At 42.6% G+C, this 72,089-nt stretch overlaps 2 protein-coding genes and 1 pseudogene across 3 annotated transcripts in view; all 3 read right to left on the reverse strand.

Moving 5' to 3' along the window:
• Positions 1-2,135: 2,135 nt before the first annotated feature.
• Positions 2,136-39,961, reverse strand: LOC139559599 (kelch-like protein 24). Its single transcript, XM_071375731.1, has 8 exons — positions 39,680-39,961; positions 35,045-35,148; positions 33,862-34,706; positions 31,976-32,160; positions 26,877-26,995; positions 13,974-14,162; positions 4,053-4,241; positions 2,136-3,372 (listed from the first exon to the last, which is right to left on the reverse strand). Exons 2-8 carry the CDS (start codon positions 35,117-35,119, stop codon positions 3,169-3,171), a joined length of 1,806 nt encoding a protein of 601 aa, XP_071231832.1. The 5' UTR covers positions 35,120-35,148; positions 39,680-39,961; the 3' UTR covers positions 2,136-3,168.
• A 4,179-nt stretch (positions 39,962-44,140) lies between these two features.
• LOC139560041 (probable G-protein coupled receptor 148) lies at positions 44,141-59,657 on the reverse strand (annotated as a pseudogene).
• LOC139560174 (PAS domain-containing serine/threonine-protein kinase-like) overlaps positions 57,733-72,089 on the reverse strand; it is a 26,804-nt gene continuing 12,447 nt past the window's right edge. For both annotated transcript variants that reach the window (XM_071376722.1, XM_071376723.1), the window contains 2 exons: positions 59,982-60,167; positions 57,733-59,672 (listed from right to left, as the gene is read on the reverse strand). In XM_071376722.1, the coding sequence (XP_071232823.1) occupies positions 60,031-60,167 (137 nt within the window). In that variant the 3' untranslated portion in view covers positions 57,733-59,672; positions 59,982-60,030. The remainder of the gene's footprint in view (positions 59,673-59,981; positions 60,168-72,089) is intronic.

Consider the following 72,089-nt stretch of genomic DNA (forward strand, 5'->3'; position numbering starts at 1 on the left):
AGCACACCACCAAGCACAAGGTATAACATCAGTACAAATATCCAACCGTAAAAAAGAACAAATATAATTTAATAAATTGAACAACAAAAAATCAGTGTGTGTGTGTGTGTGTACAGCAAAGATTAAAGGGAATTATGATGACAGTGTCAGTGACAAGCGGTAGATTATGAGAAGAGGAAAGAGAATTATGATGACAGTGTCAGTGACAAGCGGTAGATTATGAGAAGAGGAAAGAGATGATATGGAAAGATTAAGTAAGGGAACCTCTAACAGGAAAAGGATATAGGAGAAACACAGAATCAGAGTTCAGACCACAGCAGGAGGTAGCTTCCTAAAATGAATGTCATTTGAAATTAGTGGCAATGAGACAAAAGAAGACAATGGTTTCGTTCTATTTGGACATGTTTTTTTGGATAAGCATAGGCCAGCTTGTTTTGTTTTATACCAAACAATCACTGCTTAGCGACATAGAAAATTGAAGTCATGGAACCACATTCCTACCCTCTGGCTTCCAGGTGCTTGATACATTCCATGATACTGTTCCAATTTCCATGATACTATCAAGTGGTTACGAAGAAAGAGGAGGCCCTTTTAAGATTGCTGGAATGCATATTGCCTTTTAAAACTGGGTTCTAAGGATTACTGTACCACCCCTTGTCAATCAGTGGCAGATTCCTATGAATTTCTCTCAAGTCCAAATCAAAGCTTTCCTGTTCACTATCACAATTCACAATCTGTCAGTACTTGTCCACCTGAACACTTGAAGATTATGGAGATCATCTCTAAAAGCAACACTTTGTTTCATCCACTATCACGACTCCCTATCAGTCCATCAAAGATAGTCTCTATCTGTCCATTAAAGAGCACAATCTCTGGTTCTTAGGAAGAGGAGATGAGGAGCTGCTACTGGCACAAGAATGCATGTGGCCTACACACTGATGCTAGGCATGTCTAGGGCTGTTACAGTGACCGTATTACCGCTGCACCGCCATTCACAAGTAATGACCGCAGTCAAATTCCACGTGACTGTTTAACTAGGCTTCTCCAAAACTGCGCTCTGATGCTACTGGTGGTCATTAGTAGCCTACCAAACTTGCTAACTGCCTGCTATTCAGCACTCTATTGTCCCTCTAATCACTCTGACATCAATGCAAATGTGATCGGAAAATCAAATCAAACACTTCATGAGAGCCCGTGAGCTCATGTTGCGCAACAATTCTATAGGCTATGCAATTGCGTGAGAAAACAGGGTGATGGCCTCTACTAAAAAGAGGAGGATCCCATCAGCTTTCTATAGACTAGGCCTAATATATTTATTTCTCAACTTTCTTAATATTAAGCACATTGCTTTCTTTACAACAGGAGTACAGCCTACCTGGCTGGCATGAAAATTAACCACGGGAAAAGAGTCCTCCATTCGCTATTTAAGTGCATAGATGACACATATTTTTTCCCTTGCCACTGTTCTGAGACAAGTGTATGATAATGGTTAATTCAAAATCAAAACTAATTTCACACATATATTATTTAGTATATGTACAGTAAAAATAAGATAAAAGTAATAGTCTGATAACAATATTATCACTTGTGAATGATGTATTATCACTTGTGAATGATGCCCAGCGTGCCCAGTAAGATAAGAAACAGTGCATGCCTTTTTTCTGTGACTTTTTCAAATCAGAGTCGCACACCTAATGTAGCCTAGCCCATAGGCCTATATGTTTTGATAAGGTTAGTATTACAACTCAAGTGGTCAAATAACTTCTTAGAATTAAGCACATTAATCCCCTTTCCAACCGGTGTAGAAACTAACTGGCATACATAGGCGGCTTGTGAGTTCCAAGTTTGGGGAAGATAATAAAGCATTAGAGGTGCTTTGGAGCATGCCGATTGGCAGGCGGGAGAAGGGAATTATAATTATTATATTATATTCAGCCCAAGGGCACAATGGCCGCAAGGCATGGATTCTTTTAGGGGGCATTACGGCCACACCAGGGGGATGCAGCCAGGAAATTTGAGGCCTGGTGAGAATATTATCAAGTGCTTGTCAAATTGTGAATGAGAGACTGATGAAGTGTGTGCAGGCTGCACAAGAAACACAGCAGAACTAATGCCTTTCATGCGACTTAAAAAAAAAAACATCATTAGTCACATCATGCAGCCTTAGAATGTATTAAAAATCAAAACATATAGCCCAACGTTTGAATCACAACTAAAGTTGCATATATAAATGAAGCAGTGTAGGAGGACCTGTTCCTTTCTTTAACCGCACACCCTCGGAAATCGTTTTAAGAAAATATTCTTTATATTTTATTCCGCTATTGTATTCTTCATACTGTAAAAATAATGCCATGGAATTCTAAGCAAATCTTGTCTGCTAAATTAACTAGTGTGGCCCACAGCCATATGGCATAGTCAGATCAGGGCCGAACATAAGGACAACTCAGAGTATGCTTTTCTGTTCTTCTGAAATACAGACTACATTTTCTTCATATCATGTTTCTTTAGACCTGTCTAAAATAAATTATGGATTTATTGTGATGCGGCAGGCCATATTAAATGGATTTATTAAGACTTAAAAAAAATGTATATATTCCAAAGGTCTGCATCAGTGGCTTGTAGGCTATGAGTGGAAGCCAGGAGATGTGAAAGGTGTTTATGTTAATTAACGGTTAATTACCGTGACACCGGCAGTTATTTGCTTGAACATCACCGGCTGACAAAATGTCATGACCGCCACAACCCTAGCGCATGTCTGCCTGCTCTGATCTGATCCTGCCACTGGCTCCATGGAGGCTCTATCTAAACACAGACATAGTGGTGTCTGGAGGCATACCAGCCAGTCCGTGGTTTGGTTTTCCATTGAACAACCACCTTAACAAAGTCAACTGGCAGGCATAGATGGATCTGGAGTAGCATAGCAGGAATACCAGCAACAGAGTGTTGCTTCACGGGACATTAAGGAAACAAGTGAAACTGAAACTGGGGTTGTGGTCTGAATTTCTAAATTAGTTGCTTCTTGAGAGGAAAAAAAGGGTTGAGAGTGTGTGCATGTCTATTTGCACCCTTTTTAGAGAGCGAGTGTCTAAAGAAAATGTTTGTGTGAGTGAATGTCTTTTAAAGCATGTTTATGTACAAGCCTGTGTGTGTGTGAGTGTGTTTGTGTGGTCAGGGCCGGTGGTGGAACTTCTCGTTGTAACGATGGATGGTGACACAGCCGTGGTAAGAGATGGGGCGAGGCATGGCCGCCACGCCGGTGATGATGCCCGTTGCCGGGTCGTAACACAGGATGGTGTCAGAGGCCTCGCCGTTCTCACCCCGCCCACCCAGGATGAAGATCTTCCCATTACACACCGACATTCCACAGCTCTCCTGGAGAGAGACAGAGAGGGAGAGAGAGAGAGACAGAGAGAGACAGAGAGAGAGAGAGAGAGAGACAGAGAGAGAGAGAGAGAGACAGAGACAGAGAGCGAGAGAGAGAGAGAGAGAGAGAGAGAGAGAGAGAGAGAGAGAGAGAGACAGAGAGAGAGAGAGAGAGAGAGAGAGAGAGAGAGAGACAGAGAGGGAGAGAGAGAGAGACAGACAGAGACAGAGAGCGAAAGAGAGAGAGCGAAAGAGAGAGAGAGAGAGAGAGAGAGAGAGAGAGAGAGAGAGAGAGAGAGAGAGAGAGAGAGAGAGAGAGAGAGAGAGAGAGAGAGAGAGACAGAGACAGAGACAGAGACAGAGGAGAGTGAGAGAACGAGAGAGAGGGAAAGGAGAGAGAGTGAGCGAGAGGGAAAGGAGAGAGAGTGAGCGAGAGGCAAAGGAGAGAGCAAGAGAGAGAGAGCGAGAGGGAGAGTCAGGGAAATATGCCTCACCACAGTTGACTTATCAGGAGCTTTGACAAAACAAAAACAACGTAATTTTGTGAAATCAGAAAGCTCCAGTTAACATGTAAGTTCAACATTGTGTTTGTCTTCATAGACCATTGTTATGTGCAAACCTCATAGCAGCTCTGAAGTCGAAATGAAACAGAATCTCCAGTGTCTCTGTGCCATAAATGACATCCTTACCTGCTTGCTGAAGGTGTGCACCACGTGCATCCAGTAGTCCTCTGCGGGGTCGTAGCAGAAGATAGACTTGGTTAGACCACCTGACACGTAGATCAGGTTGTTCAGGGAGACCGCCGTGATGCAGCGCTTAGCGATGGGGATGCTTGCCCTTAGCGCCCAGGTGTCTGCCTCTGGATCGTAGCACTGGACCTAGAGAGATCACGTGGATTGAGTGATTCATGATTGATTGATTCTTTTTTGCTTTGAAAAAAAGTGTGGTATGAAACATAGCTTTGAAAGGATAATTGGACTCAGAACATAATGCATGAAAACCTTATGAAGTACAGCATTTATTGTCTACTGTATGTGCATCTGCGTGAAACACTAAGAAACAGATTTATACACTGCTCTTTCCATGACTTAGACTGACCAGGTGATCCCTTATTGATGTCACCTGTTTTATCCACTTCAATCAGTGTAGATGAAGGGGAGGAGACAGGTTAAAGAAGGATCTTGAAGCCTTGAGAGAATTGAGACATGGATTGTGCATGTGTGCCATTCAGAGGGTGAATGGGCAAGACAAAAGATTTAAGCACCTTTGAACGGGGTATGGTAGTAGGTGCCATGCGCACCGCTTTGCGTGTGTCGCTGCTGGGCTTTTAACGCTCGACTGTTTCCCGTGTGTATCAAGAATGGTCATAACAGCCTGATGAAGACAGCTTGTGTGTCGAAACGTCGGTTATTCAATTATTGCATCTGAGCTCCTGGAGCGTGCGGCTCTCCTTTCCCTTTTCACGTATATCAAGAACGGTCAACAACCCGAAGGGCATCCAGCCAATTTGATACAACTGTGAGAAGCATCGGAGTCAACATGGGCCAGCATCCCTGTGGGCCGCTTTCAACACCTTGTAGTCCATGCGGACAAATTGAGGCTGTTCTGAGGGCAAACAGGGGGTGCAACTCTATATTAGGAAGGTGTTCCAAATGTTTTGTACACTCAGTGTAAATCCCTGGGTTAATATAAATGCTATAAAAATAAAGAGAGTCGCACACTCTATATATACACTCCCAGTCATTTATTGGGTAAATCACCAACGTTTCGGCATCACTGTGCCTTCTTGAAGAGTGCGCGACTCTCTGTATTGTTGTAGCTTATAATTTATTCGCTGTTAGACAGCACCTCAACATAAAATACTTTTCTCTGGGTGTGCGCCAGCTCATGTTTTTTATTTGGCTTAAATGCTGAAATATTTCTGTCAGTTGATGTCAGTTAGCGCTGGAATTTAAGGCAAGATATGCAAATGTTGTTCTGTGGTCTGCATCTGGCCCGAGACACTGTGTAGGCTTGAGGCAAAACCCTCCATCTCTCTTACCTCCCCCTTTTCCTCCTTTCTCTCCCTTCCACTTTTATCAATTTTAGGTGCTGCTTTTCGGGTGCCCCTGAGTCCCTTCCCTGTTTCACACCTGGTAGTTTGGTGGATGGGACTACCAGCTTTCTGTAACCTAGAGGACAACCAGTGGGTCCATCTCCTCTATACCATGTTTCTTGTAGGATGACAATGTCTGTATTTCTGATTTCTTTGGAGAAGTCCAAGTTCCTGCTCTTTAGGCCAAAGGCAGATGACCTCAGGCCAGGATGAGATGGCGAAGGCTTTGTGTTCCATAAAGTGTCCAATGTTGTTAGTCGTATGGCTTGACCTCAGACCAGTAAGTGTGAGCAGAGCCTGCTGAGCAGCTGGTACATGCCATTGGCTTGGGCTAGTGTACGCATGGGGGTTGGGCCTGTATGCCTACTCACAGCCTGGGTGTATGTGTGACTTTCATGTTGAGGCCCTCTTTGCGGGAGTGGGGGGCATGGGGTGGGCAGGAAGGGCATAGGTCTGATCTGAGGGGGACTATATGGGGTTTGGGCATGGTTGGTTTGGGGGGGGGGGGGTATTGATTGGTTGGGGTGGGGGGTGTGGCTGGTGGTGCTGTGGTCCCGCAGGTCTGGGAGAGTGTCTCGCTAGTCTGGGCGTGGTGTCTGTTGATTTGTTGCTCCTGTGTGAGGTGCTGGGGCTGCGGTTGATGGGCGATGTCCTTTAGGGTCTTGGCGAAGGTGGGCACTGCTGCCTATAGGTGGACCTGGTCATAAAGGCTGATCAAGTCCAGGATGGAGTGGCGGGCCAGGTAAACATTTGGTTTTGAGGCACAGTCACAGGAAATACTTGTGTTTACCTGCTGTATTGTATCAGGGTGAAAGTATTTTCGTGGTAGCAGGGTGGCGATAACCACTTGTCCATGGGAGCAAGTAGAATAAGCTTTTTCAATCACTCCCTTGAGTGCTATGGCCACCCTTTCTTGCTTATGCTCTCAGGTCATTTGTGCCTGTGTGTATTATTATGTGGCTGAGTGACCCTAGGTTGTCCCCAGACAGAAGGTTCAGGGCGTGCTGGGTGTTTGGACACCAGAGTTTAGTGACAGTGTGTTTGGGAAAAAGTTAATTTTCTTTTATATATTTCCCATTTGAGTACAAAAGGAGTACAATCTGTGCCCTGTGTATGTCTTCAGTGGGTGTGGGGGCATTGTCAGGAGGGCTATCAGGGTGGCTGACAGGGGGAGTGCTCAGAGGGGGTGGGATCCCCTGGGCTTGGGGTTCTTTCTTTGTCTGTCCTGTCCTTGTCTGTTTTGCTGGCATCTCTGTGGGGGTGGCCAGCTCTCTAATGGGTTGTTATCTGGCCTTCATCTCTCATTGTCACAAACTGAGCAGGTGCTGAAATACTTGGCTCCTACCCTCCTGCACGGTCCTCCATAGAGACAGAGAGGTGAAGAGGTGACTGGAAAATAGGCAAGGTGACAAAGAAAACTAGAAAATAACACATAGGGGAATAGGAAGGGCCTCAGAAAACATGACCCCATTGCCCCACGTGGGTATTCAGTGGGAAAGGTGGGCACAGGCTAGCCCACATCAAGCCCACACCAGCCCAAGATGGGTTAGGCCACAACAATGCCACATCAGCCCAACATGGGCTAGCCTACACGTTTCCTAACACAGGCTAGGCCACCCCTGCCCAACACAGGCTAGCGCACGCCATAGCAAAACAGGCCAGCCCATACCAAGCCCAACAGGGACAAGCCCACACCAAGCCCAACAGAGACTGGCCCACAGCAAGACCTATACAGGCTAGCTCACACCAAGCCCAGCTAGAAGTGGGGGCTCATTAGAATATTTGGGTTTGCATACAGGTCGTTTTGTGCAACCGTTACTTAGAGTGTCATTCCAGTTTAAGTGTTGTGTTGTGTGATGTCACATTTAAAAAAATATATATTGTACACTACCAATGATGAAGTCTTTAAAAAATCCTTAAATAAGTGCATTTGACATATGAGAAATTCAACAGTTTTTTTTTTGAAGGCTCAGCCCTGAACTATGTGCTCTCTGTCACCTCTGGCCCCATCTCAAATGGCCCAACAAAATACTTTTAGGGGCTAGTCAGCCCTGGCCCTGCAGAGGGGCCAAAATGTCTTTCTGTTACAGTATCCAGCGGACTGACTATTGGAATATGTAATACTACTGCAGCCATGTTTGGTATCTATCTAAAACTTGTCCTACGAGGAGAACATTGATGCCATCTACTGTATATGGATGCATGATCTCTGTGACACTGTATTCAAGGATATCTTTTGTCCTCTCAGAAATTCTCTATTGTACCCAGCCCACCCCCTCAGGTCATCACACATACATGTGACTTTCATCACATTAACTGGATAGTCTTATTACGGGTCACATGTGATGTAAACAGTGTACAGTGCCTTTGGGAAGTATTCACACCATTTTACTTTATCCACATTTTGTTACGTTACAGTTTTATTCTAAAATGGATTAAATAAAAAAAAATCCTCAGCAATCTACACACAATATCCCATAATGACAAAGTGAAAACAGGTTTTTAGAAATTTTTGCAAATGTATTAAAGAACAAAAACAGAAATACCTTACTTACATACAGTACCAGTCAAAAGTTTGGACACACCGACAGGGTCACCAGAAAAGCACCATCACACCTCCTCCTCCATGCTTCACGGTGGGAACCACACATGTGGAGATCATCCCTTTACCTACTTTGCGTCTCACCAATAATTCAACCAAAAATCGCAAATTTGGACTCATCAGATCAAAGGACAGATTTCCACCGGTCTAATGTCCATTGCTTGTGTTTCTTGGCCCAAGCAAGTCTCTTCTTATTGTTAGTGTCCTTTAGTATTGGTTTCTTTGCAGCAATTCGATCATGAAGGCCTGATTCACGCAGGTTCCTCTGAACAGTTGATGTTGAGATGTGTCTGTTACTTGAACTCTGTGAAGCATTTATTTGGGCTGCAATTTCTGAGGCTTGTACAAAAACTCTAAATGAACTTATCCTCTGCAGCAGAGATAACTCTGGGTCTTCCTTTCCTGTGGCAGTCCTCATGAGAGGCAGTTTCATCATAGCGCTTGATGGTTTTTGCGACTGCACTTGAGGAAACTTTCAAAGTTCTTAAACTTTTCTAGAATGACTGACCATGTTTTACAGTAATGATGGATTGTCGTTTCCCTTTGCTTATGTGAGCTGTTCTTGCCATCATATGAACTTGGTCTTTTACCAAATAGGGCAATCTTCTGTATACCACCTCTACCTTGTCACAACACAACTGACTGGCTCAAACGCATTAAGGAAAGAAATTCCACAAATTAACTTCTAACAATTTTAACAAGACACACCTGTTAATTGAAATGCGTTCCAGGTGACTACCTGGAATGGTTACTACATGATTCCATATGTGTTATTTCATAGTTGTGATGTCTTCAATATTATTCAACAATGTAGAAAATAGTAACATGAAAAGAAAAACCCTTGAATGAGTAGGTGGGTCCAAACACTTGACTGGTACTGTAAGTATTCAGACCCTTTCCTATGAGACTCGAAATTGAGCTCAGGTGCATCCTGTTTCCATTGATAAGGATGATCAATGAAAACAGGATGCCCATGAGCTCAATTTCAAAATGTTTCTACAACTTGATTTGAGTCCACCTGTGGTAAATTCAATTGATTAGACAAGATTTGGAGAGGCACACACCTGTCTATATAAGGTTCCACAGTTGACAGTGCATGTCAGAGCAAAAACCAAGCCATGAGGTTGAAGGAATTGTCCATAGAGGATAGTGTCGAGGCACAGATCTGGGGAAGGGTACCAAAAAATTCTGCAGCATTGAAGGTCCTCAAGAACACAGTGGTCTCCATCATTCTTAAATGGAAGAAGTTTGGAACCACCAAGACTCTTTCTAGAGCTGGCCGCCCGGCCAACCTGAGCAATCAGGGGGGGAAAGGCCTTGGTCTGGGAGGTGACCAAATGCATTCATGGTAGAGTGGCCAGATGGAAGCCACTCCTCAGTAAAAGGCACATGGCAGCCCGCTTGGAGTTTGCCAAAAGGCACTAAAAGGACTCTAAAAGGAAACAAGATTCTCTGGTCTGATAAAACCAAGATTGAACTCCGGCCTGAATGCCAAGCATCACGTCTGGAGGAAACCTGGCACCATCCCTATGGTGAAGCATGGGGGTGGCACCATTATGCTGTGGGGATGTTTTTAAGTCAAGGAGTCTGAATACTTTCCGAATGCACTATATATGATAAATATTACCCAACTACACTCTTGTAAAAATATATGTAGGATAGTAACAACTTGGTTGTATTTCTGAAACAATGTATCATGTTCCTAATATAACTTTAAGGCTTGAAAACTATGCAATTGATGCATTGAACTAAATTGTAATGAATAAATTATAGAAATAAATACATTCATATTAAATAGAAAAAGAGCATCGGGCCAATGTGGGCAGCCTACACGGGGCCAATATTTTAGTCCGCATTGGGCCAATGTGGGTATGTTTGCTGGGAAAAGCTTTGTTCATGCAAAGTGAGGGCTGTCTTCACCTAATATGGGCTGCCATACTGGGCCACACTCAATGCCTTGGGGGCCAGCGTGGAGTCGATGAACAAAGGCGCATTGGCCCAATATTGGCAGCCTACATGGGCCAACATTTTAGCCTGCCTCGGGCCAACATCGTGCCAATGTGGACATGTTTGCTGGGAATACACAGGATAATGAGATATAAAGCTATTCAACCATTAGAACCCAGCCCAAGTGTGATCCCTGTGCTACCTGAGACTCAGACAGACTCAGAGACAGAGACACTGCAGCCTTTGTTGTCTGTGTCTGTGTGCATGTATCAGACACCACCAGTGGTTCAAAGAAGAGAATAGAGAAACCCTACTGCCACTCTAATTCCAGGAGATATGATTGTCCGAGATTTTGAGTTCGGTTAACATCCGGACTCCAGCCACCTAACCAACAAAGGCTGTCTGCAGTCTGCATACAGTTCCTTACAGTAGATATACACAGCATCCTGCATGTCTGTGGAAAGCCCTGTCTGCTCTCTGTAAATTTGATATACAGTAAACGCTTATGTTCAAGACTACTGTCTAATCTAACAGTCTCTCAAACCATACTATTCTGTATCGACTAACTTCTATGGCTCTAATTTCACTCATGTCTTTATCCTCTGGCAAATGCCTGCCACCAATACATTCAGTCTTTGTGTGTCCTCAAACTTAAAGCTTCACCTTTAAATAACGCCCACACATTTCTAACAGTATAGGCTAAAATGGGGAATATTCAAGACACAATATCACTAATATTGTTTAATCTAACTTCACTGTATTCCGTGCTGCCTCAACGTCAACAAAACAAAGGAGATGATCGTGGACTTCAGGAAACAGCAGAGGAAGCACCCCACTATCCACATGGAAGGGACGGCAGTGGAGAAGGTGAAAAGTTTTAAGTTCCTGGGCGTACACATCACAGACAAATTGAAATGGTCCACCCACACAGATAGTGTGGTGAAGAAGGCGCAACAGGAGGCTGAAGAAATTTGATTTGTCACCCAAAACCCTGACAAACCTTTACAGATGCACAATCGAGAGCATCCTGTCAGGCTGACTCACAGCCTGGTACGGCAACTTCACCGCCCTCAACTGCAAGGCTCTCCAGAAGGTGGTGCGGTCTGCACAACGCATCACCGGGGGCAAGCTACCTGCCCTCCATGACATCTACAGCACCCAATGTCACAGGAAGGCCAAAAAGATCATCAAGGACAACAACCACCCGAGCCACTGCCTGTTCACACCGCTATCATCCAGAAGGTGAGGTCAGTACAGGTCCCAGTAAAGCTGGGACCGAGAGATTGAAAAACAGCTTCTATTTCAAGGCCACCAAACTGCTAAACAGGAATCACTAACTCAGAGAGGCTGCTGCCTACATTAAGACCCAATCACTGGTAACTTTAATAAATGGATCACTAGTCACTTTAAACAATGCCAATGTAAATAATTACACTTTAATAATGTTTACATATCTTACATTACTCATATCACATGTACAGTTGAAGTCGGAAGCTTACCTTAGCCAAATACATTTAAACTCAGTTTTCCCTGTCTTAGGTCAGTTAGGATCACCACTTTATATTAAGAATGTGAAATGTCAGAATAATAGTAAAGAAAATGATTTATTTCAGCTTTTATTTTTTTCATCACATTCACAGTGGGTCAGAAGTTGACATACACTCAATTAGTATTTGGTAGCATTGCCTATAAATTGTTTAACTTGGGTCAAACATTTCGGGTAGCCTTCCACAAGCTTCCCACAATACGTTGGGTGAATTTTGGATTGCTCTTGACAGAGGTGGTGTAACCGAGTCAGGTTTGTAAGCCTCCTTGCTCGCACACGCTTTTTCAGTTCTGCTCACAAATTTTCTATAGGATTGAGGTCCGGGCTTTGTGATGGCCATTCCAATAGCTTGACTTTGTTGTCCTTAAGCCATTTTGCCACAACTTTGGAAGTATGCTTGGGGTCATTGTCCATTTGGAAGACCCATTTGCAACCAAGCTTTAACTTCCTGACAGATGTCTTGAGATGTTGCTTCAATATATCCACATAATTTGCCATTTTCCTACCTCATGATGCCATCTATTTTGTGAAGTGTACCAGTCCCTCTTGCAGCAAAGCACCCTCACAACATGATGCTGCCACCCCGTAATTCACGGTTGGGATGGTGTTCTTCGGCTGGCTTAGTCTACCCCTTTTTCCTCCAAACATAACGATGGTCATTATGGCCAAAGAGTTCTATTTTTGTTTCAGGAGACCAGAGGACATTTCTCCAAAAAGTATGATCTTTGTCCCTATATGCAGTGGCAAACCGTAGTCTGGCTTTTTTTATGGCAGTTTTGGAGCAGTGGCTTCTTCCTTGCTGAGTGGCCTTTCAGGTTATGTCGATATAGGACTCGTTTTACTGTGGATATAGATATTTTTGTACCCGTTTCCTCCAGCATCTTCACAAGGTCCTTTGCTGTTGTTCTGGGATTGATTTGCACATTTCGCACCAAATACGTTCATCTCTAGGAGACAGAATGCGTGGCCCCATGGTGTTTATACTTGCGTACTATTGTTTGTACAGATGAACGTGGTACCATCAGGCGTTTGGAAATTGCTCCCAAGGATGAACCAGACTTGTGGTCTACAATTTTTTCTGAGGTCTTGGCTGATTTCTTTTGATTTTCCCATGATGTCAAGCAAAGATGCACTGTGTTTGAAGGTAGGCCTTGAAATACATCCACAGGTACACCTCCAATTGACTCAAATGATGTCATTAGCCTATCAGAAGCTTGTTTAAAGGCACAGTCAACTTAGTTTATGTAAACTTCTGACCCACTGGAATTGTGATACAGTGAATTATAAGTGAAATAATCTGTCTGTTAACAATTGTTGGAAAAATTCCTTGTGTCATGCACAAAGTAGATGTCCTAACCGACTTGCCAAAACTATAGTTTGTTAACAAGAAATGTATTGAGTGGTTGAAAAACAAGTTTTAATGACTCCAACCTAAGTGTATGTAAACTTCCGACTTCAACTGTATATACTGTATTTTATACCATCTATTGCACCTTGCCTATACCGCTTGGCCATCGCTCATCCATTAACTTATATGTACATATTCTCATTCACCCCTTTAAATTTGTGGGTATTAGTTAGTTGTTGGGGAATTTTTAGATTACTTGTTAGATATTACTGCACTGTCGGAACTAGAATAACAAGCATTTCTGCTAACCATGTGTATGGGACCAATAAAATTGGATTGGATTTGATCCATTATGACCACCACTGTAGTCTTGGTCCTTCCCTAGACCTCCATCTAGCTATAGGAAGATGTGGTGATATACCTTCCCTAGTCCTCCGTCCTCCCTCCAACTATAGGGAGGTGTGGTGATATTGCTCTCTGTCTGATGTCACAACATCTCCAATGACAACGGATGGACTATAAAAGTTGTCTCATTAAACCTCATTAAAATATTGCCTATTTTAACATGGAAAACATGGTTTGACTCATCTGACTCTGGTATCACTCACTGCACTTGATCTGAATAAACCTCCACCTTATTCAACCCTTGTGTTGTAATGTCAGTCTGGGTTATTAGACAGTGTTGTTGGATCGAGGTGTAGGGTAGGCGCAAATCTCACAAGTACTTGATTCCAAAATCAGATTCCCTGTTTACTGTTATGAATGCATAAGGGGAGGGGTGGTGATGGTGGTGGTGGAGACAGAGGGCTGTTGATGTACTGTATAGGTGTAACTGTTATGAACTGTGGAAAGAATTTCCTCTTGAATGACAAATAAGGACAGTAAAGGTAAGTTAACAACGTTCATTCATTACTGGGATTTACAGGTTCGTATCTAAAAGGTATGGTGTAGGTGTGTATCAAACCTTTTCTATTATCCATGTTTATCTAACATGTGTGGTGTATCTACCAAAGGCAAAGGTGCATCTTCGCCAGTTATCCATGTGTATGGTGTACCCTATGGGTCTACCCACCTTATCAGAGCAAGTGTTGTCATCGGGCCCTCCCCCGATGACAAAGAGCTTCCCAGCACAGCTGGACACGGCCGGAGAACTGACCGCCTCCTTCATGGGAGCCACCTCTGTCCAGCGGTTAGAGAAGGAGTCATAGCACTCCACACTGCTCAGACGACTCTGACCGTCATACCCTCCCACTGCATAGACCTGTACAGAGAACACACATATAATCACAGTGGTTAGAACAATATTGATTAGCGTTTGCATTGGGCTACACACCTCTGCTAAGAATTCCCCTGCCAAGAGTGCTCAACCTGTGCGCACACAAAATCCTGCCTAAACACTGCATATACAGTACCAGTCAAAAGTTTGGACAAACCTACTCATTCAAGGGTTTTTCTTTATTTGACTATTTTCTACATTGTAGAATAATAGTGAAGACATCAGAACTATGAATAAACACATATGGAATCATGCAGTAACCAAAAAAGTGTTAAACAAATCAAAATATATTTGAGATTTGAGATTCTTCAAATAGCTACCCTTTGCCTTGATTACAGCTTTGCACACTCTTGGCATTCTCTCAACCAGCTTCATGAGGTAGTCACCTGGAATGCATTTCAATTAACAGGTGTGCCTTGTTATAGGTTGATTGACCTTAATTGAAATGCATTCCAGGTGACTACCTCATGAAGCTGGTTGAGAGAATGACAAGAGTGTGCAACAAGGCAAAGGGTGGTTACTTTGAAGAACCTCAAATATATCATATATTTTCATTTGTTTAACACTTTTTTGGTTACTGGTACTGTATGACACTTACGAACGAACGCACCCATGCATGCATGCATGCACAGTGCCATTGTCTGTGGCATAGAGACAGGTTTGTTTACAAGAAGCCACTGTTCCATTACATTTACATTTAAGTCATTTAGCAGACGCTCTTATCCAGAGCGACTTACAAATTGGTGCATTCACCTTATGATATCCAGTGGAACAACCACTTTACAATAGTGCATCTAACTCTTTTAAGGGGGGGGGGGGGGTTAGAAGGATTACTTTATCCTATCCTAGGTATTCCTTAAAGAGGTGGGGTTTCAGGTGTCTCCGGAAGGTGGTGATTGACTCCGCTGACCTGGCGTCGTGAGGGAGTTTGTTCCACCATTGGGGTGCCAGAGCAGCGAACAGTTTTGACTGGGCTGAGCGGGAACTGTACTTCCTCAGAGGTAGGGAGGCGAGCAGGCCAGAGGTGGATGAACGCAGTGCCCTTGTTTGGGTGTAGGGCCTGATCAGAGCCTGAAGGTACGGAGGTGCCGTTCCCCTCACAGCTCCGTAGGCAAGCACCATGGTCTTGTAGCGGATGCGAGCTTCAACTGGAAGCCAGTGGAGAGAGCGGAGGAGCGGGGTGACGTGAGAGAACTTGGGAAAGTTGAACACCAGACGGGCTGCGGCGTTCTGGATGAGTTGTAGGGGTTTAATGGCACAGGCAGGGAGCCCAGCCAACAGCGAGTTGCAGTAATCCAGACGGGAGATGACAAGTGCCTGGATTAGGACCTGCGCCGCTTCCTGCGTGAGGCAGGGTCGTACTCTGCGAATGTTGTAGAGCATGAACCTACAGGAACGGGTCACCGCCTTGATGTTAGTTGAGAACGACAGGGTGTTGTCCAGGATCACGCCAAGGTTCTTAGCACTCTGGGAGGAGGACACAATGGAGTTGTCAACCGTGATGGCGAGATCATGGAACGGGCAGTCCTTCCCCGGGAGGAAGAGCAGCTCCGTCTTGCCGAGGTTCAGCTTGAGGTGGTGATCCGTCATCCACACTGATATGTCTGCCAGACATGCAGAGATGCGATTCACCACCTGGTTATCAGAGGGGGGAAAGGAGAAGATTAATTGTGTGTCGTCTGCATAGCAATGATAGGAGAGACCATGTGAGGATATGACAGAGCCAAGTGACTTGGTGTATAGCGAGAATAGGAGAGGGCCTAGAACAGAGCCCTGGGGGACACCAGTGGTGAGAGCACGTGGTGCGGAGACAGATTCTCGCCACGCCACCTGGTAGGAGCGACCTGTCAGGTAGGACGCAATCCAAGCGTGGGCCGCGCCGGAGATGCCCAGCTCGGAGAGGGTGGAGAGGAGGATCTGATGGTTCACAGTATCAAAGGCAGCCGATAGGTCTAGAAGGATGAGAGCAGAGGAGAGAGAGTTAGCTTTAGCAGTGCGGAGCGCCTCCGTGACACAGAGAAGAGCAGTCTCAGTTGAATGACTAGTCTTGAAACCTGACTGATTTGGATCAAGAAGGTCATTCTGAGAGAGATAGCAGGAGAGCTGGCCAAGGACGGCACGTTCAAGAGTTTTGGAGAGAAAAGAAAGAAGGGATACTGGTCTGTAGTTGTTGACATCGGAGGGATCGAGTGTAGGTTTTTTCAGAAGGGGTGCAACTCTCGCTCTCTTGAAGACGGAAGGGACGTAGCCAGCGGTCAAGGATGAGTTGATGAGCGAGGTGAGGTAAGGGAGAAGGTCTCCGGAAATGGTCTGGAGAAGAGAGGAGGGGATAGGGTCAAGCGGGCAGGTTGTTGGGCGGCCGGCCGTCACAAGACGCGAGATTTCATCTGGAGAGAGAGGGGAGAAAGAGGTCAAAGCACAGGGTAGGGCAGTGTGAGCAGAACCAGCGGTGTCGTTTGACTTAGCAAACGAGGATCGGATGTCGTCGACCTTCTTTTCAAAATGGTTGACAAAGTCATCAGCAGAGAGGGAGGAGGGGGGAGGAGGGGGAGGAGGATTCAGGAGGGAGGAGAAGGTGGCAAAGAGCTTCCTAGGGTTAGAGTTCCATGTGCGTATACCAGTTCCTGCCTCATGAGGTAGAACCGGTCAATCCGGTAAACGGTATAAGATGACCTGATTCGTGCTTTAAAAATATATATATATTTCACCTTTATTTAACCAGGTAGGCCAGTTGAGAACAAGTTCTCAACAAGTTACAACTGCGACCTGGCCAAGATAAAGCAAAGCAGTGCGACGTCAACAACAACATAGAGTTACACATGGATTAAACAAACGTACAGTCCAATAACACAATATATACAATGTGTGCAAATTAAGTAAGATAAGGGAGGTAAGGCAATAAATAGGCCATAGTGGCAAAATAATTACAATTTAGCAATTATACACTGGAGTGATAGATGTGCAGAAGATGAATTTGAAATTAGAGATACTGGGGTGCAAAGGGGAAGAAAAAAAAATAACAGTATGGGGATGAGGTAGTTGGGTGGGCTATTTACAGATCGGCTATGTACAGGTGCAATGATCTGTAAGCTGCTCTGACAACTGATGCTTAAAGTTAGTGAAGGATATGAGTCTCCAGCTTCAGTGATTTTTGCATTTCATTCCAGTCATTGGCAGCAGAGAACTGGAAGGAAAGGCGTCCAGAGGAGGAAATGGCTTTGGGGGTGACCAGTGAAATATTCCTGCTGGAGCGCGTGCTACGGGTGGGTGCTGCTATGGTGACCAGTGAGCTGAGATAAGGCGGGGCTTTACCTAGCAAATACTTATAGATGACCTGGAGCCAGTGGGTTTGGCGACGAATATTAAGCGAGAGCCAGCCAACGAGAGCATACAGGTCGTAGTGGTGGGTAGTATATGGGGTTTTGGTGACAAATCGGATGGCACAGTGATAGACTGCATCCAATTTGCTGAGTAGAGTGTTGGAGGCTATTTTGTATATGACATTGCCGAAGTCAAGGACCGGTAGGATAGTCAGTTTTACGAGGGTATGTTTGGCAGCATGAGTGAAGGATGCTTTGTTGCAAAACAGAAAGCTGATTCTAGATTTAATTTTGGATTGGAGATGCTTAATTCCAGAGTCTGGAAGGAGAGTTTACAGTCTAACCAGACACCTAGGTACTTGTAGTTGTCCACATATTCTAAGTCAGAACCGTCCAGAGTAGTGATGCTAGAACCTTGTGGCACCCCCATAGTAACTGCCAGAGGTCCGGACAACAGGCCCTCCGATTTGACACACTGAACTCCGTCTGAGAGTAGTTGGTGAACCAGGCGAGGCAGTCATTTGAGAAACCAACAATATATTACTTCATTACAACTGGCATCATAACCCTCCTATTTGTGTGTGTGTCACATAGCAGACAGTAACCACATCAGATAAACTAGCTCTTCAACTCAATCACACTACATCTCACACCGCGCACACACGCACATGCACATACACACACATCCAATTTCCAAATTCCGGTCTGGAGTGGACGGCTGATTTAAACTCATCTTTGTCACAGCAGTGTGAGTCCTGTTTCATGTTCAGAACCTTTGATTGTGAATTCATTGGGTTTCACATATCTTTCGCCCGAGTCATTCATGTAAAATCAGAGTTTTCCGTGAAATACCACGAGAACACGGTTTAGTCAACAATACATCAGAGGCTCACCATTTAGTCATTTTAACTGCCATTTCATCCAATAGCAAAAAATACACATTTCAAAACTGTTCTTTTTGAACTGCTGAATAGAAAAAATTGTCAATGGTAAATAACATTTTCCATACAGTATTTGATTATAACTTGACAGTCCCCTGGTGGTTGATGTTAATGGGTTCAAAGCATATCAATTCACTAAGGTAGAGGAAAAACTGAAGGATGTGTATGAATGCCAGAGAGACAGAGAGCAGACAGTCTGACTGGTTCAACTGATATACAAACACATCAACACGTCTCTTATGCAACCTGTTGCCTCTTGGCTGTTCCTGCCTCTCTTCTACATAGGCAGGTGAACAGGTAGAGAGGTAGAGGAGGGAGGGAGATCGCGAGGGAGGACGAGAGAGGGGGTGGAGGTAGAGATTAAGAGAGAAATAGGAAGAAAGGAAAGAGCGACAGAGACTTGCTATTGAGAAAGGCCGCCGTAGGCAGACCTGGCTATCAAGAGAAGACATGTGAACTATGTGAACACTGCCCACAAAATGAGGTGGAAACTGAGCTCTAATATGACCATATTAGAGACACATATTTCCCTCAGATTAGACAGATCCACAAAGAATTCGAACACAAACCCAATTTTGATAAACTCCCATATCTACTGGGTGAAATACCACAGTGTGACATCACAGCAGCAAGATTTGAGACCTGTTGCCACAAGAAAAAGGCAACCAGTGAAGAACAAACACCATTGTAAATACAATCCATTTTTATTTTCCCTTTTGAAATGTAACTATTTGCACATCGTTACAACACTGTATATAGACATAATATGACATTTGAAATGTCTTTATTCTTTTGGAACTTCTGTGAGTGTAATGTTTACTGTTCATTTGTATTGTTTATTTCACTTCCGTTTATTATCTAGTTCACTTGCTTTGTCAGTGTTAACAAATGTTTCCCATGCCAATAAATTAAAATTGAATTGAACTCGACACTTCTAGAGAAACAGAGAAGGTAAGCAAGAGACGAATAAAGGACAAAGAGATAGGGGAGGAGGCAGAGAGCGGGAAAGAGAAATGAGAGGGAAGCAGACCGAACACCTGGCTATTTGCATAGCAACTGAGGCAGTTTATAAATTCTGCCTACTTTCCAAACTGGATTTTTTTTAAATATATATATATAGGGAGAGAGAGAGCGAGAGAGAAAGAGAGAAATATTGCTACTGTAGGTATTTTTTATGTGTTCGTATGTGTGCGTGTTCAAACCATGCACCTTGCTACCCACAGGAGTCATAGCAGAGCCACGTGCTGCTAACAAAAGGACAGACCAACACCCCTGTTTCCCCTCCATCTCACACGATCTCCTTAAACAAATGCAACAGATATGACTGACAGAAGATATATAGTATGTACACAGAACAAAAAATATAAAACGCAACATGCAACAATTTCAAAGATTATACTGAGTTACAGTTCATATAAGGATACCAGTCAATTGGGAATACTGATATGCCTCTGTTGGTCAAAGATACCTTTAAAAAAAGGTATGGATGTGGATCAGAAAACCAGTCAGTATCTGGTATGACAATCATTAGCCTCACGCATCTCCTTCGCATACAGTTGATCAGGTTGTTGACTGTGGTCTGTGGAATGTTGACGATTCCAAAGCATCCCAAACATGCTCAATAGGTGACATGTCTGGTGAGTATGCAGACCATGGAAGAACTGGGACATTTGCAGCTTCCAGGAATTAGTGTACAGAGGTAATGGCGGCCGATGAATGGCACAACAATGGGCCTCAGGATCTCATCACTGTTCCTCTGTGCATTCAAATTGCCACCGATAAAATGCCTTGTGTTTGTTGTCCGAAGCTTATGCCTGCCCATACCATAACCCCACCGCCACCATGGGGCACTCTGTTCATAACGCTGACATCAGCAAATCGCTCGCCCACACAACGCCATACACACTGTCTGCCATCTGCCCAGTACAGTTGAAACCGGAATTCATCAATGAAGAGCACACTTCTCCAGCGTGCCAGTGGCCATCAAAGGTCAGCATTTGCCCACTGAAGTTGGTTACTATGCCGAACTGCAGTCAGGTCAAGATCCTCCCGTTAAAACTTGAGTCATCTGTGGCATTGAGTGGTGTGACAAATCTTCACATTTAGAGTGGCCTTTTATTGTCCCAACACAAGGTGCACCTGTGTAATGAACATGCTGTTTAAACCGCTTCTTGACATGCCACAGTGACTCGGTCAATAAGAAAGTGGTCAGATGAAGCAGATGCTAAGCTAAAGGACTGTTTTGCTAGCACAGACTGGAATATGTTCCGGGATTCTTCCGATGGCATTGAGGAGTACACCACATGAGTCACTGGCTTCATCAATAAGTGCATCAATGACGTCGTCCCCACAGTGACCGTACGTACCCCAACCAGAAGCCATGGATTACAGACAACATCCGCACTGAGCTAATGGCTAGAGCTGCCGCTTTCAAGGAGCGGGACTCTAACCCATAAGCTTATAAGAAATCCCGCTGTGCCCTCTGACGAACCATCAAACAGGCAAAGCTTCAATACAGGACTATGATTGAAACGTACTACATCGGTTCCGACGCTCGTTGGATGTGGCAGGGCTTGCAAACTATTACAGACTACAAAGGGAAGCATAGCCGCGAGCTGCCCAGTATCACCTAAATTACGTCTATGCTGGCTTCGAGGCAAGTAACACTGAAACATGCATGAGAGCATCAGCTGTTCCGAACGACTGTGTGATCACGCTCTCCGTAGTCGATGTGAGTAAGACCTTTAAACAGGGCCAGATGGATTACCAGGACGTGCACACCGAGCATGCGCTGACCAACTGGCAAGTGTCTTCACTGACATTTTAAACCTGTCCCTGACTGGATCTGTAATACCAACATGTTTCAAGCAGACCACCATAGTCCCTGTACCCAAGAACACTAAGGTAACCTGCCTAAATGACTACTGACCTGTAGCACTCATGTCTGTAGCCATGAAGTGCTTTGAAAGGTTGGTCATGGCTCACATCAACAACATTATCCCAGAAACGCTTGACCCACTCCAATTTGCATACCGCCCCAACAGATCCACAGATGATGCAATCTCTTTAACTCAACACTGCCCTTTCCCAGCTGGACAAAAGCAACACCTATGTGAGAATGCTATTCATTGACTACAGTTCAGCGTTCAACACCATAGTGCCCTCAAAGCTAATCACTAAGCTAAGGACCCTGGGACTAAACACCTCCCTCTGCAACTGGAACCTGGACTTCCTGGCGGGCCGCACCCAGGTGGTAAGAGTAGGTAACAAGACATCCGCCACGCTGCTCCTCAACACGAGGGTCGCTCAGGGGTGCGTGCTCAGTCCCTTACTGTACGCCCTGTTCACTCATGACTGCATGGCCAGGCACGACTCCAACACCATCATCAAGTTTGCCGATGACACAACAGTGGAAGGCCTGATCACCGTCAACGATGGCACAGCCTACAGGGAGGAGATCAAAGACCTGGCCGTGTGGTGCCAGGACAACAAACTCACCCTCAACGTGATCAAGACAAAGGAGATGATTGTGGACTACAGGAAAAGGAGGACCGAGCAAACCCCCATATACCCCCTCTTTGCTTATTTGAGCTGTTATTGCCATAATATAGACTTGGTATTTTATCAAATAAGGCTATCTTCTGTATACCACCCCTACCTTGTCAAAACACAACTGATTGGCTCAAACGCATTAAAAAGGAAAGAAATTCCAGAAATTAACTTTTAACAAGGCACACCTGTTAATTGAAATGTTTTCCAGGTGACTACCTCATGAAGCTGGTTGATAGAATGCCAAGAGTGTGCAAAGCTGTCATCAAGGCAAAGGGTGTCTATTTGAACATTTAAAATATGTTTTGATTTGTTTAACACTTTTTTGGTTACTACATGATTCCATATGTGTTACTTCATAGTATTGATGTCTTCACTATTATTCTACAATGCAGAAAATAATAAAAAATTAAGAAAAACCCTTGAATGAGTAGGTAATCAGAGTGGTACTGTAAAAATAACTGACATTTCGGATGATTGCTCAGCACTAACACACACACGGGTGTTTGCGGACGCACATACCGTGACGTCTCTGTTGACATGCTTTTAGTTGTCTGTTTCACTGGAATATGCAAATGACAACAGCATGTGGTTTGAAACCTGCTCCAGAGCACTCAGGACCTCAGACTGGGGCAAAGGTTCACCTTCCAACAGGACAATGACACTAAGCACACAGCCAAGACAAAGCAGGAGTGGCTTCGGGACAAGTCTCTGAATGTCCTTGAGTGGCCAAGCCAGAGCCCGGACTTGAACCCGATCAAACATCTTTGGAGAGATCTGAAAATAGCTATGCAGCGACGCTCCCCATCCAACCTGACAGAGCTCGAGAGGATCTGCAGAGAAGAATTGGAGAAACTCCCAAATACAGGTGTGCCAAGCTTGTAGCGTCATACCCAAGAAGACTCGAGGCTGTAATCGCTGCCAAAGGTGCTTCAACAAAGTACTGAGTAAAGGATCTGACCTGAATACTTACGTAAATGTCATATTTCAGTTTTTCATTTCTAAAAACCTGTTTTTTTCATTATGGGGTATTGTGTAGACTTCTTGGATTACTTTTAAATTCAGAAAGGATGTTCACGATAAAAATATATTATGACACATTTCTATTTTCTCAATGACATTCCATTCAGCATTGAAAAAACGTGCAAGTCTAAATTTGTTCTGGGCCTTCCGAGTGGCGCAGTGGTCTTAGGCACTGCATCGCAGTGCTAGCTATCCCACTAGAGATCCTGGTTTGAATCCAGGCTCTGTCGCAGCCAGCCGCGACAGGGAGACCCATAGGGCAGTGCACAATTGGTTGAGCGTTGTCCGGGTTAGGGGAGGGTTTGGACGGCAGGGATGTCCTTGTCCCATCGGGCTCTAGTGACTCCTGTGGCGGGCTGGGCGAATGCACGCCGACACGGTCATCAGGTGTATGGTGTTTCCTCCAACACATTGGTGTGGCTGGCTTCCGGGTTAAGCGGGCATTGTGTCAAGAAGCAGAGCTCCCCGTATGGGAGTTGCAGCGATGAGACAAGACTGTAACTACCAATTGGATACCATGAAATTGGGGAGAAAAATGATAAAAAATATTTAAATTTGTTCCACATGAGCGAGTCTGACCACAAATCAGCGACCACTATGTTGACACACCAGAAAGTAATCTTTTTTTTTTTAAGTAATCAGAATACGTTACTGAGTTTGGGTAATCGAATAGTTACATTACTGATTACAATTTTGGACAGGTAACTAGTAACTGTAACGGAATACATTTTGAAAGAAAACCTACCCAATCCTGAGCTCAAAACATAACAGCTGAATTGGCAGAAAGATGATTTTGCAAAGCCAACAGTTCAACCATCTATAAAGGCTGAATGAATTTATGGTTTCATAACTATTTGACATAACCGCCCTCTATATGAGATAAAAAGGGAATTTCCATATCTGCATATTAGGCTGGCCCTCTGGCTACAGGGAGCTTGAGTTTAAGTGGCGGTTTGTAGATCCTGAGGCGACCGGGGGAAGCATGAGATGATAATCACATGATGTCATTATTAGCCAGAAGGCAGAGATGGAAAACTAGACTCTAACAGTTCAACAGTGTGGATTGATAATACAATTTCTAAAGAGAATAGGGGGAGGGGACACCAATGAAAAACACTGGAGGAATTCATGACGAACTTATTTTCTCTGCCTGCTGCTGACCAATGTCATATCACATCTAGGAAGTGGAAAACTAGTGTTTATCCACTCTTCCTCATTCTACTATAATACAATTGAAGTCGGAAGTTTACATACACTTAGATTGGAGTCATTAAAACTAGTTTTTCAACCACTGCACACATTTCTTGTGAACAAACTATAGTTTTGGCAAGTCGGTTAGGACATGTAGTTTATGCTTGACACAAGTCATTTTTCCAACAATTGTTTACAGACAGATTATTTCAGTTATAATTCACTGTATCACAATTCCAGTGGGTCAGAAGTTCACGTACACTAAGTTGACTGTGCCTTTAAACAGCTTGGAAAATTCCAGAAGATTATGTCAATGCTTTAGAAGCTTCTGATAGGCTGATTGACATCATTTGAGTCAATTGGAGGTGTACCTGTGGATGTATTTCAAGGCCTACCTTCAAACTCAGTGCCTCTTTGCTTGACATCATGGGAAAATCTAAAGAAATCAGCCAAGAACTCAGAAAATAAATTGAAGACCTCCACAAGTCTGGTTCATCCATGGGAGCAATTTCCAAATCCCTGAAGGTACCATGTTCATCTCTACAAACAATAGTACGCAAGTATAAACACCATGGGATCACGCAGCCGTCATACCGCTCAGGAAGGAGACGCGTTCTGTCTCCTAGAGATGAACATACTTTGGTGCTAAAAGTGCAAATCAATCCCAGAACAACAGCAGAGGACATTGTGAAGATGCTGGGAAAAACAGGTACAAAAGTATCTGTATCCACAGTAAAACGAGCCCTATATCGACATAACCTGAAAGGCCGCTCCGCAAGGAAGAAGCCACTGCTTCAAAACCGCCATAGAAAAGCCAGACTACGGTTTGCCACTGCACATGGGGAGAAAGATTGTACTTTTTGGAGAAATGTCCTCTGGTCTGATGACACAAGAATAGAACTGTTCGGCCATAATGACTATCATTATGTTTGTAGGAAAAAGGGGGAGTCTTGCCAGCCGAAGAACACCATCCCAATCGTGAAGCACGGGGGTGGCAGATTCATGTTGTGGGGGTGCTTTGCTGCAGGAGGGACTGGTGCCCTTCACAAAATAGAAGGCTTCATGAGGTAGGAAAATTATGTGGATATTTTGAAGCAACATCTCAAGACATCAGTCAGGAAGTTAAAGCTTGGTCGCAAATGGGTCTTCCAAATGGACAATGACCCCAAGCATACTTCCAAAGTTGTGGCAAAATGGCTTAAGGACAACACAGTCAAGATATTGGAGTGGCCATCACAAAGCCCTGACCTCAATCTCATAGAAAATTTGTGGGCAGAACTGAAAAAGCGTGTGCGAGCACCTACAAACCTGACTCAGTTACACCAGCTCTGTCAGGAGGAATGGGCCAAAATTCAAATCATAAATAAGGGCAGTGATTGGTAACAATAACAAATCAGACTAGCGTGTACGCTGGGAGTCGGGAAACCAGTTCAGGGAGTGTATTTAACAAATACATTTACATATAACAAAACAAGAAACATGGGTAGCGTACACACATGAACACTGGAACAGAAACAATAATGCCTAGGGAAAGAACCAAAGGGAGTGTCATATGTAGGGAAGGTAATCAGGCAGGCGATGGAGTCCAGGTGAGTCTGATCAGGCGCTGGTGCGCGTAACGATGGTGACAGGTGTGCGTAATAATGAGCAGCCTGGTGACCTCGAGTGCCGGAGAGGGAGTATACGTGACACAGACATTGAATATCTCTTTAATCATGGTCTAATGAATAAGTATGCTGTGTATTATGTATTAAACCACCCAGACACCTCAAAGATACAGTCGTCCTTCTGAACTGAGCTGCAGGAGAGGAATGAAACTGCTCAGGAACGTTACCATGAGGCCAATTGTGATTTTAAACCAGCTACGGAGTTCAACGGCTGTGATGGGAGAGAACTAAGGATGGATCAACAACATTGTGACTTCACAATAATGACTTAAATGACAGAGTGAAAACACAAAATATTCCAAAACATGCATATTGTATGCAACAAGGCACTAAAGCAATACTGCAACAAACAGGGCAAAGGGATACACAGGCAAAAACCTAGAGCAAAACATGCTTCAGTCTGCTTTACACCAGACACAGAGAGGAATTAACCTTCCAGCAGGACAATAACTTACAACACAAGGCCAAATCTACACTGGAGTTGCTCACCAAAAAGATAGTGAATGTTCCTAAGTGGCCAAGTTACAGTTTTTACTTAAATCTGCTTGAAATAGACTTGATAATGGCTGTCTAGCCATTATCAACAACCATCTTGACAGAGCTTGAAGAGTTTTGAAAATAATAATAAGCTAATATTGCACAATCAAGGTGTGTAAAGCTCTTAGAGACTTACCCAAGAAGACCCACAGCTGTAATTGATGCCAAAATGTGTTTATGTATGGACTCAGGGAGCTGAATACTTATGCAACAACTATATTTTAGTTATAAACATTTTAGTCATCTTATAAAAAGAAAAACGTATATTTTTTTGGTCCATTTTGACGTTCGAGTATTTTGTGTAGATTGTTGACAAAAAAAATGACAATTCAATCCATTTAAATCCCACCTTGTAACAATAAATTGTGACAAAATCCAAGGGGTCTGAATACTTTTGCAAGGCACTGTATATATAATTAGATAAACACGAAGATTATGAAATAACGGGTGTCTGGACAGTGATCTGCTTACCTTCCCCAGTAGGACCACCATCTTGTGTCTCCAGCGTCCTTTGTTGAGTGAAGCAACTCTGATCCATAGGTTGAGCTGAGAGTTGTACATCCACACGTCTCTGCCGTTGATACGGCCCCCTGGAACAACACACACAACGCCGTTAGCCTTGCCACTGAGTAACTCAGGATGATGTTAGCCCACCGAGCTCAAGCCTAGACATTAACTCCGAGAGCTAACCAGAGTGTCAGGCAAAGTTACTCAACACGTGAGTGTCGTTCACCGAACCGTCGCTGCCACACCAGTGTTTTTTAGCTAACTTGTCATAGTATTCATTGGTTGTTTTCACTCATCTCGAATGTAATTGTATTGACACACAGCAATAGCCCAAAAAACAACGCCTGTATCAACCCCAAGATAAGCCCTTGGTTCCAATTCAAACCAATGTCATCTAATAAAGACACTTCTTCATAAATAGAATAAGTTGATCTTGAGCAACATCCAAACTGTGAATGGGTTATGTATTTGGGTTGAAATGTCAAGGCCACATTTAGTAAGGCACAGCTGACACTGAGTACGGTTACATGCCCACAATAATCAGATTGTGTTTACATGAACACAGGCTACCTGACGGCACTCTGATAAATGCAGGAAAAAATTGCCAATCAATATGTATCCTCGACCACAGCGAGTATGTTATTTTTGGGAAGCGCATTTGATTCGGAGTTCCGACATATAACGTTTGTATATGAAAACTACTTCTAAGATGCAAACATTTAGGAGGCTCACTCAGCTGGTGCTAACACGTGCAGATCAAATATACCGCTGGAAAGCCATTTAAGGTGTTATCATGTCCTAATAATTCAAAAGATTGCTCAGAAAACCAGGTGTTTTATGAATCGTCTGCCTACTGCCAGTTTAATATAACAATTATTACTGTGCAATGTGTGCATGTAAACATACTCATTGTCTTATCTGAGTGAAAGGTTTGAGCTAGGCTTTATGGGCAATCCTGCTGATCAAAGTGTACTTCGACACGGAGCAAACGACACACACGTATGTCACGAACACACACGCACACAAGCACCATGGCTCTTTACAGGTGCTTACAAACACAACATGCATGACACAAACACGCGCAACCTGATTTTTTACAGGGCCTTCAAACACAGCGCATATGTATAGCACATGCATACCCCCGTCTAGCACAACACTTTAAATGAGAAACAGGATATCTTCATTTTTTATAAAGCAGCAGTCGGATTATTTCCCCTACTCCCGGTCTCTGGGCAAACATGAACTTTAAGGAACAGTTTTTTTCTATTCACCTCAGTGAGAAGGAACAACAACATGTGTAGCTATTAAGCCAACCAGGTTACAGACACATTGCCAACAAGCCCTGACACAACCTCTCTCTCTCTCTCTCTCTCTCTCTCTCTCTCTCTCTCTCTCTCTCTCTCTCTCTCTCTCTCTCTCTCTCTCTCTCTCTCTCTCTCTCTCTCTCTCTCTCTCTCTCTCTCTCTCTCTCTCTCTCTCTCTCTCTCTCTCTCTCTCTCTCTCTCTCTCTCTCTCTCTCTCTCTCTCTCTCTCTCTCTCATAAAGCCTGAGTCAATCAAAAGGCCCCACTGATCCTTGCGAAAAAACAAAGACAAGGCACTGAACAAACACTTTTTTGCTAACACAAGAGAGAAACAAAGGGTTATAGAATAAAGCCGTAAAAAACACCGGGAAAAGTGAAACAAATCAGCTGTTTACCCTTTTACCCTAAACTTTAAGGAAAAGAGGTGCAAACTTGAACTTAGAAGCAGTAAAGTACTGTACATTAGTTCCCTCTGAAGTAATATGAAGATGTTGGGAGATTGACATGAATGCTGAGTGTCAGAGAAAGAAGCCCTCATCAGAATCATCCGTCCAAACAAATAGATGGCTCAGTGTTTGTGAGGCTATGTTGAGAGAGAGTGGAGGGAAAAAGACTAGCCAGTGTGGCCATGTGTGTTAGCCAGACTCAGCATCAACAGAATCACACAACAACAAGATGAACAACAATAAGCAAGTAAACCGGGGCGATAAGTCATATTGTGACATAAAAACATATCCAATAGCATAATCGTGTGTCTTAATTACAATATATGACACATAAAATATAATTGCTAAGCTTTTAAACAATAAGATCGGAAGTCCCATCTACATTTACCCCCTCCAGTTCTAAACTGAGATGCCCCAACTGAAAGGAGGAGCCGCTGATTTAATAAAAGGACTTAGCATAGTATAATAGTTGGGCTTATCTTCTAACAATGACATTAAATGATTTCTCAATCCGTCACAGTCTGTTGGGCTTAGAATGGGTGTTTAACCATAATTAAGAAAGGGTGGCTGTGTACTGCAGTAAACAGCAACATATACAAGGCTAGCCAGCAAAAACAAATGTGTTGGTATCTTTTTTGGGACTCGCCGAGACAGTTAACTAGTTGTGTTCATATGTCCATTGAGAAAAAAAAACTCCTATTTGTGAAAATGATGTCTGAAACATAATGATACGTGGCTGCCACCTGCCTCCGATTTTAGGTGAAGATTAAGGAAAGGACACAAGGAGAAGTCATGTTATCAGTAATAGTACACAGCCATTGTTACTTTTTAGTGGTGGGTAGTAGTATGTGACTATTGTATAACCCTCTAATAGTTGTGTCTGTCTGCCATGACTGCCCTATAGGCCCCTATTGGTCTCCGAAGAACAAACAAAGCATATGACAAGAACCAGTTTTCTAGAGAAAAAAATAACGTCAAATGCTTCAAAGTGCAGCATGACATTGAACCTACTCATAAGCCTTTCAAACCAGGTCTGTTCTCACAGGAAGCAAGTGTTGGTCACATACTCCTAATCATGAGCTCGTGGAGAGGAACAAACTTGCACGCTAAAAACACCCCTTAGGAAACGTCAAGGAGAGGGGCGTCAAGAAAAGAATGGCACTGGAGTGAATAGCGAATAGCCCGTTTTACGGGCTCATGACCAATTGTGCTATTTTGTAGTTTTTGCTCTGATCTGAACTTTTTTTGTACATAATGGTTCCTCCATTTCCTATGATCGAAAAGAGCTTCTGGCGTGAGGTGATTTCTTAACTAAGCCACCTGTGAGGCTGATTCCGAGCCACATTCCCATGTCATTGCTAACGTTGCTAACTGTCGACAGTTGATTCATCTTCCTATCGTACAAAACATGTCACTCGGGAGTCCAATAAAATGAACCGTTGATCAAGTATTGTGGTCATGTGGTTGCAATCTCCCGTTGACATTAATGCATGACAATTACATAAAAGTTCACCTCAGGATTCCCTTAGAGGAGAGTTGACACACACACTATTGGTCAGATATTGTGGTCATTGACAGTGAGTGTTGTGAGCTGAATTATGCGGTCAGTGTGGGAAAGACAGTCACGCCCAGGGTTATGGTCACAGTCAGTGACAGTAACGGTCCAGGCAGACTGGAGGGTCCCAAGCCCATCTCATTCTGATCCTATTTCAGACTGGGCTTTAATGCAGCTGTACTGTTGCAGTGACACCCTCCAGAGAATGTGAGTGTGAGTGTGAGTGTGTGTGTGTGTGTGTGTGTGTGTGTGTGTGTGTGTGTGTGTGTGTGTGTGTGTGTGTGTGTGTGTGTGTGTGTGTGTGTGTGTGTGTGTGTGTGTGTGTGTGTGAGTGAGTGAGTGAGTGTGAGAGAGAGAGAGAGAGAGAGAGAGAGAGAGAGAGAGAGAGAGAGAGAGAGAGAGAGAGAGAGAGAGAGAGAGAGAGAGAGAGAGAGAGAGAGAGAGAGAGAGAGAGAGAGAGATAGAGCGCACACGTGAGGACTTGGCACACGTGAGGACTTGGCACAAGTAGAGCACAAGACATAAACAATGGACTCTTTCCCTCTTGAGCAGACTGTGAACCTCTCTCTCTCTTTTTTCTTTCTTTGTCTCTTTTCTCCCTGTACTTTGGCAGATTTGTACTTTTAACATGTTTGTTATCTGAGGCTAATTTATTGCTTTTGAGCAAAAACAATCCCATTTAGCACCAATGCTATGATGTAAACCCCACAACGTGCATTAAACCCGATACAACCTTTGTCAAAGTTGGGTAGATCTCTATGTTTCTGTGATGATGGTTCTTTATTAGCCTATAGTTTCAGATCTGTTCGCAGCCAACTCCTCTAATGTGTTAGCTGTCATGACAAAATATATGTTTAAATGTTTGTTTAAAGCTAATTAGAGCGAAAGCCTGAGGTATGGTATTACAATAGAACCCATGCTGTTTTCATTAGGGAGTGTAGATGACGTTATTCTACCGCTGCCCTGTTCAATTTGGGTGCAGTGAGGCTTTAAAAAGGGTATTTTGTGCCAAACTTGGCAGCACACTTCTCCCAGCATTAATCAGCCCGGTCAAAAGGCTATAAACACTCTGGGTAGAAGTTGCCCACTGACACAGATCTAGGACCTCAACCATTAGAGGAAACATTTTAAACTGACCAGAGATCAGACTGTAGAAGCAACTTGATCCTCGAAAGCTATAAAGAGCAAAGAGCCATGTGACCCCGGCTCTTGGCCAATGGGAAGAGATGCGTGAGCTGGCCAATAAGGGCCTCCCTGGGCACCACGCCTGCAGAGTGTGTCCAGATGTTGCTCTTACATTTCCCTCTTTTTCAAACGGGCTGGGGCATAACAAATACGTGGCAAACGGCCATCACATTACTCCCTCTCCTTTACTCCACAGTGAGGGACCACATAGCTGAGGCACTCTAAGGCTGTGTCTTAATAGGCTTCAATAGAGTTATTCCCTTAATAGAGCTATTGTCTCCTTTCCTCCAATAGTGTTAAGTGGTTCCTTTCCTCGTCTCGTTTATTTTCAAGACAACTGATTAAGTGACAGTTATATGGTACAGACTTAACCAGTCTTTCTAGTTAAACAATGAAAGAGGGTTGATACTAATTTACCAATTGGAATTGGTGACTCCCATGAGTACTTCCTGGTATTTCCTAATCTCTGTCATGACATAACCTATAAATTTTTTAAATAATCAATATGACATTCTTCCATGACTAATCCGTGTTTATCTCTCCGTAGGGTGGCAAGCAAGGGTGAGGAGCTCACCTGAGACCAGGATGTCGTTGCGGAGGGCACAGACGGCGTACTCTGACTTGGTGAACTCCGGGAGCTTGGCCAGGGACTTCCACTCCCCTGTCACAGGGTCGTAACACTCTGTGTAAGGCAGGTTGAACCCCCCCACCCTCTCACAGCCCCCCACCACCACGATCACCTCTGAGAAGCCCGTCGACCTGCAGAGAAGGGGAGGGAGGGAGAGAGAGAGAGAGAGAGAGAGAGAGAGAGAGAGAGAGAGAGAGAGAGAGAGAGAGAGAGAGAGAGAGAGAGAGAGAGAGAGAGAGAGAGCGAGAATAGGAGATCACAATACAGGTGAGGTGGGGCAGTAAAACAACAGCACAGTGACAAGACACAACAAAATAACAAGTACACAAAACACTAGTTGCTGTGGAGAAATAAGACAACAACACAGACACACTGCACAGAGCGACAATACACAACACAGCACCACTCCAGAGGAACATACACAATGCAGGTAATAGTGGAGAAATGAGACAGCAACAAGACAATACAGGCGAGTCAGTTTTGATTCATGACTAAAGTGAAAGATTTAGATTGGTAATTCACAACGTGTAATGTGTAATACTTGACATGATTGTATTTGTCTGCCTGGCAAAATACACAGTCTTCTTGAAGAACAGAATTGTACCTACTAAAGGCTCTTCTCCACTGAATATCAACGACCTCAATAATACATCCAAATGCTTCCCAATCGGCCTGTTTGGAAAGTGCATGCCAGGGCTATAGCATGATCCCCCATCAACTCCACGCTACTGTCAAAGAAACGTTACTCTTTATAATTAAACTTCACAATATCCCCACCTGGATGAAACGCTAAGCTAACTCGAAATCAAACTCAGTGACATGCTAGTTAACAACGTGTTTTGTGTACTTTTGCCTAGAATTTCCGACATTCCCCACCTGTTTAGACACAATACTGGTAAAGATTAGCTCAGGTCAGACACATGTATGTGAGAGATCAATAGAGGGCAGTCAGACCCCCAGACTTTCCCCATGGGGACCATTTTGGGGTTTGGAGGGTGGAGATGGCATGCATCTGTTGGCAGGAGCTGATACTAGGGGCCCCCGAGGCTACACACACAGACAAAGACAAACATACAGGAGGCTCTATGTCTGGTCTGTTGTGATCTGCCTGGATACTGACACGGTACGCCTGAGAGAGACACGTCACCTCCCGGCTATCTAACTGACACCCAGCGTCAAATCATGCTTAACCCTTAACAACTCCATAGACAAGAGAACAGGACTGTTTAAACCAGTGGTGTCTAAACAGCAGAAACTATATGCATCTAGGTTGCATTTTTTAAGAGCAATTGAAAATGACATGGATGAACTCAGAGCCACACACACTCACGTGAACCTATCGACAGTATATTGTACACAAACAAATAACATTCAAATGAAAATAAACAGGACTGGTGTGTGACACACTGCTTTACTTCTGCTATTAAAACAAGATCCAACGTACATATGGTTCCCTGCACAGTGACTTGGTACTGGTATTCCTTGTTATTGTTATTTTATTGTGATACTATTTCCTATTCTTTGGTGGTAGTTTATAACTCTGCATTGTTGGGAAAGGGCTTGTAAGTAACCATTTCAGAGTAATGTTGTATTCAGCTCATGTCACAAATAAAATGTGACTTGATTTGAATGCACAACACAGCACCACTCCAGAGAAACATACACAATACAGGTAACTAGCCCTACTTAGATGTATCAGAACATTCAATCCCAAAAGATGTTCCATATTCATTTATCCTTGAGGGAAAATAAAGTTGTATTGAATTGAATAGAAGAGAGTGACCATGTTGGGTCCCTCTGAACTACACCTCCCAGCATCCCCTGCACTATACCTGCGTGGGCGTGTTCTGGGTGACATCATCTCGTTGCCCAGTACGTGGTACCGTCGGGCCTCGTGGAGGAGCTGGTAGCACTCTGGAGCGGTCTGGATGATCTGATCTCCTTCCACTGTCTGGACAAAGTAGTTGGGGTGCAGCAGGGGCAGACGGACGTGGTGCAACAGTTCTTTAAGCACTGGCCTCCGGGGCTCCACACTGTGGTACACCCAGCGCATCACCGCCTCAAACACCACCTCCTCCTTCCCGATGGCCAGTTCGTCACTGCAGATGTACTCCTCCAGCTCGTCCCTCCTCAGGTCCAGGAACTCCTCGTGTTGGGCCACGTCAGGGAAGTTGGCCAGGGCGTACGAGCGGCAGCGGCTGGCCAGCTGTTTCAGAGAGTGGGCATCTGCGAAGCGCTGGATGCCCAAGCAGTTGCAAGGGTCTAGTTGGTCTTCTAGGAACTTGGCGCAGGCTTCACGCAGCGTAGAGATCTGGAAGAGGCTGGAGGTCTCGAACAGGAACTGCACGTTGTCGGTTGTGATCTTGGCGCGGCCCGTGTAGACGTAGCTGAGGAAGGAGTCCATGGCCTCGGCCAGGATGCCGTTGATCTCCACCAGCATCTCGCGTGACTCGCGGTGGTCGTTGCAGAACATCGCGCGGAAGTAGGAGGAGCAGGCAGAGAGCACGGCGCGGTGGCAGGGGAACTCGCGGCCCTGCACGCTGATGACCACGTCGGTGAAGAGGCGGCTGTCGCGGAACTCGTTGAACACCTGCAGAATGGCCTCTGAGTGGGAAGAGCCGGAGGAGAAGTCCAGCACTTCATTACCGGTCAGCGTCTTGGAGTCCACCTCGAACACCTTGGGGAGGGAGGAAAATGATGATGATGATGAGTTTGATTTTATGGTCCAAAGTGGTGTTCCGGAATTGGCTGGTAAACTAAGGGGGTGGGGGAGGGGGAATGTAACTGTTTGTTTAGCTTCTAGGCCAATTATGTTTTTATTATGTATTATTAGGTTTTATTATGTTTTTATAATGTTTTTATAATGTTTAATGATGTTTTATTATGTTTTTATTATGTTTTAATTATGTTTTATTGTTTTTATTATGTTTTATTATGTTTTTATTATGTTTTATGATGTTTTTATTTGCCACTGGGGAATGATTGCTTCACATTGCACTTCTAAATGCTTTTCACCTTTCGTTTGACGGCGGGGGAGTCCCGGGTCCCAGAGTCCTCCCTGTTCAGCCGTCTGCCCAGGATCAACACCATGGCTGCTGCTCTGTAGACCTACCGGATACCTGGAGGAAAGCCAGAAAATCATTTATAAAGTATCTAAATAAATGTGTGGATCAAGCTACTATTTCCAAGTTTTATAGGCCTGTATGTTTAAATCAGATTATACCCGATACATTATAGAGAGAGAGAGAATTGTATAAGCCTATATAAGTGTAAATCAGCTTATGTGTTTTGCGTTATACCCTATAGAACTGTAGATCTGATTATACATGTGTTATAGACGTGTTTAAAGCCTGTGTAACTCTAGATCAAATCGTACAATATATAAGTATAAATCAAGTTATACAAGCTACATGTACTTTACATGTACTTAAACTTAACTTGAACCACTGTTGCGGTGATGAATTGGAGAAAACAAGTACACACCAGAGGCAGTAGGTATAAAGAAGTCATAAGGGAAACAACCTACTTTGCCCTTCAGTAAGAAGGGAACTGTCACACCCTGGCCTTAGTTTTCTTAGTTTTTTGTATTATTTTAGTTAGGTCAGGGTGTGACATGGGGGATGTATGTGTTTTGTATTGTCTAGGGTTTTTTGTATGTTTATGGGTGCTGTGGTTTAGTTGGTTTAAGTGTTCAGTCTAGGTGTATGTATGTCTATGGTTGCCTAGATTGGTTCTCAATTAGAGACAGCTGTCTATCGTTGTCTCTGATTGGGAACCATATTTAGGCAGCCATATTCATTAGGTAGTTCGTGGGTGATTGTCTATGTGTAAGTTGCCAGTGTCTGCACTTATTGTTTGTATAGCTTCACGTTCGTCTGTTTGTTGTTTTGATTAGTTTGTATAGTGTTCGTTTCGTTTTCGTCTTCTAATAAAAAAGAGGAATGTATTGTTATCACGCTGCGCCTTGGTCCTCCTCACTTAAATGTTACGACGAACGTGACAGGAACGAGTTGTACTAACAATTCCAAAGCCTTCAGGGTAGAGATACAGTATCTTGCATCACAGTAGACTAGTGGTTCTCAAACTTTTTATAGCCCCGAACCCCTTCAAACATTCAACCTCCAGCTGCGTACCCCCTCCAGCACCAGGGTCAGCGCACTCTCAAATGTTGTTTTTTGCCATCATTGTAAGCCTGCCACACACACTATACAATACATTTATTAAACATAAGAACGAGTGTGAGTTTTTGTCACAACCCGGCTCATAAGAAGTGACAAAGAGCTCTTATAGCACCAGGGCACAAATAATAATATAATAATAATCAATAATTTTTCTCCTTATTTAACCATCTTACATATAATGAGAAGGGTGTGCTTGAAAGGAAGCACATAACTCTGCATTGTTGGGTTGTATTGGAGAGAGTCTGAGTCTTAAATCATTTTCCACACACAGTCTGTGCCTGTATTTAGTTTTCATGCTAGTGAGGGCCGAGAATCCACTCTCACATAGGTACGTGGTTGCAAAGGGCATCAGTGTCTTAACAGCACGATTTGCCAAAGCAGGATACTCTGAGCGCAGCCCAATCCAGAAATTAAATTACATTTTCACAGAACCGCTTGTTGCAATTTCGATGAGGCTCTCTTGTTCAGATATCGGGATAAGGAATCCAGTTGTATGTGTCATCTGTTTCAGGAAAGTACCTGCGTAATTGCGTACCCAACTCACTCAGGTGCTTCGCTATATCACATTTGACATTGTCCGTAAGCTTGAGTTAATTTGCAAACAAAAATTCATACAATGATGGAAAGACCTGTGTGTTGTCATTGTTAATGCAGACAGAGAAGAGCTCCAACTTCTTAATCATAGACTCAATTTTGTCCCGCACATTGAATATAGTTGCGGAGAGTGCCTGTAATCCTAGATTCAGATCATTCAGGTGAGAAAAAACATCACCCAGATAGGCCAGTCGTGTGAGAAACTTGTCATCATGCAAGCGGTCAGACGAGTGAAAAATATGGTCAGTAAAGAAAACTTTCTCTCAATTCAAAAAAAGTGTCAATACTTTGCCCCTTGATAACCAGCGCATTTCTGTACGTTGTAAAAGCGTTACATGGTCGCAGGCCATATCATTGCATAGTCCAGAAAATACACGAGAGTTCAGGGTCCTTGCTTTAACAAAGTTAACCATTTTTAAGGTAGTGTCCAAAACATCTTTCAAGCTGTCAGGCATTCACTTGACAGCAAGAGCCTCTCAGTGGATGCTGCAGTGTACCCAAGTGGGGTCGAGAGCAACTGCTTGCACGCGCGTTACCACTCCACTGTGTCTCCCTGTCATGGCTTTTGCACCATCAGTACAGATACCAACATGAGCAGCAGCTACGTTTGGCTACATACGGACCATTAGTGGAATTCCCACGAGAGAGTAACGGTTCATTTGATCGGATGTTAATTATTTGACTAGGCTGCCAGAATTTGACATTGTTGTTGTTATTTCGCTTAACACAAGATGGTTTCATTTTATTTTTGGCAGCGAAACGAGGCTACTCAGGCGAGAAAAATACCTCACCCAAATGTATAGTCCCGCTGGAAAATGGACAGGTTTGGAAATTTGAGCCGTTTTCAAATATCTCCTAAACCCTTCCTCTGGCTCTGCACTGAAGCAGTTGTGCCCTGAGGCACAGTGCAACAGTTGAAAAGGCCATAATCACAGAGACTATAGAGTGAGAGAGGTTGTTGTGCAACGGTAAGCGGGGCCACCCCAAATGTCAATCACGTTTGTTGTGAAAGAAACCAGGTGAAGGAAAGACATGACATCACGTCATCATGTTTTTAACAGTGAGCTATCTGCGAAGCCGGTTAATACCGGGCCGACAGTCTTTTCAACGGGGATCATCTAACTGCGTGGGCCTAACGGAAAGACTGACTGCCAAACCAGACCAATGTCAATCCATTCCGGGAGGGAGCCTCGTCCTCCTCTTCTGGAGTGTCTTTTGTTCACCTCCATTAGAGGGGCAAGGGTGAGGGATTTTAAACAGGTATAACGTATAACATGTCTGTTCATCAACTCACAGATTTTGTCTAATGGTTTCTGACTTGGGTAAGATGGTAAAAGTGAAACAGGAACACACGCACGCACGCACACACACACACAGGTGTGGGCTATCCTATGCTTACTATCTCAAACCATACATGTTTATTTCTTCTAAAAATTGAATCCTTCATAACAACTGCTTTCCTCTAAAGATAAAGAAGTTGACATTTGCTTACATTGTCTTGGAGGCACCAGCATGTGCCCGTCCCTCCATGTGCATGTACTGGACAGAGGTAGCTAATAAAGCGAATGCGTCTGGCTTTACTGATAAATTAGGGCATTCTCCCTCCAGGCTATATTTAACCTGGCACACAAAGCCAAACGCACAAGCGGAACCTGTTTGCGTGTGCTTATCCTTGTCCGTAGCACCTCCTTCTAATCAAGCAACACAAAGAATGTCAGGTTTTGCCAGTGGCCCTAGCCTTTTGGGGGCCCTAAGCGGGATTTGGATGGGGGGGGGGGGCACCTCGCAACAAAACATTTTATTGGACCCTCTCTTGACGGCAGAGAGTTTTAAAGAACATTTCCTGCAATTCTACACATTTTGCCATGCTGCGAAGATACATTTTTGCAGTTTTAAAGCTAACTTCCTGAAATTCTACACATTTTGCCATGACTTATGCCATGTTAATATAATATCTGAGTGAGAATGTCTAACAAAATCAATGGGGCCCACTGGAGGTCAGGGACCTTGGGCATGTGCCTTGGGTGCCTAGTCTGTATTTGGCCATGATTACTACAAGTTTAGATTGATTGCTGGCTGGACTAACTACCAATCTAAAAATGGTTAGCTGAAATGGCTAATTGAGTGACTGACATAAGGAAACACTGCTGAGGCACAACCAAATATCGAAGTTGCACCTGATGAATTCTACTATTCTGACTCTCAATAATACATTGAGAGCCTTACTGCCCCCCCCCCCCCAGTAAATAAAAGCCCGGCCCTGGTCAAAAAGACACCAACAAAGTGTTCTATGCAGCTACCACTTATCTAGCCAGAGTGACCAACTGTCTATCTTGTCATGTGTCTTTTTTGAGAGATTCGTTTATAGGTGAATTCTAAATTGAAAATGGTCATATAGCCTAGGTATAATTACGCACAATAAACAAGCAAATCACACAATCTTTGAGCAGATGAAATTCTGATCAGGATTGACATATTATTCATCGTGGAATCGACCAGTATAATGACTAAATGTCAATATTGATGCAGCAATAGGTGGACGATGAATGTCAACATGTTTTGAATAAAATGCATGTAGGCATATGCGCAATAACAACTGCAAAAAAAGTTCAAAACCCGTAGAGTTCTCTTTATGGTAGGCATTATAATCTCATAAATTATACATTAGCCTATCTGGTAGCTTTTGTTTTTATTGTCAATGACCTCTTCTCGTCAACCTTGAACAGTGCATAATCATGCGCAGCACAACAAAGGCACACAATTCACTTAAACAGGATACGACTATCCAGTGCCACAATTGAATACAAGAGCGTATTGAAATACACGTAAAGTATTACATACTATTTTTACAGTACGTTAGGACTAAAGTCCTTACCTTATCCTGGAGTTTTCGTATGAGCCGCCTCGGCTATTTCGAGTGCTGAATAAAACAAGAAACAAAAAAAAGTTCTGAAAATGTTGAACCCGAAAATTCTTGATCCAAAAATTGTATGATGGCAATGTTTCTTATACAAAAATATATGTGTCTATGCCCCAGACATCATGATTTATTATGCTCTCAGAGACAAAGAACTGTAACAAAGTGTAAACATCACACGAAGATATATGTCACATCCTCAGGATTTGCCGACCTAGTCAGCTAGAATTATTGGTGCTTATGGGTAGTGTATTTCAGTTGTGGAGTCAGAAACAGCACCTCCCAAAGTACATTTGTCCTCCACGTGGCTGGCCTTTGTTTGCAAACACTTCCCTGACGTTGTCCACTTTTTCACAAAAACTCTTGAAACTTTGTTGTCAACACCGATTGAGTAATCATGTACAGGATATTGCCTAATAGTAATCTAGGCCTAATTATTATTCATTAAGGCACGTATGCGCATGAGTTGGGAGACTAGTAAAGTATAAATCAGACATACTTCAGTAACTTTTCTCATTGCTGAATGCTGACGAAGAGTTTTAAAGTTTAATTGGATGAAAAACAACCATTTACTTTATATACAATCCCACTCTGGTCAATAACATAGTTGTGTTATCATATTAATTTTATTTTATATACAGTACCAGTCAAAATTTAGGACATACCTACTTATTCAAGTTTTTTTGTATTATTATTATTATTTTAATTTTTTTACTATTTTCTACATTGTAGAATAATAGTGAAGACATCAAAACTATGAAATAACACATATGGAATCATGTAGTAACCAAAAAAGTGTTAAACAAAGAAAAATATATTTTATATTTGAGATTCTTCAAATAGCCACCCTTTGCCTTTATGACTGCTTTGCACACTCTTGACATTCTCTCGACCAGCTTCATGAGGTAGTCACCTGGAATGCATTTCAACTAACAGGTGTGCCTTGATAACAGTTAATGTGTGTAATTTCTTTCCTTCTTAATGCATTTCAGCCAATCAGTTGCGCTGTGAAAATGTAGGGGTTGTATACTGAAGATAGCCTTTTTTGGTAAAAAAAAAACAAGTCCATATTATGGCAAGAAGAGCTAAAAATAAGGTTAGAGAAACAACAGTCCATCATTACTTTAAAACATGAAGGTCAGTCAATGCGGAAAATTTCAAGAACTTCGAATGTTTCTTCAAGTGCAGTCGCTAAAACCATCAAGCGCTATGATGAAACTGGCTCTCATGAAGACCGCCACAGGAAAGGAAGACCCAGAGTTACCTCTGCTGCAGAGGATACGTTCATTAGAGTTACCAGCCTCAGAAATTGCAGCCCAAATAAATGCTTCACATGGTTCAAGTAACAAACACATCTCAACATCAACTGTTCAAAGGAGACTGCATGAATCAGGCCTTCATGGTCCAATTGCTGAAAAGAAACCTATACTAAACACCAATAATAAGAAGAGACTTGCTTGGGCCAAGAAACACAAGCAATATACATTAGGCCGGTGGAAATCTGTCCTTTGGTCTGATGAGTCCAAATTCAAGATTTTTGATTCCAACCGCAGTGTCTTTGTGAGACGCAGAGTAGGTGAACTGATGATCTCTGCATGTTTGGTTCCCACCGTGAAGCAAGGAGGAGGAGGTGTGATGATGTGGGGGTGCTTTGCTGGTGACACTGTCGGTGATTTATTGAGAATTCTAGGTACACTTAACCAGCATGGCTACCACAGTATTCTGCAGCGATACGCCATCCCATCTGGTTATCGCTTAGTGGGACTATCATTTGTTTTTCAACAGGACATTGACACAAAACACAACTCCAGGCTGTGTACGGGCTATTTGACCAAGAAGGAGAGTGATGGAGTGCTACATCAGATGACCTGGCCTCTACAATCACCCGACCTCAACCCAATTGAGATGGTTTGGGATGAGTTGGACCGCAGAGTGAAGGAAAAGTAGCCAATGAGGGCTCAGCATACATGGGAACTCCTTCATGACTGTTGTAAAAGCATTCCGGGTGAAGCTGGTTGAGAGAATGCAAAGAGTGTGCAAAGCTGTCATCAACGCAAAGGGTGGCTATTTTGAAGAATCTCTAATATAAAATATATTTTGATTTGTTTAACACTTTTTTGGTTACAACATGATTCCATATATATTATTTCATAGTTTTGATGAGTTCACTATTATTATACAATGTAGAAAATAGTAAAAAAATAAAGAAACATGAGTAGGAGTCTAAACTTTTGACTGGTAAGGTATGTATAATTGTAAATCTACATAAAAGCAATTAAGATGCTTGGAACTTTCCGACACGGGATAAACAAAGGGTATGTTTTTCAGGTGTAACCCAATATGGGGCATTTGGGTAGACTGGTGCCAAACATGCTGCTGCAGCAGCTCTCTCCAGGGAACAAGGGGAGGGGTTAAATGGATCATGGCATCATTTCATAGCTGCATTATTATGTTGTACAATCCTACTCGGATAAGGAGAGCTATACTTAGAGAGCTACTTCCTCACGTCTCTGAATCACTTCTGTTCTTGGGTCTCTGGCCCATTTTCAATGTTTTGTCCCAACCTGTCGATGCAATGTGTCATCATAAGTCGAAAGCCTGTTTTGAAACACCATTACCCTCTAGTGGATATTCAATGCACATGCTTTCTTGATGAAATGATTTTCGAAAAAAAAATGTTGCCTTTAGTTGAGGCTGAGATGATGGTTGATACAGTCGATAAGTAGGTAGTTACATAAAACATGATCTGTGGTACTGTACCTTTAACATCCTGCAACAGATGTGGATTCCAGATGTTGTTGACTATCCGAGGGACATACTACAGAGCAGAGTCTATGATTTAGCCGGCCAACTTTGATGAGCAACCAGAAATAACCATTGGTTTTATGGTTCCCTTAAAAAGCTAAACTTAGATATGTCTTTTCGTTTGTTAAATCAATTAGACCATCACAATTTCAAGCTTATCTTTCTACAAAATAAAAAGTTCTATCAGAATATTTAGGTTTCATCATTGTTTCAACATAATTTGCCAACGTATTGTGATGTGGAATCTACATCGAAAATACATTGGATTTTGAAATAAGTCAACTGTTGCTTAGAGGGTGAAATTTCAACCACATGATTATGTAATCATGGTCACCAAATTTCAACATAGACAAACCTTGTATTAAATATGTTGCATTTGTACCTTTAAAACAACGTCAGGTCTTCAATGTTATATCCACTATCAGAAAAAAACAATAGGCTGGGCAGCACCTCCTACTAGAGTATATATATATCTATCTATCTACAGTTAGCCTTTGGTCTCCCTGACTGCCAAACCAGATCAATGTAAATTCATTCTGGGAGGGAGCCTCAGCCTCCTCTTCTGAAGCAATATGTTGGATTCACGTGTTGGATTCACGTCTCCATCTTACCAAAAATTGAAGTTAAAGAATAGGACTAAATCAAATGTTATTTAAAAAGTGCATTTAAAGTTTGATTTGATTTAGTCCTATTCTTTAAGTAACATTTTTGGTTGAGATGGAGATGTGAATCCAACATATCAATTATTCATTTTTAGACAAACTGGAATTAAAGCCAGACTAAGCCACTGGCAGAGATGGAACTATACAAGCAGAAGATAAACCTCCTTCAAATGTTGATATTTGGTTGCGTTGACAACCAAACACAATCCATTATCACTTTTGAAATACAATAAATAGCCTATTAACTTGTTAACAAATGATATGTTGAATTCAAGACTCCGACTCAACCAAAAATACAAGTTAGAGAACAGGATTAAGCCAGTGGCTCAGATGGAACTATCCAAGTAGTACATTGTTTTTCCAATTATATTTAATTGCCCTTTTAGATGGTTGAAAGCATACTGATAACACATTGGAAATTCAATTAACTTTTGGCAGTTTTTTGAGTGGATGAATATATACAGGCCCCCATGAGCCACCAGTACAGCTTCAATGTGTCTTGTCATAGATTCTACAAGTGTCTGGAACTCTTCCAGAAGAAATTCCATAATTTGGTATTTTGTTGATGGTGGTGGAAAACGCTGTCTCCAGAAAGAGACATACACAGACACAATCTTTAAACCCCCTCTGCTCCCTCTTTTAAAATCACAGAGATCTCTTCATGGAGCCAAAATAATGGGCAACTGGAAATAAATGACCCCTAAGCATGATGATCAATTGCTTAATTTACTCAAGAACCAGAGCGGTGTGGAAGCACCTGCTTTCAATGTACTTTGTATCCGTCATTTACTCGAAAGTTTCCTTTAATTTGGCAGTTCCCTGTAGGTTCCACTCATCGATCAACGTCTCAACCAAATATTTCCCAATTATTCATGTTGAAATGACGTGGTGTGCCCAGTGGGTGTTTTATTGACAACCTTACAGTCCTTTTTGCTCCCATAGCCCCCTTCATTCAATGGTCACATGACAAGCGAGACAGCCATGGACACTTCAGCCCATAGAAGGACAACAGGGCCCCACACAGGTCTCTGTACCTGAGGCCATACAGGTACGGTGCCATGGGCTTGGGCAGCACTAGGAAGATGTTACACACCACTAGGGAGGTCCAGGGCATCGTGGTGGCAGTAGTGCCTGCAGCACCAGCATGGGAAAGACAGGAAGAGGTAGAGGTATTTGATGAGGAAGGTGCCTTTGGCCCGGGAGGAGTGTTCTCCTCTCTACACGCTAGACATGCGGGTGCGATAGTACAGAATGCTGAGCCAGAGAAGACTAGGAGCAGGATGAAAAGGTTTCCTGTTACGGTCAGGAGCATGGACACCTGAGAATAGGATGCATAAAGTCAGAATACGTTTGCCTAGGAGAGGCAGAGAGCAGATGTGTAGGGAGCAGGGTCCTGTAGAGTGGTGCCAAAAACACCCCTACAGACCCTGCTGGTAGCAATGCAGCACTGTCCAGCTAACAGCGATCGCCCTCCTCGTCCTACAGAGAGGAGAGGAAAAAGAGAGGAGAGAGAGAGAGAGAGAGGGAGAGAATGAAAGATAGAGAAAGAATGAAAGAGAGAGTGACGAAAGAGGAAGAAGTGGAAGAGAAAATAGAGAAAGGGTTAGTTTCTCTAAACTCCATCCATTATAACATTAGTGAAGTCATTACATGTACTAATAAAACTCTCCCAGCCTGTGTTCCCACTACCTGGAGACTGGCAACAGGGCATAGTATCGGAGTGGAGCCAGCACAGCCAGTGAGGTGTCCAGCACCATGGCCTTGATACTGAGGATCCCGCTCTGACATCAGCACACCTGCCACGTTCAGACAGGTGCTCACCATTGTCGTGACTTTACTTGATGACTGTTATTTATTTCATCCACTAACTGTGTTTAAAACTTCTCTGCGCTACGGATCCCTTTTACGGGATCACTTTCCTAAACAACCGCTAGAATTGCAGGGCGCCAAATGCATAAATATTACAAAAAATATTTATAATCATGCAATCACAAGTGAAATATACCAAAACACAGCTTAGCTTGTTGTTAATCCACCTATCGTGTCAGATTTTGAAAATATACTTTACAGCAAAACAAATCCAAGCTTTTTGTTTTGGTATATTTCACTTGTGATTGCATGATTATAAATATTTTTAGTAATATTTTTTAATCTGATACGTTTGGGAATTTTCATCTTCCTTTCAGGACTGGAACGAGGCTGTAGTTTTCTCAACATAACGCGCAACCCAAATGGCGTTTTTTTGTGATAAAAGTAATATTTATCGAACAAAAATAACATTTGTTGTGTAACTGGGAGTCTCGTGAATGGAAACATCCGAAGATTATCAAAGGTAAGCGATTCATTTTATTGCTTTTTTGACTTTCGTGACCAAGCTAACCAAGCTAATATAAGGATAACTGTTATAGCATTGAATGCTACACTCACAAAAGCTTGGAATTCTTTCGCTGTAAAGTATATTTTCAAAATCTGACACGATAGGTGGATTAACAACAAGCTAAGCTCTGTTTTGGTATATTTCACTTGTGATTGCATGATTATAAATATTTTTAGTATAATCTTTTTATCTGATACGTTTGGGAATTTTCATCTTCCTCTTCAGGACTCGGGTACGATGGCTCGTAGTTTTCTCAGCATAACGCGCAACGCAAATGGCGTTTTTTTGTGATAAAAGTAATATTTATCGAACAAAAAGAATATTTGTTGTGTAACTGGGAGTCTCGTGAGTGGAAACATCCGAAGATTATCAAAGGTAAGCTATTCATTTTATTGCTTTTCTGACTTTCGTGACCATGCTAATTTGGGGCTAGCTGTTGTAGCATGTATTGCTGCACTCACAAAAGCTTAAATTTCTTTAGCTGTAAAGCATATTTTCAAAATCTGACACGATAGGTGGATTAAAAACAAACTAAGATGTGTTTTGGTATATTTCACTTGTGATTGCATGATTATAAATATTTTTTGTAATATTTATGCATTTGGCGCCCTGCAATTCTAGCAGTTGTTTAGGAAAGTGATCCCGTAAAAGGGATCCGTAGCGCAGAGAAGTTAAAAAGCATACTTTCATCATTCTTCATATTGTATTCACATCAGATTGGATGAAAACTTGACAGTTAAACAGGGTTTCCTTCCTAAGTTACAATATTTGGTTTATACAGTTTTTAATTACATCAAAAATGACAAACAATATGACATTAGTTTTCTACATCTACCCACTGACCATTTCCAACATTTCCCGTTAGAGTTTTGGGCTGGCACAAGTATTCTGGGGACAAAGACATTCCATTGATTGATACTAGAGAGCCAAGAGATACAGGTGAAGTCGGAAGTTTACATACACTTAGGTTGGAGTCATTAAAACTCATTTTTCAACCACTCCACAAATTTCTTGTTAACAAACTATAGTTTTGCCAAGTCAGGTAGGACATCGACTTTGTGCATGACGCAAGTCATTTTTCCAACAATTGTTTACAGACAGATTATTTCACTTATAATTCACTGTATCACAATTCCAGTGGGTCAGACATTTACATACACTAAGTTGACTGTGCCTTTAAACAGCTTGGAAAATTCCTGAAAATTATGTCATGGCTTTAGAAGCTTCTGATAGGCTAATTGACATCAACTGGGTCAATTGGAGGTGTACCTGTGGATGTATTTCAAGGCCTACCTTCAAACTCAGTGCCTCTTTGCTTGACATCATGGGAAAATCAAAAGAAATCAGCCAAGACCTAAGGGAAAAAATGGTAGACTATTATTGTTTGTACAGATGAACATGGTACCTTCAGGCGTTTGGAAAGTCTGGTTCATCCTTGGGAGCAATTTCCAAACGCCTGAAGGTACCATGTTCATCTGTACAAACAATAGTACACAAGTATAAACACAATGGGACCACGCAGCCGTCATACCGCTCAGGAAGGAAACGCGTTCTGTCTCCTAAAGATTAATGTACTTTGGTGCGAAAAATGCAAATCAATCCCAGAACAACAGCAAAGGACCTTGTGAAGATGCTGGAGGAAACAGGTACAAAAGTATCTTTATCCACAGTGAAACGAGTCCTATATCAACATAACCTGAAAGGCCACTCAGCAAGGAAGAAGTCACTGCCCCAAAACCGCCATAAAAAATTACAGACTATGGTTTGCAACTGCACATGGGGACAAAGATTGTACTTTTTGGAGAAATGTTCTCTGGTTTGCTGAAACAAAAATAGAACTGTTTGGCTATAATGACCATCGTTATGTTTGGAGGAAAAAGGGGGAGTCTTGCAAGCCGAAGAACACATCCCAAACATGAAGCACGGGTGTGGCAGCATCATGTTGTGGGGGTGCTTTGCTGCAGGAGGGACTGGTGCACTTCACAAAATAGATGGCATAATGAGGGAAGAAAAATATGTGGATATATTGAAGCAAGATCTCAAGACATCAGTCAGGAAGTTAAAGCTTGGTCGCAAATGGGTCTTCCAAATGGACAATGACCCCGAGCATACTTCCATAGTTGTGGAAAATGGCTTAAGGACAACAAAGTCAAGGTATTGGAGTGGCCATCACAAAGCCCTGACCTCAATGCTATATACAATTTTTGGGAAGAACTGAAAAAGCGTGTGCGAGTAAGGAGGCCTACAAACCTGACTCAGTTACACCAGCTCTGTCAGGAGAAATGGGCCAAAATTCACCTAACTTATTGTGGGACGCTTGTGGAAGGCTACCCGAAACGTTTGACTCAAGTTAAACAAAACAAAGGCAATGCTACCTTTGGAGTACAGCAGGTCAGCCACCAGGGGGAGACTCGTCGAGTCCTGGTGACAGACGGTGATGGATCCATCACGAGGTCACGTGCCAGGTCTCGATGGGTTCTCCGGCCAGGACTAATTGTGGCTGATTGGGAGTTGGTGAGTAATCAAGGGCTGATTGCTCACCAGCTGTGTAAGTCCCATAAAGCTGCCAGAAGGGCAGCACACAGGGAGAGGGGGGAAGAAAGGACTCCCGTATAGTTGGGGATGGTTACAGAGGTAACAGGAGTGAGTTCAGTTTTGATCCCCACAGGATACAGCAAGGAGCCCAGAAGACTGTATCCCGGAGAGGGTTTAATGGGGGTCACCTGTCCTTTTCTTTTTTCATTTATTATTTAAATAAACACCCTTGAAACCGAGCTAATCCTACTCTGTCCTACTCTGTCCGTGTCTGATCTGTGTAAACGTCTTGACCAAACCCCCTGATCTGCCACATACCAAATACTAATTGAGTGTATGTAAACTTCTGACCCACTGGTAATGTGATGAAAGAAATAAAAGCTGAAATAAATCATTCTCTCTACTAATATTCTGACATTTCACATTCTTAAAATAAAGTGGTGATCCTAACTGACCTAAAACAGGGAATTTTTACTTGGATTAAATGTCAGGAATTGTGAAAAACTGAGTTTAAATGTATTTGGCAAAGGTGTATGTAAACTTCCGACTAAAACTGTAGTTGTCTCCTGTTTAATTTACGACCAGGTGTGAGGTGTCAGAAACCGGCCCAGCCCCCCCCTTTACTCTTCTGTGGTTGAGAGAGGCCCTGGCCATTGACAACCATTACCAAGCTGATCTGAGCCCTTGGATCCTCACGTGTATCATGACAGTCCCCCTCTGGTGGGTTCAACCTTGGATGGATTCTGCAAGTTGCAACCCACCATAAAAATGAACACGGGGATGTCCTGGTTTGTGGATCATCGTAGTGGTCCCCCTCTGGAGGTTTACCTTGGTAGACTGAAACCTGTTCAGAATGAGTCTGACTTCATCAGATAATTTCCGTGTCACTGACCGTGTGTCAGTAAGAATCGATATCGACCTCAAGACATATGTTAAGGGGACCTGTAGTAGTTTTACTACACGTCAATGTGTCTTACACCATTGTAGTGGTGATAGGTATGAAGGATTCTTTTTCATAGCTATGTTATCCACGGAGGAGCTAACCTCACGCCAGAAGTATGGTATACACACTGAACCAGTCATACGAGGTGTGATCATGGTTCATGGTTTCTCATAACTTTCCTCCTGAATGGACAGTTCTATGTATTAGTAACATGTGTGTTAACCATGAGAAGTGTGTTTTTGGAGACTCCCTTCCATGTTTTGCAATCTGAGTGACTACTACCTCCTCTGTCGCTGTCAATGGCGATTCAAATTGTGAGGTCTCTAAACCTTCTTCCTGATTGTGGCTGGACTGACTGTTGCTGGCAGTGGTACTGGTACCCAAGGTGACCAGCTATCCTACAGATTTATTCTGAAATGTTATCCTACCAAAACACATGATTAGAGCATTTTACTAGATTAATTGTAGTTGAGACTACACATGGCAAGGAATTATTATTGTTACCATTTGTTTTTGGAGGTGGAAGTCCACTGGACTTCTTATACAACCGGGGTGGTACACCACAGTGATATCTCAGATGCATTCTAAGGTTATCCCCGTCGAGGGGCTTGTCCGCTCCTCTCTGTTCTCGTGGGGAAGTTTACAACTTGATTTGTTTCCTTATCGGGTGGCCTCGTACAGTGTTGCACGAAGTTTCGACCCCCCCACCGGGCTCGGGTCGTGTTGGTGTCCGAGGCACAAACTAAAAGGTCGGACCCTTTGTACGAGTTGTCAGGAGCCGTGTTGTTAGTAGATTGGCTGTGATCTTTCAACCAAATCTCTTTGTGTTTGTGCTTCAAAACGCTCAGTGGCTGTCGTGGCCTGCCAGTCACCACAGCATCCGCGTGTGGCAACCGTTCCAGCACCTGCGAACTGAGATGAGGATATCTTTCTGTGATGTCGCACAGTGTTTCACCAGTGGGAGTCATCGGGTCAGTGAGGGACTGATGCCGTTAGTGTCATAGAAAAGGGTTTCAGTCCTTTCAAAATGGAAAATGTATCTTCGGAAGCAGAGTCCACTCTGCACATTGATGTTTTTATTCCTGCTTGCGGAAGTGTCTGAAGGACAAGATAAGTTCATCTTAGTGACGGTATCACATGACTCCAAGGAGGAGGGAAGTTGCTCAATCACAGAGACTGCAGGCTCAAAATCATGAAAAGAATAGTCAAACAGGTTTACTGATTGAATATGACGAGATATTGTAATATCCGCTTGAGTCAGGTTCTGCACCAAGAGGTGTCAAATGGTCTTTTTCCCGAGGGGTTCTTTCGACAGACACCCCTTGTGGATGACTGTGTTGCAGCTAGCGTTAGGAGAAGACAGTGTGGTCAGTGGAGACGGCACGGTTACCTATGACCATATTTGGTTGGTTTTCCAGTCCATTAGTCGGATCAAACGATCCATCAAGTCTGCTCCGAGTAGCAGGTGTTCAGTTTCAAGGCTGGTAACATACACAGGGTGAACAAGTGATAGGTCTTTGAGTACATATTAGTACATATTCTGTCACGAAGTTTCAGCATGAGTCTCAATGTGAGAGGCGAGGTAGTCTGAGTGAAACCTCGAAGTTTAGTGTCGCATCGTTCCGTTTTTAACCAATGTTCAGCTAAGTTCAAAGCCCCTTTGAAATCATTGAACAATGTTTGAGAGGTAAGTGATATTGTCGAGACCAAATCAATCAGCGCATTACAGTCCTCCAGGACTGTTTTGAGGTATGGCCTCTCTGAGTTGCGTTTTGTGATCATATTCCCCACAAAGTGGAGTGAACATTCGCAACGGCGTGACGTGTCATTTGTGTTCACGGTTGAAACAGATCGACTCATCAGAGTTTGAATTGAATTGGCTATTGTGATGTTTACTTTGTGCATTGCAATATTTGTATCTGAGTCTATAGTACAAGGCTTGTTTCTTGATCGAGTGGGCCCTGGATAGGGACCCCTACCGGTCATCACCCTTGTTACCCTTGGGCCTTGACACTTTGTGTGGGTAGGCTGCAGGAACTTAGCGATCAGGTTGATCGTAGTGGTAGTCGTTTCGCTGGCGATGTACTTTATAGCTATTTTGACAGTGGTGGTTATTGGTATCGTGGTTTCGTGGTCTCACCACCTTCGTTGCGCACCATCTCTCAACGCTCCTATCTCTGTTAACGCACCCTCAAACTGGGGTGAGTGCTCCTGTTCAATTTTCAAAACCCGAGATGTCAAGGCTCTTTGATGCCTCAAAAGCTGTGCCCGCAAGCTCTCTAAATTCTGAGATTGGCAAACCAATGTGGGCTGTAGGGCCCAACTAGCTAATGAAGCGGGGATACATGTTTAACAGAAACATTTATTTGAATGGTAATAGCTCTTCCATTCCTGTTCCAGAAGAGGAAAGAACTGATCCCAGCCACGAAAGTTGCCAGAGTGCATGGGGACATTGCTTACATCCGCTATGACAGGCTCATTGTCCACCCTCCATCCCAGAAGCCTGGAAGGGATAAGAGAGCCATACGATAAGGGTTCGTAGCTTCAACCTCGCAGCACACACACACACACCAATTGATTAATGGACTGCTGAATGTATACTTTGCTCTCTTGCTTTGTCTGCTCTTTTCAGTATTATGTCCATCTCTGATAAGCTACCCAGGAAAGGGCTGAAAACTGCACATATTAATATATGTAGCCTTAGAAATAAGGTTCATTAAATCAATAACTTGCTAACATCAGATAACACTCATATATTTGCCATTTCTGACTCACTTAGATAATTCATTTGATGATACAGCAGTAGCAATACAAGGAATAAACATCTATAGAAGAGACAGAAATGCTTAATGGGGGAGGTGTAGATGTATAATTTCAGAGCCATAACTCTGTAATGCTTGGAGAAGATCATATGTCAAGTGTTATTGAGGTGTTGTGGTTGCAGGTTCACTTGGCACATCTAAAGCCTTCTCTTTTGGAGTGTTGCTGTAGGCCACCAAGTGCTAACAGTCAGTATCTAAATAATATGTGTGAATTGCTTGATAATGTATGTGATGTAAACAGAGAGGTCTACTTTCTTGGGGACCTGAATATAAGCTGTCCGCTCAAGAGGACGTTTCTTACTGTAACCAGTGCCTGTATTCTGGTTCAGGTTATTAATAAACCTACCAGGGTGTTTACAAAACACTTCAGGAGCAAGATCATCCACATGTATCGATCACATTTTTACTAATAGCGCAGAACTTTGTTATAAAGCTGTATCCGTACCCATTGGATGCAGTGATCATAATATAGCGGCTATATCCAGGAAAGCCAAGGTTTCAACAGCAGGGCCTAAAATAGTGTATAAGAGATCCTACAAAAAACTTTGCTGTCGCTCTTATGTGGATGATGTTGAAAATATTTCAATGTCTGATGTGATTAATGAGGAGCATCCAGACACTGCACTTGATGAATTTATGAAATTGCTTCTTCCAGTTATTGATAAACATGCACCTGTTAAGAAACTGACTGTTAGAACTGTTAAGGCTCCATGGATTGATGAGGAATCAAATGTATAGTTGAAAGAGATGGGGCAAAAGGAGTGGCTAATACGTCTGGCTGTACATCTGACTGGCTTACTTACTGCAAATTGAGAAATTATGTGACTAACCTCAACAAAAAGAAGAAGAAACTGTGTTATGAAGCCAAGATCAATGATATAAAGAATAATGGAAAACAACTTTGGAGTACTTTAAATGAAATTATGGGCAGAAAGACAAATTCAACTCCATCTTTCGTATTCATCACAAAACCATTTGATGTTGCCAATTATTTTAATGCTATTTCACTGGCAAAGTGGGTAAACTTAGGCAGGAAATGCCAACAACGAACAGTGAGCAATTGTATTCATGCATAAAAAAACTAATAATGAAAGAAAAGCATTGCAAGTTTGAATTTTGTAAAGTTAGTGTGGGAGAGGTGGGAAAATTATTGTTATCGATCAATAATGACAAACCTCCTGGCATTGACAACTTGGATGGAAGCCAACGTAATTCTGCTACCCAAGAGAGGTAAAGCGGCCTTTACTGGTTCTAACAGCAGACCTGCCAGCTCTTAGAAACTGTTGGGAAAAAATGTGTTTGACCAAATATAATGTTTCTCTGTTAACAACAGACTTTCAGCATGATTATAGAGGGCACTCAACATGTACTGCAATGACACAAATGACTGATGATTGTTGAAATAAAATGATAATAAGAAGATTGTGGGAGCTGTACTGTTAGATTTCAGTGAAGCCTTTGATATTATTGACCATAACCTGTTATTGAAAAAAACGTACACTACCGTTCAAAAGTTTGGGGTCACTTAGAAATGTCCTCGTTTTTTAAAGAAAGAAAAAAAAAAGTCCATTAAAATAGCATCGGAAATACAGTGTAGACATTGTTAATGTTGTAAATGACTATTGTAGCTGGAAACGGCAGACCTTTTATGGATTATCTACATAGGTGTACAGAGGCCCATTATAAGCAACCATCACTCCTGTGTTTCAATGGCACGTTGTGTTAGCTACTACAAGTCTATAATTTTAAAAGGCTAATTGATCATTAGAAAACCCTTTTGCAATTTTCTAATGGAATTATCCAAGCTGTTTAAAGGCACAGTCAATTTAGGGTATGTAAACTTCTGACCAACTGGAGTGAATTATAATCTGAATAATCTGAAAAAATCTGTCTGTAAACAATTGTTGGAAAAATTACTTGTCATGCACAAAGTAGATCTAAGTCCTAACCGACTTGCCAAAACTATAGTTGGTTAACAAGAAATGTGTGGAGTGGTTGAAAAGTCAGTTTTAATGACTCCAACCTAAGTGTATGTAAACTTCCGACTTCAACTGTACATACAGTACATATATACAGTATGTGTATATATATATATATATATTTTTTTTTTCTATAAAGTTTGGGTTTTGAGTTGTTGGAAGCTGTCAAAACGATTTTTATCTATTTATAGACGTTAATGAATCAATACTGGATCAGTAATGTGGGAGTTGGACGTCAATTAATTTGCAAATGCAAATTTAATTGATTAATCAATGTTAATGATTAATCATGCCTTTATAGGCCATCTGGGAATTAAACGTTAACTGACCTGAAAGTCTCGCTGTATCTAGGTTAAGATTGACAGTTTAATATGTCTCATTGGTTGGAACAAATTAGTGAGGTCCTTATCCCAATTATTCAACCTGGCAAAAGGTACGTTTGGCAATTTAACTTCCTTGTTAAATCGAATGAGACCATAATATCCAATCAGTTGAGATTGGTTGGATATTATTCAAGTGTAACCGGTTGTTACAAACGTGAGATGACGTTGGCCCTCACAATGAAAATATTTTTTCACCACAAAAAAACACCACTTGCGTCATGCACAAAGTAGATGTCCTAACCGACTTGCCAAAACTATAGTTTGTTAACAAAAAAATTGTGGAATGGTTGAAAAACTAGTTTTAATGACTCCAACCTAAGTGTATGTAAACTTCCGACTTCAACTGTACATGCACTACCGATCAAAAGATTTAGAACACCTACTCATTCAATTATAATTATTTTATTTTTTTACTATTTTCTACATTGTATATCATAAGGTGAATGCACCAATTTGTAAGTCGCTCTGGATAAGAGCGTCTGCTAAATGACTTAAATGTAAATGTAAATGGTCACCACCTGCAGAACCACTCTTTTATTGGGGGTGTCTTGCTAATTGCCTATAATTTCCACCTTTTGTCTATTCCATTTGCACAACAGCATGTGCAATTTATTGTCAATCAGTGTTGCTTCCTAAGTGGACAGTTTGATTTCACAGAAGTGTGATTGACTTGGAGTTACAGGAACAGGGCTCCGGGCAGCCGAGCGGAAATGGAGGAAAACTCGCCTCCCTGCGGACCTGGCATCCTTTCACTCCCTCCTCTCTACATTCTCCTCTTCTGTCTCTGCTGCTAAAGCCAATTTCTACCACTCTAAATTCCAAGCATCTGCCTCTAACCCTAGGAAGCTCTTTGCCACCTTCTCCTCCCTCCTGAATCCTCCTCCCCCTCCTCCCCCCTCCTCCCTCTCTGCTGATGACTTTGTCAACCATTTTGAAAAGAAGGTCGACGACATCCGATCCTCGTTTGCTAAGTCAAACGACACCGCTGGTTCTGCTCACACTGCCCTACCCTGTGCTTTGACCTCTTTCTCCCCTCTCTCTCCAGATGAAATCTCGCGTCTTGTGACGGCCGGCCGCCCAACAACCTGCCCGCTTGACCCTATCCCCTCCTCTCTTCTCCAGACCATTTCCGGAGACCTTCTCCCTTACCTCACCTCGCTCATCAACTCATCCTTGACCGCTGGCTACGTCCCTTCCGTCTTCAAGAGAGCGAGAGTTGCACCCCTTCTGAAAAAACCTACACTCGATCCCTCCGATGTCAACAACTACAGACCAGTATCCCTTCTTTCTTTTCTCTCCAAAACTCTTGAACGTGCCGTCCTTGGCCAGCTCTCCTGCTATCTCTCTCAGAATGACCTTCTTGATCCAAATCAGTCAGGTTTCAAGACTAGTCATTCAACTGAGACTGCTCTTCTCTGTGTCACGGAGGCGCTCCGCACTGCTAAAGCTAACTCTCTCTCCTCTGCTCTCATCCTTCTAGACCTATCGGCTGCCTTTGATACTGTGAACCATCAGATCCTCCTCTCCACCCTCTCCGAGCTGGGCATCTCCGGCGCGGCCCACGCTTGGATTGCGTCCTACCTGACAGGTCGCTCCTACCAGGTGGCGTGGCGAGAATCTGTCTCCGCACCACGTGCTCTCACCACTGGTGTCCCCCAGGGCTCTGTTCTAGGCCCTCTCCTATTCTCGCTATACACCAAGTCACTTGGCTCTGTCATATCCTCACATGGTCTCTCCTATCATTGCTATGCAGACGACACACAATTAATCTTCTCCTTTCCCCCCTCTGATAACCAGGTGGTGAATCGCATCTCTGCATGTCTGGCAGACATATCAGTGTGGATGACGGATCACCACCTCAAGCTGAACCTCGGCAAGACGGAGCTGCTCTTCCTCCCGGGGAAGGACTGCCCGTTCCATGATCTCGCCATCACGGTTGACAACTCCATTGTGTCCTCCTCCCAGAGTGCTAAGAACCTTGGCGTGATCCTGGACAACACCCTGTCGTTCTCAACTAACATCAAGGCGGTGACCCGTTCCTGTAGGTTCATGCTCTACAACATTCGCAGAGTACGACCCTGCCTCACGCAGGAAGCGGCGCAGGTCCTAATCCAGGCACTTGTCATCTCCCGTCTGGATTACTGCAACTCGCTGTTGGCTGGGCTCCCTGCCTGTGCCATTAAACCCCTACAACTCATCCAGAACGCCGCAGCCCGTCTGGTGTTCAACTTTCCCAAGTTCTCTCACGTCACCCCGCTCCTCCGCTCTCTCCACTGGCTTCCAGTTGAAGCTCGCATCCGCTACAAGACCATGGTGCTTGCCTACGGAGCTGTGAGGGGAACGGCACCTCCGTACCTTCAGGCTCTGATCAGGCCCTACACCCAAACAAGGGCACTGCGTTCATCCACCTCTGGCCTGCTCGCCTCCCTACCTCTGAGGAAGTACAGTTCCCGCTCAGCCCAGTCAAAACTGTTCGCTGCTCTGGCACCCCAATGGTGGAACAAACTCCCTCACGACGCCAGGTCAGCGGAGTCAATCACCACCTTCCGGAGACACCTGAAACCCCACCTCTTTAAGGAATACCTAGGATAGGATAAAGTAATCCTTCTAACCCCCCCCCCTTAAAAGAGTTAGATGCACTATTGTAAAGTGGTTGTTCCACTGGATATCATAAGGTGAATGCACCAATTTGTAAGTCGCTCTGGATAAGAGCGTCTGCTAAATGACTTAAATGTAAATGTTACATTGTGTTGTTTAAGTGTTCCCTTTATTTTTTGAGCAGTGTATTTAACCAAAGCCTAAAGGAGTGTGTGTGCCTGTGGAAGGAAGCTAATGTAATTCCACTTCCTAAAAATAGTAAATCACCCTTTGCTGGCTCTAACAGCCGCCCAATCAGTTTTCTGCCGGTTCTTGGTAAACTGATAGAGAGAATTGCGTTTGACCAAATGCAATGCTATTTTCAGAGAAGAAGTTAACTACTGACTTTCAGCATGCATATAGAGAATTGCACTCAACTTGTACAGCACTGCTCAGATGACAGATTGGTTGAAATAAATGGATACTACGATTTATAGTTGGAGCTGTATTGTTAGATTTCAGTGCAGCCTTTGATGTTATTGATCATAATTTGTTATTGAATAAACTCATTGCTATGGCTTTATATCACCTGCTATCACATTGTTGGAGAGTTATTTATCCAATAGCACCCAGAGAGTGTTTTTCAATGGAAGCTCCCCTAACATCAGATATGTACAGTGCGGTGTCCCTCAGGGCAGTTGCTTTTGGACTTACTATTCTCTATTTTTACAAATTATTTGCCACTGGTCTTACACAAAACCTGAATGACTATCTACATGGATGATTACACACTCTACATGTCAGCACCCAAAGCCAGCAAGCTCACTGAAATTCTAAATAAGGAGTTACAGTCAGTATCAGAATGGGTGATTAATAATAAACTGGTCTAAAATACATCTAAAACTAAAAGCATTGTATTGGGTTCAAAACATTCTCTAAGACCTAAACCTCAACTGGAGTTGTGCATAAAGGGTATTGAGCAAGCTCAGGAAGCTAAACTCCCAGGTATAACATTGGATGGTCAATTATCATGGTCAGGTCATATTGACAAAGTCGTTGTGAAGATGGGGAGAGGTATGTCTGTTACAAAAAGATGTTCTGAGTTTGACACAAAAATCAACTGTACTAGTTGATCAGGCACTGGTCTTGTCCCATCTTGATTACTGCACGGTAATATGGTCAAGTGCAGCAAAGAGAGACCTAGCAAAGCTGCAGCTGGCTCAAAACAGAGCAGCACGCCTTGCCCTTAACTGCACATACAAAACAAACATCAACAACATGCTTACCAGTATTTCCTGGCTGAGGGTTGAAGAGAAATTAACTGCATCTCCTAGTTATGATAAATATTAGTGATTAAAATTCCAGATTGTCTGCATAATCAAATAACATTCAGCTCAGACACCCATACATACCCAACAAGACATGCCACCAGGGGTCTCTTCACAGTCCAAAACAAATTCATGGCAATTTACAGTAGTATACAGAGCCATGATCACATTGAACTCCCTTCCATCTCCAATTACTCAAGAAAACAGCAACATGTACTGTAAAAAAAATGGATTAAACAACATATCATGACTGTGACTATGAAAAAAAACAATCTTTTTTGTTTGATTGTTTGTATTATTTTTGTTGTGGTATTGTTTGAATATCTTATTTTACATTTGTGTGACTGTCCTTGTTTATCAGTTTTTTGTTACTTGTCATGTTTTGTGTTTTTGTGGACCCCTGGAAGAGTAGCTGCTGCTTCTGCAAAAGCTAATGTGAATCCCAAAAATCTGTCAATAGCGCCACTTTCAGTCTCCGCAATATTGCATTCCCCCATCCACTCCTGTAGCATCCATGAAGGGAAGAAGAGAAGAGAGGAAGGGAAACAGCTTTGTGGAATAAAATGCAGCCATAGAGAATCAGTATATAAGCACACTCTACTCCTCCGATCCAGACAGTTGGGACTAAACTAACAGAGCAGGTGTGAGCCACAACAGTTCAGAGTCTTCTTTTCTATTAGCTCTCATGGTGTTGACATCATCTCATCTCCGAATGGGACAGATCGACACTAATGTCTAAGCCGCCATATGCTGCCTAGGGCCAACCCTGACAGGGAACACACACTAGTCAACATATGCCTCAAGGTTGCAACTTCACTTTACCCTAGCATAGCCATGGATACCTGGCAGCTCAGGGAAAACTGGACGAGTAAATAAATTCATGGGCAGTTAGGTGCAGTTTTGAGAATCAGATGGGACACGTTCCCAAACTGTGTCTATGTTAGTGTTTTTACAATTGTGTGTTTGTTCAATGAGTGGACAGTCATTTACGGCAGACACACAGTAGTACCGAATGTTCATGCAACACAGTAACCTCAATAACAGTCAAGCAATCAACATGAAAATACTTTATTACATTTTCAAGTGATAAGCAGCTAGATCTTTTTCAAAGTCCATCCTGTTTCAGATATCACAGGTTCCCGCACAATCTTTACCTTCATCTCTTTCTCCTCCTCCTGTACCAACTTTTTATATATTCCTCTTCATCACCATCATCATCATCATCATCACTGTTAGTTCCCATGTCCCTCTCCTGCTCATCATCCTCTTCCTGCCACCCTATTGCCATCAGTTTCTGGAACACCTCAAACTTCTCCTGCGTTGCCATGGCGATGTTGGTGAGGTAGGTTTCTTCGGCGATGGCGAGAAAATCGTTAAGTTTGGGGTTGATGATGAGGGTCTGGCCGTTCTTGACGGGGGTCTGGTACCGCCCCTAGTGCTCCAGGAAGCAGTGTCTATAGCGTACCGCCGCCATGGTTACCCAGAACAGCTTGGACTTCACCATCTCCGTCTGCTTGACCCCCATGCGGAAGGAGGCGTACTGCCGAGAGGGATGGGGAAAACAGGTGTAGGAAGAGAAAGAAAACGAATGTCAAATATTTGACATAAAGGACAAACATACTCAAAAACATATAGGCTTAATGATCAGCAAAATGTTTTTGTAGTCTTGCAGCTAAAGCATGAACCAATCAATTTATTATATCTTTACTGCGTTGAGAATACAGTCTCCTTTCAATAGCCTTGTCTTTTTTATCTTACTCTTCTACTCCATCATTATAATTCCCTGTGAGTCTGACCTGAAAAAGCCTTGTAGCCAAAATTTGCTTTCAATCCCATTCAGATATTTTACCTTAATCCCAACTCCCAGTGAGTGTGACCTCTGACCTGGAACTTGTACTCTAGCTCTCCCAGGTCATCCTGCACCATGGCTGGAGAATCTCTGAAGAGGTCAGTGACCTGCTGGACAGGTCACTGACCTCTTCAGGAGGAAGGGTCAGGATCTGGGGGTAGTGGCTCACCACCCGCTGCAGATTGCCTGGAGAGAGAGAGACACACAGGGGAGATTGTGTTCGAGAGCATCCATGGAAAATGGGTGGAAGATGTTATGCACATACACATCCAATAGCTTTGTGAATAAATACAATAAATAACACTTAGACCACTATGATCCAGCTCTAGGCCTATCTCAAACTGTGATGTGGTAACAACACCCTCAACCTGTATAACCTGAGACAATACAATGCAAAGAGAGGTTCATCCTCTCAACTTCAAGCAGCCCTAGTCTCCTCAGGTTGTCCATACGTTGCTGCAGTTGAGTGCCCTTCACATAGAACAACTCTGGACACTTCTCCAACACACTAGACGAGAATAGAGCCATGAGAGCCATGAGAATAGAAAAGGCATGTTCACTCTGCCCTCCTCGACGCCTGGTTGCTGCCTCTAAGAGTTGATCTGCCTGGTTGTCTGTGAAGCCCATGTCGAGGAGAGCTTGCAGGGATAGCTCCCTGCCCGGACGCAGTTGGTGCTGTGACAGGTCAGTATGCTGATGCTGGGTGCTAGTCTGGTTGTTGGTAGAAATGTCTGCATGTTGTGAAAACTGGTTGTCACACATTGTGTCTCCCAAGGATGGTTCTTAGACTCAGGACAGGGCAGGTTGAATATACAGTGGGGAGAAGAAGTATTTGATACACTGACGATTTTGCAGGTTTTCCTACTTACAAAGCATGTAGAGGTCTGTACTTTTTATCATAGGTACACTTCAACTGTGAGAGACGGAATCTAAAACAAAAATCCAGAAAATCACATTGTATGATTTTTAAGTAATTAATTTGCATTTTATTGCATGACATAAGTATTTGATCACCTACCAACCAGTAAGAATTTCGGCTCTCACAGACATGTTCGTTTTTCTTTAAGAAGCCCTCCTGTTCTCCACTCATTACCTGTATTAACTGCACCTGTTTGAACTCGTTACCTGTATAAAAGACAACTGTCCACACACTCAATCAAACAGACTCCAACCTCTCCACAATGGCCAAGACCAGAGAGCTGTGTAAGGACATCAGGGATAACATTGTAGACCTGCACAAGGCTGGGATGGGCTACAGGACAATAGGCAAGAGCTTGGTGAGAAGGCAACAACTGTTGGCGCAATTATTAGAAAATGGAAGAAGTTCAAGATGACGGTCAATCACCCTCGGTCTGGGGCTCCATGCAAGATCTCACCTCGTGGGGCATCAATGATCATGAGGAAGGTGAGGGATCAGCCCAGAACTACACGGCAGGACCTGGTCAATGACCTGAAGAGAGCTGGGACCACAGTCTCAAAGAAAACCATTAGTAACACACTACGCCGTCATGGATTAAAATCCAGCAGCGCACGCAAGGTCCCCCTGCTCAAGCCAGCGCATGTCCAGGCCCGTCTGAAGTTTGCCAATGACCATCTGGATGATCCAGAGGAGGAATGGGAGAAGGTCATGTGGTCTGATGAGACAAAAATTTAGCTTTTTGGTGTAAACTCCACTCGCCGTGTTTGGAGGAAGAAGAAGGATGAGTACAACCCCAAGAACACCATCCCAACCGTGAAGCATGGAGGTGGAAACATCATTCTTTGGGGATGCTTTTCTGCAAAGGGTACAGGATGACTGCACCGTATTGAGGGGAGGATGGATGGGGCCATGTATCGCGAGATCTTGGCCATCAACCTCCTTCCCTCAGTAAGAGCATTGAAGATGGGTTGTGGCTGGGTCTTCCAGCATGACAACGACCCGAAACACACAGCCAGGGCAACTAAGGAGTGGCTCCGTAAGAAGCATCTCAAGGTCCTGGAGTGGCCTAGCCAGTCTCCAGACCTGAACCCAATAGAAAATCTTTGGAGGGAGCTGAAAGTCCGTATTGCCCAGCGACAGCCCCGAGACCTGAAGGATCTGGAGAAGGTCTGTATGGAGGAGTGGGCCAAAATCCCTGCTGCAGTGTGTGCAAACCTGGTCAAGAACTACAGGAAACGTATGATCTCTGTAATTGCAAACAAAGGTTTCTGTACCAAATATTAAGTTCTGCTTTTCTGATGTATCAAATACTTATGTCATGCAATAAAATGCAAATTAATTACTTAAAAATCATACAATGAGATTTTCTGGATTTTTGTTTTAGATTCCGTCTCTCACAGTTGATGTGTACCTATGATAAAAATGACAGACCTCTACATGCTTTGTAAGTAGGAAAACCTGCAAAATCGGCAGTGTATCAAATACTTGTTCTCCCCACTGTATATGTTTTTTATAACTAAACCAAGATAGACTACAGCCTGTCGTTTCAAATGGGAACAAACGAGCCATAGTGGGCAGAACAAGCAAGTAGGTGGGCAGAGCCAAGCACAGTTCTAGCGACATTTGCATAGTTCCGTTGGGGAACGCCTACGCTGTGAAGTGCACGTGTGCAATAACTCAATTCGCCTTTGCACTCCTTCTAAACAACACCATTTTTTGAAACTCTGGCAAAGGGTAAAGAATACAAAACTTGTCCACTCTGCTCGTAACAGATTTGAGTTTTGAGAGCAGTAAACTGTATTGAGATGAAATGTTTCATTGATGAGTAAATTAACAGAATGTCAGCCAAAATCCATCTCATTCCATATTCTCACACTGGAGGCCACTGGGCTTCCTCTCACGACTATATTGGGTAGTGAGTGGGAATGCCAACCGGATGCTTCACATTTATACATCTGATGAAATATCGGTCTCATTATTCTATCTATGCCCTTACCATTTTAAATATAAACTTAAATTGGGTGATAGAGTTGGGAAGTCCCAAGAATCCTGTTTGGACTACTCCCTAGCATATTGGAACCCTGTTCCAGTCGTATATTTGTGATTTTGTTGAAAATAGTAGAATATAAACACTTCAATAATAATCTACGCATTCACCTGCAAGTAGGGGATCAGAATATATACAGTACCAGTCAAAAGTTTGGACACACCTAGTCATTCAAGGGTTTAACTTAATTTGTGGAATTCCTTATCTTCTTAATGCATTTGAGCCAATCAGTTGTGTTGTGACAAGGTAGGTGTGGTATACAAAAGATAGCCCTATTTGGTAAAATACCAAGTCCATATTATGGCAAGAACAGCTCAAATAAGCAAAGATAAATGACAGTCCACCATTACTTTAAGACATGAAGGTCAGTCAATGCGGAACATTTGAAGAACTTTCAAAGTTTCTTCAAGTGCAGTCGCAGAAACCATCAAGTGCTATGATAAAACTGGCTCTCATGAGAACCGCCATAGGAAAGGAAGACCCAGAGTTACCTCTGCTGCAGAGGATAAGTTCATTTGAGTTACCAGTCTCAGAAATTGCAGCCCAAATAAATGCTTCACAGAGTTCAAGTAGCATACACATCTCTACATCAAATGTTCAGAGGAGACTGCGTGAATCAGGGCTTCCTTTTGGAATTTCTGCAAAGAAACCACTACTTAAGGACACAAATAATAATAATAGTGTTGCTTGGGCCAAGAAACACAAGCAATGGACATTAGACAGGTGGAAATCTGTCCTTTGGTCTTATGAGTCCAAATTTGAGATTTTTGGTTCCAACCACTGTGCCATGGGGTCATATTGCACTTCCTAAGTCTTCCACTAGATGTCAACAGTCTTTAGAACCTTGTTTGAGGCTTCTACTGTGAAGTGGGGGCGAATGAGAGCTGAATCAACCAGAGGTCTGCCAGAGTGACCTGCGTTCCATTGCAATTCTAAAGACAAAAGGAATTCTCCGGTTGGAACATTATTGAAGATTTATGTTAAAAACATCCTAAAGATGGATTCTATACATCGTTTGACATGTTTCTACGAACTGTAATATAACTTTTTTAACTTTTTGTCTGAACTTTTGCCTGGACTTGCCCACGCCTTGTGAGTTTGGATTTGTTTACCAAACGCGCTAGCAAAAGGAGATATTTGGACATAAATGATGGACTTTATCGAACAAAACAAACATTTATTGTGGAATTGGGATTACTGGGAGTGCATTCTGATGAAGATCATCAAAGGTAAGTGAATATTTATAATGCTATTTCTGACTTTTACTGACTCCACAACATGGCGAGTATCTGCATGGCTTGTTTTTGTGTCTGAGCGCCGTACTCAGATTATTGCATGGTTTGCTTTTTCCGTAAAGCTTTTTTGAAATCTGACACAGCGGTTGCATTAAGGAGAAGTATATCTATAGTTCTGTGCATAATACTTGTATCTTTTATCAAAGTTTATTATGAGTATTTCTGTAAATTGATGTGGTTCTCTGAAAATTTGACGGATGTTTTTGAGGCACAACATTACTGACCATAAAGCGCCAATGTAAACTGAGATTTTTTGATATAAATATGAACTTTATCGAACAAAACATACATGTATTGTGTAACATGAAGTCCTATGAGTGCCATCTGATGAAGATCATCAAAGGTTAGTGATACATTTTATCTCTATTTCTGCTTTTTGTGACTCCTCGCTTTGGCTGGAAAATGGCTGTGTGTGTTTTTGTGACTAGGCTCTGACCTAACATAATCATATGGTGTACTTTCGCTGTAAAGTCTTTGAAATCGGACACAATGGGTAGATTAACAAGAAGTTAAGGTTTAATTTGGTGTATTGCACTTGTGAATGTATGAAAGTTACATATTTCTAAAAAATATTTTTCTGCTAGCGGAACCCCTAGCCATAAGAAGCTATTTTGCTGATAATGGGCCTCTGTACGCCTATGTAGATATTCCATAAAAAATCTGCCGTTTCCAGCTACAATAGTAATTTACAACATTAACAATGTCTACACTGTATTTCTGATCAATTTAATGGACCAAAAAATTGCTTTTCTTTAAAAAACAGGGACATTTCTAAGTGACCCCAAACTTTTGAAAGGTAGTGTATATATGATAATAATAATAAATTACTGTTGTATCAATATGTTTTGACTATTACAGTTTACAATCCAGGGATAATCCAAGTAGTTTAGTCACCTCAACTTGCTCAATTTCCACATTATCTATAACAAGATTTAGTTGAGGTTTAGGGTTTAATGAATGATTTGTCCCAAATACAATGCTTTTCGTTTCAGAAATATTTAGGACTATTTTATTCCTTGCCACCCACTCTGAAACTAACTGCAGCTCTTTGTTAAGTGTTGCAGTCATTTCAGTCGAATACATAGCACGTCATTAGTGAAGATTGAAAAAAGTAAGGGGCCTATACTACTGCCCTGGGGAATTCCTGATTCTACCTGGATTATGTTGGAGAGGCTTCCATTAAAGAACAACCTCTGTGTTCTGTTAGACAGGTAACTCTTTATCCACAATATAGCGGAGTGTAAAGACATAACACATACGTTTTTCCAGCAGCAGACTATGATTGATAATGTCAAAAGCCGCACTGAAGTCTAACGAAACAGCCCCCGCAATCTTTTTATCATCAATTTCTCTCAGCCAATCATCAGTCATTTGTTGGCCAGGTGGAACGGTAGCGTCCCACCTGGCCAACATCCGGTGAAATTGCAGACCGCGAAATTCAAACTACAGAATTATAAATATTAAATTTTCACAAAATCACAAGTGTAATACATCAAAATAAAGCTTAACTTCTTATTAATCCAGCCGCTGTGTCAGATTTCAAAAAGTTTCCCTCCTTCAAAATGCATACAAAATGAATCCCAAACGTTACTAATAAACTTTTCCAAACAAGTCAAACAACGTTTATAATCAAACCTTAGGTACCCTAATACATAAATAAACGCTCAAATTTAAGACGGAGAATCGTTATTGTCTTTACCGGAGAAAAATACCAAAGAACGCGTTCTCATTCACGCGCTTGGAAACACTACAGACAAAATGGTAGCCACCTAGAAAAACTACAATTTCTGGCTCATTTTTCCAAAAACCAGCCTGAAACTCTTTCTAAAGACTGTTGACATCTAGTGGAAGCCCTAGGAACTGCAATCTGGGAGGACTTCACCTTATAATAAAAGTGACAGCCATTGAATATAGTGGTAGGCTGAATTTTGTCTTTTTGGGATGGTTTGTCCTCAGGTTTTCGCTTGCCATATCAGTTATGTTATACTCACAGACATTATTTTAACAGGTTTAGAAACTTTAGAGTGTTCACTATCCAAATCTAACAAGTATATGCATATCCTAGCTTCTGGGCCTGAGTAACAGGCAGTTTACTTTGGGCACGCTTTTCACCCGGACGTGAAAATACTGCCCCCTACCCAAGAGATGTTAGGTGCTGTGCTTGTTGAATGTCCTTACCTATAAGTGTGCTGAAAGTCTGTTGTCAATTTCTTTACTGTAAAATAGCAATGTATCTGGTAAAACACCATTTTTCCCAAAAGTATACTAAGAGTTGGTAACAGACTGATTGGTTGGCTATTTCAAATCAAATTTTATTGGTCACAAACACATATTAAGCAGATGTTATTGCGGGTGTAGCGAAAAGCTTATTGAGTTAAAAGTACATTATTTTCTTTAGGAATGTAGTCAAGTAAAAGTTGTAAAGAATACAAATGCCAATGAGCCAGTAAAGGGTGCTTTACTATTCTTAGGTAGCAGAATGACTTTTGCTTCCCTCCAGGCCTGGGGGCGCGCACTTTTTTAGTCGGCTTAAATTGAAAATATGCAAATAGGAATGACAATATCGTCCGCTATTATCCTCAGTAATTTTCTATCCAAGTTGTCAGAGCCCGGTGGCTTGTCATTGTTGATAGACAACAAATGTTTTCACCTCTTTCACAATCCCTTTACGGAATTTAAAATTACAACACTTGTCTTTCATAATTTGTTCAGATATACTTGAATGTGTAGTGTCAGCATTTGTTGCTGGCATGTCATGCCAAAGTTTGCTAATCTTGCCAATTAATAAATCATTCAAGTAGTTGGCAATATCAGTCGGTTTTGTGATTAATGAGCCATCATAGTGTAGTTTCTTCTTTTTCTTTTTATTCAGTTTAGTCACATGATTTCTCAATTTGCAATACGTTTGCCAATCGGTTGTGCAGCCATACTTATTTGCCATTCTTTTAGCCTCATCCCTCTCAACCAAACAATTTTTAAATGCCTCATCAATCCACGGGGATTTAACAGTTTTTACAGTCATTTTCTTAATGGTTGCATGTTTATTAGTAACTGGAATAAGCAATTTCATAAATGTGTCAGTTTGCTCCTCATTACACACCATGGACAAACAAATAATCTTTCCATCAACAACATAGGAATCACTACAAAACTTATTTATTAACCTCTTATACACTTATACACTTATACACCTCTTAAACACTATATTAGGCCCAGCCTTTGGAATTTTCGTTTTCCTATGGCTACCTTATTGTGATCACTACATCCGATGGATCTGGATACTGCTTTCAAGCAAATTTCTGCAGCATTAGTAAAGATGTGATCAATACATGTTGATGATTTATTTCCTGTGCTGTTTGTAACTACCCTGGTAGGTTGACTGATAACCTAAACCAGGTTGGGAGGCACTGGTTACAGTTTGAAGCTTTTTCTTGAGTGGGCAGCTTGATGAGTGCCTGTCAATATTTAAATCTCCCAGAAAATATACCTCTCTGTTGATATCAAATACATTTTCAAGCATTTCACACATGTTATCCAGATACAAAACTCATCTGGCACTAACTTCGTTAACTTGATGGCTAGCAGCTTAGCGGCTCTGTCAAGCAGGCTTCAACCTGTCTGTTAAGCGGGATTACGAGACAAGATATAGCGGTCCTAGCTGGGGCGGCAGCATAGCCTAGTGGTTAGAGTGTTGACTAATATCCAAAACGTTGCAAGATCAAATCCCCGAGCCAGCAAGGTACAAATCTGTAATTCTGCCACTGAACAAGGCAGTTAACCCACTGTTCCTAAGCTGTCATTGAAAATAAGAATTTGTTCTTAACTGAGTTACCTAGTTAAATAAAGGTAAAATAAATAAAAAAGCTAACCGCATCACGGAATCCACGCAAAAACAAGTTTGGTATTTATATTTAACGAATACTGGTTATGTTTTATTCAAAAATAACAAACCGAGTGTTTCCAGCATACAATGTTCAGCTGCGCACTCTGATTTCACACTACTTTTGGATTATAATTGGATTTTAAGGCTCGTATAAATGTCCTGCTTAATTTAATGTTTGTGTCATCATCGCAAATTAACGGCATTATACTTAATTAAAAAACCTTTCAACTTCAACCGGTAAAATGGCTCTTTGGCTAGCTTTTTCTACAGCCTATATCAATGAGCGGTAGCATTCTAGCTAACAACTGCTGCATCCAAAATAGTTATTTTGCAAAGATCACAACCAAATATAATCTTAGCGACTGTTCAAGCAAGAAACAAAACATAATTGTAAGCATAAGAGAACACAAAAAAGTAAATTTATTTAGATGTAATAAAAACGTAAATCTAGGCTATGTTGAATGGGCGCAGATGGCGATGACTTTCTTATTGTCGCCAAGAATCATGCGCATCTGTGCCTGAAGTCAGTGTGTCATCTACTGGAAAAGGGTCTGACTCCCTACACTGGCTCTGGGGCCTGCGAGGGTGGGAACACACGAGACAGAACTTCATGTAGCTCATCAGATGTGAAATGTTTGAATTAATCCTCGAAATCATTCAGCTTCAGAAACAATCATTTAAATGTTCCTAAATGTCTCTAAATAATGCTAATTGAACCATTCTCAACAGCACATCAGAACGCGACATATGGTTGTTGTTGTTGAACGCGTTGAACGCCGAAACTTGAACTAAAGACCTCAGTTTCAAAGCTGACAGTGTTTTTTGGTACTTTCATTTTATTTTGGATCCTACGCCTCTTTTCGGCTAAATTGCTGTGCCCGCTCTGGTCTGGTGGAAGTTTGGCCACAGTGTCGGCTCTCCACAGCCAACTGGCCGGTGCTCGGCAGGGTTCCATCCCTGAGGGGGTCTTCCCCTTCCCTGGAGAACAGAGTTGTTCTCGACCCAACCAGCCATGGAGGTACGTCACTCGCCGCCAAGTCGAAGAAAGCGTCCTCTGGCAACGGGGGTCTCCATGGAGATGTTGAACCCGGAACTGACATAGACCAGAAACAGCTTTGCCACCCTGGATCCAGAGGTTCCGGCGCCTTCTTCATTGGGGGCTTCTCATTCAAGATCGAATCCGGAGGTACCTGCATCTTTGTCCTCGGTTCTGTCTCCCTCTTCGGTGGCTTCTACCTCAGGTTCAGATCCTTGGAGCTCCCACCCTCATCAGACCGTGAGGCTGCCTGAGAGACCGACCCGTTCAACATCACCAGCTGTCATCATAGGCAGCTCTATGGAGAGAAACATCTCGGTTCCCAAGGCAATAACCCTGTGATGCCCAGGAGCACGAGTACAGGACATAACAAGATGCTTCCGACTGTTCTACCACAGATGCCAGGAGCTGACACTGTCGTAGTCCTTGTGGGGTCAAAAGACATCAGAAGGGCCAGCTCGGAACATTTGAAAATCGATTTTAAAGAACTGATTTTAGCATTAAAAAACTCAAAAAATGGCCAATCAATTCAGGTCCATTACCATTGTTAGGCCACGGGTGGAAAGATTCAGCAGACTGCTGACATTATACATCTGGCTAAAAGACTACTGTAGCTCTGCTGGAGTCATTTTTATAGATAACTTTGACACCTTCTAGAAACAGAAGATACTCTACAGAAATGACGGAGTCCATCCAAATCATCTTGGCTCCTGGACTCCTGAAATGTCCACACATTTCAAGGCTGCGTTGAAACAATGACTGGTCAATGATCCAAGACCAGCTCAGTTAATAATCCCTACCATTGTGACAATGAGTCATCATAATTCTGCATCAAATGTACATGATCCTAGGGGCAATGGCAAACACAATGTAAGTCATTTAATGTATGTACCCCTAATTGCACCGAATACTTCTGTTTATCCCACAGCTATTATCCTTGTTTATCCAACAGCTATTGTATGCAGTAATCATGAGCCTATGAACCAGAGTTACACTGTTAGCACTGAGGCGGTGTGCCCTAGTAGCAAGACCACTTTGTGCAGCTCACCCTGCACTATTAGCTCCAATGTAAATAACATGAGTAAGCCTACTTCTGATAAGCTTCCCAATAAAGCATTAAAAACAATCAAGTAACCAAGAAAAGTGCTAAAAATAGCCCATATTAACATATGAAGGCCCATGAAGAAACAAGGTCCATGAAGTCAATAACTTGCTTGTAACAGATGACATTCATATTCTGGCTATCTCTGAAACACACTTAGATAATACCTTTAATGATACAGTGGTAGTAATACATGGTTATAACATCTACCAAAAATACAGAATTGCCAACGGGGGCGGTGTTAAGGTCTATATTCAGAACCATATTCCTGTAAAGCTTAGAGACGATCTAATGTTAAATACAGTTGAATATGGTTACAGGTTCACCTGCCTCACCTAAAGCCCATTCTTGTGGGAAGCTGCTATAGACCACCAAGTGCTAACAGTCAGTATCTGGATAATATTTGTGAAATGCTTGATAATGTATGTGATTTCAACAGAGAAGTATATTTTCTGGGTGATTTAAATATTGACTGGCTATCATCAAGCTGCCTACTCAAGAAAAAACAACAAGCACATCACTTACACAAATGACTGATGATTAGCTGAGAGAAATTTTGACATTATCGATCAAAGTCTGCTGCTGGAAAAACGTATGTGTTATGGCTTTACACCCCCTGCTATAATGTGGATAAAGAGTTACTTGTCTAACAGAACACAGAGGGTGTTATTTAATGGAAGCCTCTCAAACATAATCCAGGTAGAATCAGGAATTCCCCAGAGTAGCTGTTTAGGCCCCTTGCTTTTTTCAATTTTTACTAACGATATGCCACTGACTTTGAGTAAAGCCAGAGTGTCTATGTACTGTATGTGGATGACTCAACATTATACACGTCAGCTACTACAGGGACTGAAATGACTGCAACACTTAACAAAGAGCTGCAGTTAGTTTCCGAGTGGGTGGCAAGGAATACGTTAGCCATAAATATTTCAAAAACTAAAAGCATTGTATTTGGGACAAAAGATTCACTAAACCCTAAACCTCAACTAAATCTTGTTATAAATAATGTGGAAATTGAGCAAGTTCCAAAAAGGACAAATTGCAATTGGCTCAGAACATGGCAGCACAGCTGGCCCTTGGATGTACACAGAGAGCTAATATTAATAATATGCTTGTCAATCTCTCCTGGCTCAATGTGGAGGAGAGATTGACTTCATCACTACTTGTATTTATGAGCGGTATTGACATGACGAATGCACCAAGCTCTCTGTCTAAACTACTGGCACACAGCTTGGACACCCATGCATACCCCACAAGACATGCCACAAGAGATCTCTTCACAGTCCCCAAGTCTAGAACAGACTATTGGAGGTGCACAGTACTACATAGAGCCATGACTACATGGAACTCTATTCCACATCAAGTAACTGATGCAAGCAGTTAAATTAGATTTAAAAAACAGATAAAAAAACACCTTATGGAACAGCGGGGACTGTGAAGCAACAAAAACATAGGCACAGACACATGCATACACACACACACACACACACGATAATATACGTACTACACACACACATACACATGGATTTAGTACTGTAGATACGTGGTAGTGGTGGAGTTGGGGCCTGAGGGCACACAGTGTGTTATGAAATCTGTGAATGTATTGTAATGTTTTTAAAATGGTATAAACTGCCTGAATTTTGCTGGACGACAGGAAAAAAAACCTTGGCCTTGGCAGCAGCTAATGGGGATCCGTAATAAATACAAATACAACTTCTTCTATTTGTTTGAAATTCAGTGGTAAATGGGTTTTACGGTGGTAAATATAAAAATAAAAGGTTCCAATGAAACGAACACCCAAACCTCTCTGTCATGGTTTAAACCCT

The sequence above is a fragment of the Salvelinus alpinus genome, chromosome 30, assembly GCF_045679555.1.
Source record: "Salvelinus alpinus chromosome 30, SLU_Salpinus.1, whole genome shotgun sequence".
In the NCBI taxonomy this organism is placed as follows: Eukaryota; Metazoa; Chordata; class Actinopteri; order Salmoniformes; family Salmonidae; genus Salvelinus; species Salvelinus alpinus.

Bases quoted from the DNA above. Each gene is read 5' to 3' on its own strand.
- LOC139559599 (XM_071375731.1), bottom strand. From the start codon at position 35,119: ATGGTGTTGATCCTGGGCAGACGGCTGAACAGGGAGGACTCTGGGACC. The intron at 32,161-33,861 runs GTATAGTGCAGG...CCTTCTCTGCAG, and splicing joins CCCAGAACACGCCCACGCAG to GTCGACGGGCTTCTCAGAGG. The intron at 4,242-13,973 runs GTGGGTAGACCC...TGATCTCTCTAG, and splicing joins ACAACACTTGCTCTGATAAG to GTCCAGTGCTACGATCCAGA.